The 72,089-nt window shown below is 39.0% G+C and overlaps 1 protein-coding gene across 1 annotated transcript; it reads right to left on the bottom strand.

Moving 5' to 3' along the window:
- Window positions 1-30,359: 30,359 nt before the first annotated feature.
- On the bottom strand, window positions 30,360-44,734 carry LOC107395498 (uncharacterized). Its single transcript, XM_070547770.1, has 17 exons — window positions 42,272-44,734; window positions 41,978-42,081; window positions 41,561-41,827; window positions 41,347-41,440; window positions 41,199-41,266; window positions 40,930-41,124; window positions 40,767-40,829; window positions 40,507-40,623; window positions 40,326-40,388; window positions 40,111-40,224; window positions 39,936-39,989; window positions 39,751-39,843; window positions 39,588-39,647; window positions 39,360-39,467; window positions 39,183-39,242; window positions 30,531-39,096; window positions 30,360-30,442 (listed from the first exon to the last, which is right to left on the bottom strand). The coding sequence occupies exons 1-16, from the start codon at window positions 42,384-42,386 to the stop codon at window positions 34,006-34,008; spliced, it is 6,666 nt and encodes a 2,221-aa protein (XP_070403871.1). The 5' UTR covers window positions 42,387-44,734; the 3' UTR covers window positions 30,360-30,442; window positions 30,531-34,005.
- Between the last annotated feature and the right edge of the window lie 27,355 nt (window positions 44,735-72,089).

The following is a 72,089-nucleotide window of genomic DNA, read 5'->3' as shown; positions in this document are numbered from 1 at the left end:
AGCACTTATGGTTATTAAATGGCACCCAGAATTATGTTGCACAACGCACAATTTCACATCATTCCGGGTCCATTTCTCAGAAAAAAGCTTCAATCAGGCTCAAACGTCACAGAAAAGTAGAATCTAATGAGTTGTAAATGATTCCTGTGTTTCATGATGATAGCACAATCCTAAGGGGGTCAAATCAGGTCATAAAGGTCACCGGATCACTTGTTCCTTAAAGGCGGTATTCCAAACACACATTTGGGGGCTTATAACTTGGCTTCTGAATGTCTCAGAGAGGTCAGGTTTGTTTTAGGGTACTCCAATCAAAAGCCCCTATTACCCCAAATAGGAATGGAGTCATTAGCACTTATGGTTTTTAAATGGCACCCATAATTATGTTGCACAAAGCACAATTTCACATCATTCTGGGTCCATTTGTGTGAAAACAAGGTCCAATCAGGCTGAAACTCTACAAGAAGGTAGAATCTATCGAGTTGTAGGTGATCTGAAGGTTTTATGATGATAGTACATTCCTAAGGGGGTGAAACCATATCCCAAAGGTCACCGGGCCTGGTGTCACTTTAAAGAAGTAGTCCTGTTACACGTTTGGGGGCTTATAACTTTTCTTCTAAATGTCCTAGAGAGGTCAGGTTTGTTTGAGAGTACTCCAGTTAACAGCCCCTATAACCCAAAAAAAGGAATGGAGTCATTAGCACTTATGGTTATTAAATGGCACCCAGAATTATGTCGCACAAAGCACAATTTCACATCATTCCGGGTCCATTTCTCAGAAAAAAGCTTCAATCAGGCTGAAACGTCACAGAAAAGTAGAATCTATTGAGTTGTAAATGATTCCTGTGTTTCATGATGATAGCACATTCCTAAGGGCGTCAAATCAGGTCATAAAGGTCACCGGATCACTTGTTCCTTAAAGGCGGGGTTCCAAACACACATTTGGGGGCTTATAACTTGGCTTCTGAATGTCTCAGAGAGGTCCGGTTTGTTTTAGGGTACTCCCATCAACAGCCCCTATTACCCCAAAAAGGAATGGGGTCATTAGCACTTATGGTTTTTAAATGGCACCCAGAATTATTTTGCACGAAGCACAATTTCACATCATTCTGGGTCCATTTGTGTGAAAACAAGGTCCAATCAGGCTGAAACGCTACAGGAAGGTAGAATCTATTGAGTTGTAGGTGATCTGAACGTTTCATGATGATAGCACATTCCTAAGGGGGTCAAACCATGTCCCAAAGGTCACTGGGCCTGGTGTCACTTTAAAGAAGTAGTCCTGTTACACCTTTGTGGGCTTATAACTTTTCTTCTGAATGTCCTAGAGAGGTCAGGTTTGTTTTAGAGTACTCCAATTAACAGCCCCTATAACCCCAAACGGGAATGGAGTCATTAGCACTTATGGTTATTAAATGGCACCCAGAATTATGTCGCACAAAGCACAATTTCACATCATTCCGGGTCCATTTCTCAGAAAAAAGCTTCAATCAGGCTGAAACGTCACAGAAAAGTAGAATCTTTTGAGTTGTAAATGATTCCTGTGTTTCATGATGATAGCACATTCCTAAGGGCGTCAAATCAGGTCATAAAGGTCACCGGATCACTTGTTCCTTAAAGGCGGTATTCCAAACACACCTTTGGGGGCTTATAACTTGGCTTCTGAATGTCTCAGAGAGGTCAGGTTTGTTTGAGAGTACTCCAATCAACAGCCCCTATTACCCCAAATAGGGATTGAGTCATTAGCACTCATGGTTTTTAAAGGCCCCGTGTGTGAAATTCACAGAAATCATAGTAAAAAGATCCGACTCTTTAGCACCACGCAGTTTAGAGTTGGTATTGCAGCTATTGGAGCCCCCGAGGGTCAAAAAGGGTTTTTTTTTATCATTATTTAAAACTTTATTAACAAATATAACAAATACAATACAAAATCGTGTTGCTGTAAACGGCAGCATGTCATCATCTAATTCCAGCTTTCAAGTCAGCGAACAGGTTAGTTGTTTTCATCTAACTTATTTTATTAATTAATTCTAAATAGGTTTTGAATAAGAAAAACTTTTTTATGTCAGTTACGTTTGCTAATAGCAAACGGCAGCTAGTTAGTGATGACTTCTGACTACAAAAAATGACAATATTTTGTTCATTTTATTTGAGAAATGTTATATTTCTATTTGCCATTTTGGAAATATACAAGGTAGTGTAGTCTGTAATTGTTTTCTCTCCGTAAACAGAGTCAGATATCATCAGATGGTTCATCAGTGGAGACAGACAGAGGATGAGGGAGAGGAAGAGGGCGAGGAAGAGGGAGAGGAAGAGGGAGAGGACAGACGTGTGCCAGCGCACAGAGAGGCAGAGGTGTTAGACATGCGACAGAAGCAGGGCAAGCATCCCAAGATGAAGGAGCCGAATTTGCTCAAACCAGCCGCAACGTCCCACGCACAAGAGGAAGAGGCAGAGCTGCAATAAAGTCTAGAAGATCGGCGCTTTCAAGAGCTGATGAGGAGAGAGTCGAGGAGCTTCAAAGGGAAAGAAGAGCAGAAATTGAGGTTTGTGTAAGATAATGAGCAAATTAATAATTATCTGGGTCAATATATGCCGTCCTGTCACTCATTTCATTCATATAAGTACATACGGTAATTCTATTTAACCGTATAGCAAGTGTTTGGAATTATATGTAGTTTTGTAAAACATTCAGTGTCCTACTTCTTTCCTAATACATATTATTTGTTTTTGATAGTACCTTTATTTTAGGAATTAGCCATTTAATATATATATTATTAATCAGCTAGTCTTATAAACTTGTTAAAACATTTACAAAACATTGCTTTTTACTGTAATTCAATTAAAATAATCTTACAAAAATTCTAATCCTACTTTTCCCCCCAGCACCTTGTACAGGGCATGAGCCTGGAGGACCACCGTCATCTCACCTCTCAACTTTTGGAAAGACAGCCAGGTCTGGTTTTTGATGTTTTGTTGAACAACCAACGCCGAGATAGGCACACCACACCCGTGCAGGGCCCTGCGTTAACATGGTGTACTTGTGGCAATTGCACAGATATGCCAACAGATGCAGAGCGCAAATGCTGTGGACAAGACTCTGTAAACTGTATAAGCCTTCTGCCCCATTTTAGACTTTACTGTTTGGATGAAGGTGTCCTGAGGATCCATCGTCAGTACAGAGCAGACCTCACCGTATTAGTACAGATTAGGGAACCAGGCGATGACAACAGGGAATACAGGTATGCTGCCTACCGGCACTTCATTTTCTGGCAGCATGGGTCACTTGGACATGGAAATCGAAGAGTCATCCCAAGTTGCTGTGTGGTCAAAATTAGGGAGAAATTTCCAGACCCTCATGGACAGTATACTGGTTTTCTTCCGGGAGTGTAACTGGTCAAAAGTTTACATGGGTTGTTGAAGTGTTTCTGATATTTTGTACACCTTTATATTGTAATTTATTATGTTGAATAAGTATTTTAAATAAATATTTTTTGAAACCCCAATGTTAGTGTTGTACAATAATGACAAATTTAGAGGTGGCTACTCTTCAGCCATGTATACTCTTGTAATGTGAAAAAAAAACACATCTTTACAACTCCATAGTTTTGCATTACATTAGTGAGCTATTAATTTACACTCTTACAGGGTCAAGTCATGAAACAAAAAATATGTAATTTTCTGAAAGACATAAGAAATAAAGAAATTAGTACAGATGCACTTTTATTTGAATTAACCTTATTCAGAGTTTGAACAGACAAATTTGGAACACATTTTAATCTTGAAACATGATTTTACACACTTTAGAATAATAAAGAATAGATCTAACGTAAAAGACTGTGCAGAATTTATGTGCTATTTCAAGTAAAAAGAACAACAAGTTAGCACAGTAGGAAAGACATCAAAGTGCAATATCTACATTTTTATGTACATTACATTAGTAACACGCAGCAGGTATAGAATACTCCATGTAAATGTAGACAAGATCGTCACTGGAGGCCTGTAGCTGTGTTGAGTTCTGATACTGTGAAAAAAGTATTGTAAGACAAGTGTAGGTAAAGAACTGAGCTGTAGTCAAAGGATGCTAAAATGACACATACCAAGACCTCGGCTGACTTGGATCTGCACTAGCTCCGAAATAGGTGGTGGAGCGATGGGTGGCACAAGACCGAGCCGTCTGGGGTCATCATCCCTCATTGATCTGGTACGAGGCATCCCGACTCCTCTCGCCAACCTCTCGTTGATTATTTTTGATCGGAGTACTGGAATGTATTCGTAGCCCTTTTCTGATTTTAGTGAATACACACTGTACCTTCTGGCATTCTTATTGTACTTCCGTTTGAATCTAAAAAATAGGACAATTGCATAATGAATTTCTGTCACGACAATGGGACAAACTTAAATAAGGTGTAGTAACGTTTTAAGATGGTGTGCTACATTTTTGGCACTAGTTAGCATGAGCTCTTTCCCAAACTCTAGCTTACTCCACACAAACTTTGTGTCACAAAGCACACAACTACTACAATGAAGAAATTAAACACACATTTTTAACTTACCTGTCCAAAAGGAAGGTAGCAAGCTCAGCGTGTCTACTGAATCCCTTTTGTAACATGAGGTCTCTCCATCTTGGGAAGGCAACTCCTATATTTACTCTGGTTTTCTCATGACGCCGGTCTTGTTCACTTTTCAAAATCCTTTTTCTTTTACTTGGATGAGACAAACTATCCCGTTTCTCAAGTTTGCTTGAAGAATATGTGTGATCCTCCATCGCTAGAATTACGGTGTGGCTAGTTTCTTCTTCTTCTTAGTTACTTTGTCAGACTGCATGCTTACAAGGCGCACTTCTGCCCCCTGCTGTTTCTTTGAGGTTACATCATTTAAAAACGCAAACATCAAATGCGAAGCTTAATATGTTGTATGTCCCTAAAAGGTCACTGTATTTTAAGATAGCGCATGCCATATGGAGCACCGGTCTGCTTCTTTGGTCTAAAATATTAAAATATAAAGCTAATAATAATGTTTAGAATAAATGCTTGTTTGAATTATCATTAAAAAAACAAATTTGAGAATGTGATACAAGAAATTTGATAACTTATAAGATGAAATATCACACATTGGGCCTTTAAATGGCACCCAGAATTATGTTGCACGAAGCACAATTTCACATCATTCTGGGTCCATTTGTGTGAAAACAAGGTCCAATCAGGCTGAAACGCTACAAGAAGGTAGAATCTATTGAGTTGTAGGTGATCTGAACGTTTCATGATGATAGCACATTCCTAAGGGGGTCAAACCATATCCCAAAGGTCACCGGGCCTGGTGTCACTTTAAAGAAGTAGTCCTGTTACACCTTTGTGGGCTTATAACTTTTCTTCTAAATGTCCTAGAGAAGTCAAGTTTGTTTTATAGTACTCCAATTACCAGCCCCTACAACCCCAAAAAGGAATGGAGTCATTAGCACTTATGGTTTTTAAATGGCACCCAGAATATGTCGCACAAACCACAATTTCTTATCATTCTGGGTTCATTTCTCAGAAAAAAGCTTCAATCAGGCTGAAACGTCAGAGAAAAGTAGAATCTATTGAGTTGTAAATGATTCCTGTGTTTCATGATGATAGCACATTCCTAAGGGGGTCAAGTTAGGTCATAAAGGTCACCGGATCACTTGTTCCTTCAAGGCGGTATTCCAAACACACATTTGGGGGCTTATAACTTGGCTTCTGAATGTCTCAGAGAGGTCAGGTTTGTTTTAGTGTACTCCAATCAACAGCCCCTATTACCCCAAAAAGGAATGGAGTCATTAGCACTTATGGTTTTTAAATGGCACCCAGAATTATGTTGCACAAAGCACAATTTCACATCATTCTGGGTCCATTTGTGTGAAAACAAGGTTCAATCAGGCTGAAACGTTACATGAAGGTAGAATCTATTGAGTTGTAAGTGATCTGAAAGTTTCATGATGATAGCACATTCCTAAAGGGGTCAAACCATGTCCCAAAGGTCACCGGGCCTGGTGTCACTTTAAAGAAGTAGTCCAGTCACACCTTTGTGGGCTTATAACTTTTCTTCTGAATGTCCTAGAGAGGTCAGGTTTGTTTTTGGGTACTCCAATCAACAGCCCCTATTACCCCAAAAAGGAATGGAGTCATTAGCACTTATGGTTTTTAAATAGCACCCAGAATTATGTTGCACGAAGCACAATTTCACATCATTCTGGGTCCATTTGTGTGAAAACAAGGTCCAATCAGGCTGAAACGCTACAGGAAGGTAGAATCTATTGAGTTGTAGGTGATCTGAACGTTTTATGATGATAGTAGAGAGAGGTCAGGTTTGTTTGAGAGTACTCCAATTAACAGCCCCTATAACCCAAAAAAAGGAATGGAGTCATTAGCACTTATGGTTTTTAAATGGCACCCAGAATCATGTCGCACAAAGCACAATTTCACATCATTCCGGGTCCATTTCTCAGAAAAAAGCTTCAATCAGGCTGAAACGTCACAGAAAAGTAGAATCTATTGAGTTGTAAATGATTCCTGTGTGTCATGATGATAGCACATTCCTAGGGGCGTCAAATCAGGTCATAAAGGTTACCGGATCACTTGTTCATTAAAGGCAGGGTTCCAAACACACCTTTGGGGGCTTATAACTTGGCTTATGAATGACTTAGAGAGGTCAGGTTTGTTTGAGGGTACTCCAATCAACAGCCCCTATTACCCCAAAAAGGAATGGAGTCATTAGCACTTATGGTTTTTAAATGGCACCCAGAATTATGTTGCACAAAGCACAATTTCACATCATTCTGGGTCCATTTGTGTGAAAACAAGGTCCAATCAGGCTGAAATGCTACAAGAAGGTAGAATCTATTGAGTTGTAGGTGATCTGAACGTTTTATGATGATAGTACATTCCTAAGGGGGTCAAACCATGTCCCAAAGGTCACCGGGCCTGGTGTCTCTTTAAAGAAGTAGTCCTGTTACACCTTTGTGGGCTTATAACTTTTCTTCTAAATGTCCTAGAGAGGTCAAGTTTGTTTTAGAGTACTCAAATTACCAGCCCCTACAACCCCAAAAAGGAATGGAGTCATTAGCACTTATGGTTTTTAAATGGCACCCAGAATGATGTCACACAAAGCACAATTTCACATCATTCCGGGTCCATTTCTCAGAAAAAAAGCTTCACCCAGGCTGAAACGTAACAGAAAAGTAGAATCTATTGAGTTGTAAATGATTCCTGAGTTTCATGATGATAGCACATTCCTAAGGGGGTCAAATCAGGTCATAAAGGTCACCGTATCACTTGTTCCTTAAAGGCGGTATTCCAAACACACCTTTGGGGGCTTATAACTTGGCATCTGAATGTCTCAGAGAGGTCAGGTTTGTTTTAGGGTACTCCAATCAACAGCCCCTATTACCCCAAAAAGGAATGGAGTCATTAGCAGTTATGGTTTTTAAATGGCACCCAGAATTATGTTGCACGACGCACAATTTCACATCATTCTAGGTCCATTTGTGTGAAAACAAGGTCCAATCAGGCTGAAACGCTACAGGAAGATAGAATCTATTGAGTTGTAGGTGATCTGAACGTTTCATGATGATAGCACATTCCTAAGGGGGTCAAACCATGTCCCAAAGGTCACCGGGCCTGGTGTCACTTTAAAGAAGTAGTCCAGTTACACCTTTGTGGGCTTATAACTTTTCTTCTAAATGTCCTAGAGAGGTCAAGTTTGTTTTAGAGTACTCAAATTACCAGCCCCTACAAACCCAAAAAGGAATGGAGTCATTAGTACTTATGGTTTTTAAATGGCACCCAGAATGATGTTACACAAAGCACAATTTCACATCATTCCGGGTCCATTTCTCAGAAAAAAAGCTTCAACCAGGCTGAAACGTCACAGAAAAGTAGAATCTATTGAGTTGTAAATGATTCCTGAGTTTCATGATGATATCACATTCCTAAGGGGGTCAAATCAGGTCATAAAGGTCACCGGATCACTTGTTCCTTAAAGGCGGTATTCCAAACACACATTTGGGGGCTTATAACTTGGCTTCTGAATGTCTCAGAGAGGTCAGGTTTGTTTGAGGGTACTCCAAACAACAGCCAGTATTACCCCAAAAAGGAATGGAGTCATTATCACTTATGGTTTTTAAATGGCACCCAGAATTATGTTGCATGAAGCACAATTTCACATCATTCTGGGTCCATTTGTGTGAAAACAAGGTCCAATCAGGCTGAAACGCTACAGGAAGATAGAATCTATTGAGTTGTAGGTGATCTGAACGTTTCATGATGATAGCTCATTCCTAAGGGGGTCAAACCATGTCCCAAAGGTCACCGGGCCTGGTGTCACTTTAAAGAAGTAGTCCAGTTACACCTTTGTGGGCTTATAACTTTTCTTCTGAATGTCCTAGAGAGGTCAGGTTTGTTTTAGAGTACTCCAATTAACAGCACCTATAACCCCAAAAGGGAATGGAGTCATTAGCACTTATGGTTATTAAATGGCACCCAGAATTATGTTGAACAAAGCACAATTTCACATCATTCCGGGTCCATTTCTCAGAAAAAAAGCTTCAATCAGGCTGAAACGTCACAGAAAAGTAGAATCTTTTGAGTTGTAAATGATTCCTGTGTTTCATGATGATAGCACATTCCTAAGGGCGTCAAATCAGGTCATAAAGTTCACCGGATCACTTGTTCCTTAAAGGCGGTATTCCAAACAGACCTTTGGGGGCTTATAACTTGGCTTCTGAATGTCTCAGAGAGGTCAGGTTTGTTTGAGGGTACTCCAATCAACAGCCCCTATTACCCCAAATAGGAATGGAGTCATTAGCACTCATGGTTTTTAAATGGCACCCAGAATGATGTTGCACGAAGAACAATTTCACGTCATTCTGGGTCCATTTGTGTGAAAACAAGGTCCAATCAGGCTGAAACGCTACAGGAAGATAGAATCTATTGAGTTGTAGGTGATCTGAACGTTTCATGATGATAGCACATTCCTAAGGGGGTCAAACCATGTCCCAAAGGTCACCGGGCCTTGTGTCACTTTAAAGAAGTAGTCCTGTTACACCTTTGTGGGCTTATAACTTTTCTTCTAAATGTCCTAGAGAGGTCAAGTTTGTTTTAGAGTACTCCAATTACCAGCCCCTACAACCCCAAAAAGGAATGAGTCATTAGCACTTATGGTTTTTAAATGGCACCCAGAATTATGTCGCACAAACCACAATTTCACATCATTCCGGGTCCATTTCTCAGAAAAAAGCTTCAATCAGGCTGAAACGTCACAGAAAAGTAGAATCTATTGAGTTGTAAATGATTCCTGTGTTTCATGATGATAGCACATTCCTAAGGGGGTCACGTTAGGTCATAAAGGTCACCGGATCACTTGTTCCTTAAAGGCGGCGTTCTAAACACACATTTGGGGGCTTATAACTTGGCTTCTAAATGTCTCAGAGAGGTCAGGTTTGGTTTAGGGTACTCCATTCAACACCCCATATTACCCCAAAAAGGAATGGAGTCATTAGCACTTATGGTTTTTAAATGGCACCCAGAATTATGTTGCACAAAGCACAATTTCACATCATTCTGGGTCCATTTGTGTGAAAACAAGGTTCAATCAGGCTGAAACGTTACAGGAAGGTAGAATCCATTGAGTTGTAAGTGATCTGAAAGTTTCATGATGATAGCACATTCCTAAGGGGGTCAAACCATGTCCCAAAGGTCACCGGGCCTGGTGTCACTTTAAAGAAGTAGTCCAGTTACACCTTTGTGGGCTTATAACTTTTCTTCTGAATGTCCTAGAGAGGTCAGGTTTGTTTTTGGGTACTCCAATCAACAGCCCCTATTACCCCAAAAAGGAATGGAGTCATTAGCACTTATGGTTTTTAAATTGCACCCAGAATTATGTTGCACGAAGCACAATTTCACATCATTCTGGGTCCATTTGTGTGAAAACAAGATCCAATCAGGCTGAAACACTACAGGAAGGTAGAATCTATTGAGTTGTGGGTGATCTGAACGTTTCATGATGATAGCACATTCCTAAGGGGGTCAAACCATGTCCCAAAGATCACCGGGCCTGGTGTCACTTTAAAGAAGTAGTCCTGTTACACATTTGTGGGCTTATAACTTTTCTTATAAATGTCCTAGAGAGGTCAAGTTTGTTTTAGAGTACTCCAATTACCAGCCCCTACAACCCCAAAAAGGAATGGAGTCATTAGCACTTATGGTTTTTAAATGGCACCCAGAATTATGTCGCACAAAGCACAATTTCACATCATTCCGAGTCCATTTCTCAGAAAAAAGCTTCAATCAGGCTGAAACGTCACAGAAAAGTAGAATCTGTTGAGTTGTAAATGATTCCTGTGTTTCATGATGATAGCACATTCCTAAGGGGGTCAAATAAGGTCATAAAGGTCACCGGATCACTTGTTCCTTAAAGGCGGTATTCCAAACACACATTTGAGGGCTTATAACTTGGCTTCTGAAAGTCTCAGAGAGGTCAGGTTTGTTTGAGGGTACTCCAATTAACAGCCCCTACAACCCCAAAAAGGAATGGAGTCATTAGCACTTATGGTTTTTAAATGGCACCCAGAATTATGTTGCACGAAGCACAATTTCACATCATTCTGGGTCCATTTGTGTGAAAACAAGATCCAATAAGGCTGAAACGCTACAGGAAGGTAGAATCTATTGAGTTGTAGGTGAGCTGAACATTTTATGATGATAGTACATTCCTAAGGGGGTCAAACCATGTCCCAAAGGTCACCGGGCCTGGTGTCACTTTAAAGAAGTAGTCCAGTTACACATTTGTGGGCTTATAACTTTTCTTCTGAATGTCCTAGAGAGGTCAGGTTTGTTTTAGAGTACTCCAATGAACAGCCCCTATAACCCCAAAAAGGGATGGAGTCATTAGCTCTTAGTGTTATTAAATGGCACCCAGAATTATGTCGCACAAAGCACAATTTCACATCATTCCGAGTCCATTTCTCAGAAAAAAGCTTCAATCAGGCTGAAACGTCACAGAAAAGTAGAATCTATTGAGTTGTAAAAAATTCCTGTGTTTCATGATGATAGCACATTCCTAAGGGCATCAAATCAGGTCATAAAGGTCACCGGATCACTTGTTCCTTAAAGGCGGTATTCCAAACACAACTTTGGGGGCGTATAACTTGGCTTCTGAATGTCTCAGAGAGGTCAGGTTTGTTTTAGGGTACTCCAATCAACATCCCCTATTACCCCAAAAAGGAATGGAGTCATTAGCACTTATGGTTTTTAAATGGCACCCAGAATTATGTTGCACGAAGCACAATTTCACATCATTCTGGGTCCATTTGTGTGAAAACAAGGTCCAATCAGGCTGAAACGCTACAGGAAGGTACAATCTATTGAGTTGTAGCTGAGCTGAACGTTTTATGATGATAGCACATACCTAAAGGGGTCAAACCATGTCCCAAAGGTCACAGGGCCTAGTGTCACTTTAAAGAAGTAGTCCTGTTACACCTTTGTGGGCTTATAACTTGGCTTCTGAATATCCCAGTGAGGTCAGGTTTGTTTTACAGTACTCCAATTGACATTCCCCATTACCACAAAAAGGAATGGAGTCATTAGCACTTATGGTTTTTAAATGGCACCCAGAATGATGTCACACAAAGCACAATTTCACATCATTCCGGGTCCATTTCTCAGAAAAAAAGCTTCAACCAGGCTGAAACGTCACAGAAAAGTAGAATCTATTGAGTTGTAAATGATTCCTGAGTTTCATGATGATAGCACATTCCTAAGGGGGTCAAATCAGGTCATAAAGGTCACCGGATCTCTTGTTCCTTAAAGGCGGTATTCCAAACACACATTTGGGGGCTTATAACTTGGCTTCTGAATGTCTCAGAGAGGTCAGGTTTGTTTTAGGGTACTCCAATCAACAGCCCCTATTACCCCAAATAGGAATGGAGTCATTAGAACTTATGGTTTTTAAATGGCACCCAGAATTATGTTGCACGAAGCACAATTTCACATCATTCTGGGTCCATTTGTGTGAAAACAAGGTCTAATCAGGCTGAAACGCTACAAGAAGGTAGAATCTATTGAGTTGTAGGTGATCTGAACGTTTTATGATGATAGTACATTCCTAAGGGGGTCAAACCATGTCCCAAAAGTCACCGGGCCTGGTGTCACTTTAAATAAGTAGTCCTGTTACACCTTTGTGGGCTTATAACTTGGCTTCTGAATATCCTAGAGAGGTCAGGTTTGTTTTAGAGTACTCCAATTAACAGCCCCTACAACCCCAAAAAGGAATGGAGTCATTAGCACTTATGGTTTTTAAATGGCACCCAGAATTATGTCGCACAAAGCACAATTTCACATCATTCCGGGGCCATTTCTCAGAAAAAAGCTTCAATCAGGCTGAAACGTCACAGAAAAGTAGAATCTATTGAGTTGTAAATGATTCCTGTGTTTCATGATGGTAGCACATTCCTAAGGGGGTCAAATCAGGTCGTAAAGGTCACTGGATCACTTGTTCCTTAAAGGCGGTATTCCAAACACACATTTGGGGGCTTATAACTTGGCTTCTGAATGTCTCAGAGAGGTCAGGTTTGTTTTAGGGTACTCCATTCAACACCCCATATTACCCCAAAAAGGAATGGAGTCATTAGCACTTATGGTTTTTAAATGACACCCAGAATTATGTTGCACAAAGCACAATTTCACATCATTCTGGGTCCATTTGTGTGAAAGCAAGGTTCAATCAGGCTGAAACGTTACATGAAGGTAGAATCTATTGAGTTGTAAGTGATCTGAAAGTTTTATGATGATAGCACATTCCTAAGGGGGTCAAACCATGTCCCAAAGGTCACCGGGCCTGGTGTCACTTTAAATAAGTAGTCCAGTTACACCTTTGTGGGCTTATAACTTTTCTTCTGAATGTCCTAGAGAGGTCAGGTTTGTTTTTGGGTACTCCAATCAACAGCCCCTATTACCCCAAAAAGGAATGGAGTCATTAGCACTTATGGTTTTTAAATTGCACCCAGAATTATGTTGCATTCAGCACAATTTCACATCATTCTGGGTCCATTTGTGTGAAAACAAGGTCCAATCAGGCTGAAACGCTACAGGAAGATAGAATCTATTGAGTTGTAAGTGATCTGAACATTTCATGATGATAGCACATTCCTAAGGGGGTCAAACCATGTCCCAAAGGTCACCGGGCCTGGTGTCACTTTAAAGAAGTAGTCCTGTTACACCTTTGTGGGCTTATAACTTTTCTTCTAAATGTCCTAGAGAGGTCAAGTTTGTTTTAGAGTTCTCCAATTACCAGCCCCTACAACCCCAAAAAGGAATGAGTCATTAGCACTTATGGTTTTTAAATGGCACCCAGAATTATGTCGCACAAACCACAATTTCACATCATTCCGGGTCCATTTCTCAGAAAAAAGCTTCAATCAGGCTGAAACGTCACAGAAAAGTAGAATCTATTGAGTTGTAAATGATTCCTGTGTTTCATGATGATAACACATTCCTAAGGGGGTCACGTTAGGTCATAAAGGTCACCGGATCACTTGTTCCTTAAAGGCGGTGTTCAAAAAACACATTTGGGGGCTTATAACTTGGCTTCTAAATGTCTCAGAGAGGTCAGGTTTGGTTTAGGGTACTCCATTCAACACCCAATATTACCCCAAAAAGGAATGGAGTCATTAGCACTTATGGTTTTTAAATGGCACCCAGAATTATGTTGCACAAAGCACAATTTCACATCATTCTGGGTCCATTTGTGTGAAAACAAGGTTCAATCAGGCTTAAACGTTACAGGAAGGTAGAATCTATTGAGTTGTAAGTGATCTGAAAGTTTCATGATGATCGCACATTCCTAAGGGGGTCAAACAAAGGTCACCGGGCCTGGTGTCACTTTAAAGTAGTAGTCCAGTTACACCTTTGTGGGCTTATAACTTTTCTTCTGAATGTCCTAGAGAGGTCAGGTTTGTTTTTGGGTACTCCAATCAACAGCCCCTATTACCCCAAAAAGGAATGGAGTCATTAGCACTTGTGGTTTTTAAATTGCACCCAGAATTATGTTGCACGAAGCACAATTTCACATCATTCTGGGTCCATTTGTGTGAAAACAAGATCCAATCAGGCTGAAACACTACAGGAAGGTAGAATCTATTGAGTTGTGGGTGATCTGAACGTTTCGTGATGATAGAACATTCCTAAGGGGGTCAAACCATGTCCCAAAGATCACCGGGCCTGGTGTCACTTTTAAGAAGTAGTCCAGTTACACCTTTGTGGGCTTATAACTTTTCTTCTGAATGTCCTAGAGAGGTCAGGTTTGTTTGAGAGTACTCCAATTAACAGCCCCTATAACCCAAAAAAAGGAATGGAGTCATTAGCACTTATGGTTATTAAATGGCACCCAGAATTATGTCGCACAAAGCACAATTTCACATCATTCCGGGTCCATTTCTCAGAAAAAAGCTTCAATCAGGCTGAAACGTCACAGAAAAGTAGAATCTATTGAGTTGTAAATGATTCCTGTGTTTCATGATGATAGCACATTCCTAAGGGGGTCAAATCAGGTCATAAAGGTCACCGGATCACTTGTTCCTTAAAGGCGGTATTCCAAACACACATTTGGGGTCTTATAACTTGGCTTCTGAATGTCTCAGAGAGGTCAGGTTTGTTTTAGGGTACTCCAATCAACAGCCCCTATTTCCCCAAATAGGAATGGAGTCATTAGCACTTATGGTTTTTAAATGGCACCCAGAATTATGTTAAACGAAGCACAATTTCACATCATTCTGGGTCCATTTGTGTGAAAACAAGGTCCAATCAGGCTGAAACGCTACAAGAAGGTAGAATCTATTGAGTTGTAGGTGATCTGAACGTTTTATGATGATAGTACATTCCTAAGGGGGTCAAACCATGTCCCAAAGGTCACCGGGCCTGGTGTCACTTTAAAGAAGTAGTCCTGTTACACCTTTGTGGGCTTATAACTTGGCTTCTGAATATCCTAGAGAGGTCAGGTTTGTTTTAGAGTACTCCAATTACCAGCCCCTACAACCCCAAAAAGGAATGGAGTCATTAGCACTTATGGTTTTTAAATGGCACCCAGAATTATGTCGCACAAAGCACAATTTCACATCATTCCGGGGCCATTTCTCTGAAAAAAGCTTCAATCAGGCTGAAACGTCACAGAAAAGTAGAATCTATTGAGTTGTAAATGATTCCTGTGTTTCATGATGATAGCACATTCCTAAGGGGGTCAAATCAGGTCATAAAGGTCACTGGATCACTTGTTCCTTAAAGGCGGTATTCCAAACACACATTTGGGGGCTTATAACTTGGCTTCTGAATGTTTCAGAGAGGTCAGGTTTGTTTTAGGGTACTCCATTCAACATCCCATATTACCCCAAAAAGGAATGGAGTCATTAGCACTTATGGTTTTTAAATGACACCCAGAATTATGTTGCACAAAGCACAATTTCACATCATTCTGGGTCCATTTGTGTGAAAGCAAGGTTCAATCAGGCTGAAACGTTACATGAAGGTAGAATGTATTGAGTTGTAAGAGATCTGAAAGTTTCATGATGATAGCACATTCCTAAGGGGGTCAAACCATGTCCCAAAGGTCACCGGGCCTGGTGTCACTTTAAATAAGTAGTCCAGTTACACCTTTGTGGGCTTATAACTTTTCTTCTGAATGTCCTAGAGAGGTCAGGTTTGTTTTTGGGTACTCCAATCAACAGCCCCTATTACCCCAAAAAGGAATGGATACATTAGCACTTATGGTTTTTAAATTGCACCCAGAATTATGTTGCATTCAGCACAATTTCACATCATTCTGGGTCCATTTGTGTGAAAACAAGGTCCAATCAGGCTGAAACGCTACAGGAAGATAGAATCTATTGAGTTGTAGGTGATCTGAACATTTCATGATGATAGCACATTCCTAAGGGGGTCAAACCATGTCCCAAAGGTCACCGGGCCTGGTGTCACTTTAAAGAAGTAGTCCTGTTACACCTTTGTGGGCTTATAACTTTTCTTCTAAATGTCCTAGAGAGGTCAAGTTTGTTTTAGAGTACTCCAATTACCAGCCCCTACAACCCCAAAAAGGAATGAGTCATTAGCACTTATGGTTTTTAAATGGCACCCAGAATTATGTCGCACAAACCACAATTTCACATCATTCCGGGTCCATTTCTCAGAAAAAAGCTTCAATCAGGCTGAAACGTCACAGAAAAGTAGAATCTATTGAGTTGTAAATGATTCCTGTGTTTCATGATGATAGCACATTCCTAAGGGGGTCACGTTAGGTCATAAAGGTCACCGGATCACTTGTTCCTTAAAGGCGGTGTTCAAAAAACACATTTGGGGGCTTATAACTTGGCTTCTAAATGTCTCAGAGAGGTCAGGTTTGGTTTAGGGTACTCCATTCAACACCCCATATTACCCCAAAAAGGAATGGAGTCATTAGCTCTTATGGTTTTTAAATGGCACCCAGAATTATGTTGCACAAAGCACAATTTCACATCATTCTGGGTCCTTTTGTGTGAAAACAAGGTTCAATCAGGCTGAAACGTTACAGGAAGGTAGAATCTATTGAGTTGTAAGTGATCTGAAAGTTTCATGATGATAGCACATTCCTAAGGGGGTCAAACCATGTCCCAAAGGTCACGGGGCCTGGTGTCACTTTAAAGTAGTAGTCCAGTTACACCTTTGTGGGCTTATAATTTTTCTTCTGAATGTCCTAGAGAGGTCAGGTTTGTTTTTGGGTACTCCAATCAACAGCCCCTATTACCCCAAAAAGGAATGGAGTCATTAGCACTTATGGTTTTTAAATTGCACCCAGAATTATGTTGCACGAAGCACAATTTCATATCATTCTGGGTCCATTTGTGTGAAAACAAGATCCAATCAGGCTGAAACACTACAGGAAGGTAGAATCTATTGAGTTGTGGGTGATCTGAACGTTTCATGATGATAGAACATTCCTAAGGGGGTCAAACCATGTCCCAAAGATCACCGGGCCTGGTGTCACTTTAAAGAAGTAGTCCTGTTACACGTTTGTGGGCTTATAACTTTTCTTATAAATGTCCTAGAGAGGTCAAGTTTGTTTTAGAGTACTCCAATTACCAGCCCCTAGAACCCCAAAAAGGAATGGAGTCATTAGCACTTATGGTTTTTAAATGGCACCCAGAATTATGTCGCACAAAGCACAATTTCACATCATTCCGAGTCCATTTCTCAGAAAAAAGCTTCAATCAGTCTGAAACGTCACAGAAAAGTAGAATCTATTGAGTTGTAAATGATTCCTGTGTTTCATGATGATAGCACATTCCTAAGGGGGTCAAATAAGGTCATAAAGGTCACCGGATCACTTGTTCCTTAAAGGCGGTATTCCAAACACACATTTGGGGGCTTATAACTTGGCTTCTGAATGTCTCAGAGAGGTCAGGTTTGTTTGAGGGTACTCCAATTAACAGCCCCTACAACCCCAAAAAGGAATGGAGTCATTATCACATATGGTTTTTAAATGGCACCCAGAATTATGTCGCACAAAGCACAATTTCACATCATTCCAGGTCCATTTCTCAGAAAAAAAGCTTGAATCAGGCTGAAACGTCACAGAAAAGTAGAATCTATTGAGTTGTAAATGATTCCTGTGTTTCATGATGATAGCACATTCCTAAGGGGGTCAAATCAGGTCATAAATGTCACCGGATCACTTGTTCCTTAAAGGCGGTATTCCAAACACACATTTGGGGGCTTATAACTTGGCTTCTGAATGTCTCAGAGAGGTCAGGTTTGGTTGAGGGTACTTCAATCAACATCCCCTATTACCCCAAAAAGGAATGGAGTCATTAGCACTTATGGTTTTTAAATGGCACCCAGAATTATGTTGCACGAAGCACAATTTCACATCATTCTGGGTCCATTTAAGTGAAAACAAGATCCAATAAGGCTGAAACGCTACAGGAAGGTAGAATCTATTGAGTTGTAGGTGAGCTGAACATTTTATGATGATAGTACATTCCTAAGGGGGTCAAACCATGTCCCAAAGGTCACCGGGCCTGGTGTCACTTTAAAGAAGTAGTCCAGTTACACATTTGTGGGCTTATAACTTTTCTTCTGAATGTCCTAGAGAGGTCAGGTTTGTTTTAGAGTACTCCAATGAACAGCCCCTATAACCCCAAAAAGGGATGGAGTCATTAGCTCTTATGGTTATTAAATGGCACCCAGAATTATGTCGCACAAAGCACAAATTCACATCATTCCGAGTCCATTTCTCAGAAAAAAGCTTCAATCAGGCTGAAACGTCACAGAAAAGTAGAATCTATTGAGTTGTAAATGATTCCTGTGTTTCATGATGATAGCACATTCCTAAGCGCGTCAAATCAGGTCATAAAGGTCACCGGATCACTTGTTCCTTAAAGGCGGTATTCCAAACACAACTTTGGGGGCTTATAACTTGGCTTCTGAATGTCTCAGAGAGGTCAGGTTTGTTTCAGGGTACTCCAATCAACATCCCCTATTACCCCAAAAAGGAATGGAGTCATTAGCACTTATGGTTTTTAAATGGCACCCAGAATTATGTTGCACGAAGCACAATTTCACATCATTCTGGGTCCATTTGTGTGAAAACAAGGTCCAATCAGGCTGAAACGCTACAGGAAGGTATAATCTATTGAGATGTAGGTGATCTGAACGTTTTATGATGATAGTACATTCCTAAGGGGGTCAAACCATGTCCCAAAGGTCACCGGGCCTGGTGTCACTTTAAAGTAGTCCTGTTACACCTTTGTGGGCTTATAACTTGGCTTCTGATTATCCTAGAGAGGTCAGGTTTGTTTTAGAGTACACCAATTACCAGCCCCTACAACCCCAAAAAGGAATGGAGTCATTAGCACTTATGGTTTTTAAATGGCACCCAGAATTATGTCGCACAAAGCACAATTTCACATCATTCCGGGGCCATTTCTCAGAAAAAAGCTTCAATCAGGCTGAAACGTCACAGAAAAGTAGAATCTATTGAGTTGTAAATGATTCCTGTGTTTCATGATGATAGCACATTCCTAAGGGGGTCATATCAGGTCATAAAGGTCACTGGATCACTTGTTCCTTAAAGGCGGTATTCCAAACACACATTTGGGGGCTTATAACTTGGCTTCTGAATGTTTCAGAGAGGTCAGGTTTGTTTTAGCGTACTCCATTCAACATCCCATATTACCCCAAAAAGGAATGGAGTCATTAGCACTTATGGTTTTTAAATGACACCCAGAATTATGTTGCACAAAGCACAATTTCACATCATTCTGGGTCCATTTGTGTGAAAGCAAGGTTCAATCAGGCTGAAACGTTACATGAAGGTAGAATCTATTGAGTTGTAAGAGATCTGAAAGTTTCATGATGATAGCACATTCCTAAGTGGGTCAAACCATGTCCCAAAGGTCACCGGGCCTGGTGTCACTTTAAATAAGTAGTCCAGTTACACCTTTGTGGGCTTATAACTTTTCTTCTGAATGTCCTAGAGAGGTCAGGTTTGTTTTTGGGTACTCCAATCAACAGCCCCTATTACCCCAAAAAGGAATGGAGTCATTAGCACTTATGGTTTTTAAATTGCACCCAGAATTATGTTACACAAAGCACAATTTCACATCATTCTGGGTCCATTTGTGTGAAAATAAGGTCCAATCAGGCTGAAACACTGCAGGAAGGTAGAATCTATTGAGTTGTAAGTGATCTGAACGTTTCATGATGATAGCACATTCCTAAGGGGGTCAAACCATGTCCCAAAGGTCACCGGGCCTGGTGTCACTTTAAAGAAGTAGTCCAGTTACACCTTTGTGGGCTTATAACTTTTCTTCTGAATGTCCTAGAGAGGTCAAGTTTGTTTTAGAGTACTCCAATTACCAGCCCCTAAAACCCAAAAAAAGGAATGGAGTCATTAGCACTTATGGTTATTAAATGGCACCCAGAATTATGTCGCACAAAGCACAATTTCACATCATTCCGGGTCCATTTCTCAGAAAAAAGCTTCAATCAGGCTGAAACGTTACAGAAAAGTAGAATCTATTGAGTTGTAAATGATTCCTGTGTTTCATGATGATAGCACATTCCTAAGGGCGTCAAATCAGGTCATAAAGGTCACCGGATCACTTGTTCCTTAAAGGCGGTATTCCAAACACACCTTTTGGGGGCTTATAACTTGGCTTCTGAATGTCTCAGAGAGGTCCGGTTTGTTTTAGGGTACTCCAATCCACAGCCCCTATTACCCCAAAAAGGAATGGAGTCATTAGCACTTATGGTTATTAAGTGGCACCCAGAATTATGTTGCACAAAGCACAATTTCACATCATTCTGGGTCCATTTGTGTGAAAACAAGGTTCAGTCAGGCTGAAACGTTACAAGAAGGTAGAATATATTGAGTTGTAAGTCATCTGAAAGTTTCATGATGATGGCACATTCCTAAGGGGGTCAAACCATGTCCCAAAGGTCACCGGGCCTGGTGTCACTTTAAAGAAGTAGTCCAGTTACACATTTGTGGGCTTATAACTTTTCTTTTGAATGTCCTAGAGAGGTCAGGTTTGTTTGAGAGTACTCCAATTAACAGCCCCTATAACCCAAAAAAGGAATGGAGTCATTAGCACTTATGGTTATTAAATGGCACCCAGAATTATGTCGCACAAAGCACAATTCCACATCATTCCGGGTCCATTTTTCAGAAAAAAGCTTCAATCAGGCTGAAACGTCACAGAAAAGTAGAATCTATTGAGTTGTAAATGATTCCTGTGTTTCATGATGATAGCACATTCCTAAGGGCGTCAAATCAGGTCATAAAGGTCACCGGATCACTTGTTCCTTAAAGGCGGGGTTCGAAACACACCTTTGGGGGCTTATAACTTGGCTTCTGAATGTCTCAGAGAGGTCCGGTTTGTTTTAGGGTTACCCCAAAAAGGAATGGAGTCATTAGCACTTATGGTTTTTAAATGGCACCCAGAATTATGTTGCACGAAGCACAATTTATAATAATAATAATAACTAGAACTGCAAGCAGTTATCAACGGGTTCCAAGCCCCCAGCGCCAGTCGCCCACCCGCCCCGCCCTCAACTTCGCCAGTCCTCACGCGGTCCCGCCCCAAAAACACGTTCTCCCGCCGGCGTCCCGTCAGCTCACTTCAACCGGCGCAATGAAAGTAACACTCAGGATACGTCATTAAACCTGATGGGCCTATACACATATCTTTCAGAGGCATGGCTGACTTCTCAACCGTGATTACAATGGAATTCCACTGTTTCCTTATTAAAGAACCTGAAGATTTAATGAGTGAGATTATCAAACAATGATATATACATCAACAGAATATTACAAATAACATAAATACTTGATAATGTCTTTAGATTTAAAAGATTTTCAACAAAAACTACGAGTTTTATTTTGTGACTTACTGACCAAATGTTTTAAAAAATCATGAAAAATACATAAATCATCCTAAAAATACCAAAATATTCTCACATGGCAGTGTTAACATGCGGAATAATATGATGTTGTTTTTAAATAAGTAGACTCAAAGCTTTTTTGAAGAAAAATTGGGAAATATAACTATAAAGGTCACAACAAAAATTCAAATATTCATAAAAAAATAGTGCTACTTTCTAAAATTAGGAGAAAAATCTCAGATCACCATAGGTACATGTGGAATGTTGTAAATGGCTTATATTTACTGTATACCTAAAAAAAACTTTCTAACAAAAATTAATTACGTTGTTGTCCAACTATACAGAAAAACTGGTAAAAAGTTAAAAATTCATTAAAAATCTATGCTTTTGTACAGAAATCTCAAAATATTCCCAGGTTGCCTCTGTGATGTGAGAATTCTTCTTATATTTTTGTTGGGGTCATAAATGTAAAACTGTACTTACAATAAAATAATATTTGCATTAGTGGCTGTAGACAAAAATATGTCCTACAATTAAACACAAGGGGGAGCTCAAATCAATACGACATTTTTTTTCTTTCATAAACCACCTAAGAGTGAACTTTGTGGCAAATTACAAGAAGATTGTGAGAACAGAATTTGCGCTACAATTGCTAGCCTAAAAATGTATTTTCGTAAATATAAAGCGCAAACCTCTTCATGGAGCTGCGGCTTTCGTGACATAAGCTCTAGCCTATCCAGTTAACACAATCTGGAAATCTTAGCCTCTTACATGCAAATTGTGATTTTTAGGAAATTTTTCAAATTTGAAATTTTAAATGATCATAAACCACGCCCACTTTGATCAATCATTACCATATTGATAATGTAGTCTTAAGACTCTATAGTGATGACAACCACTAAGTTTCGTGCAGATCCATTTAGCTGGTTCAGCAATATAATTTCTTCCCAGTTATAGCGCCCCCTATTGTTTAATCAAGGTGAAAACCAGGACATACACTTGAATTGACCTTAGGTATGATTGTTATGAACAGCTTTGAAAAATGTCAAAGTCTTTTGAAGTTACGCTAAAAAAACTTTTTCATTCCCACAAAATGATTTAAAAAAATCATAATAAAAAAAATAAGCAAATTATCCAAAATCCCTTCACATCTTTTGGTCAGCCGCTCCTCCTCTCTTGTCAGGGAAAGTTGTGATGTGATTGAGTTTGACGGCCGGGAGGAGTTAACGAAAGTACGTTGGACTTACTATGCAAATTTCTACTAATTTGCATAAGTTTAAAACATTTTTTAAAATACTCATCTAAATTTGACTGACTCAATGAACACACTGGATGAGATCATTTGTTTTTTTACGAAAGAAATGGGGAGAACCATGCCAAAAATATTTTTGGGGTACCACAGCGCCACCTATTGGACAAAATTCAAAAAAATTTCTGTGATTGTAGATGTCACTATGACTGATATGAATTGTAATTTTCTGTATAGAATATGTATTTTTCATGAGTAAAAGGGCGTAAATTTTTAAAGCCTATAAGCCACGCCCACTTTTTAATCATTTTCAAAATATCGCTTAAGGGTCCGATGATTAACATATATGCCAAGTTCTGTGGAAATCCATCAAGCCGTTTAGCTGAAACAAACTTTTTGACTCTTTAGCGCCCCCTATTGGTGAATCCAAACAAAATGGGGTAGGTAGGGCTTACCGCTCATACTTCATAAGGTTCTAGAGTCTCATCAATTTATCTTGAGAAATGGTCAAGATATCATCAATTACCACATGTGCTAGCTAGCGCACTGATTTTGACATGGTGTCATTAGCCCAATTTTCAATATTTCTGCATTTTTCTTCACCACAACAACTTATCTTAGTCCATAGATCACATGTACGAAGTTTGAAGTTGATTCGACGAAAAATGACGAATAGGTGATTAAAAGTAAGTTTTGCGTTTTTTGCGATCTAGCAAAAAATCTAGTTAGGCGGAAATGGGCGTGGCCAATACAAACTACGTGCAGAATTATCCAAGGATCATGTACATATAAAGTTTTTGACTGTAGGACCTATGGTTTGGGAGCTAGTAGTGGAAACGTGTTGACCTCCGCAATAGCGCCACCTAGGTGACGCGGGGTCCAAATTTTCGAATCTGAGTAGCGGTCAGGATTTTCTATCAGACTGCCATGTCAGATTTTCCCTGGCAATTTCAGGCTCTTGCGCCCATATAGTTTTAGCGGAGAAGAATAATGAATAACTAGAACTGCAAGCAGTTATCAACGGGTTCCAAGCCCCCAGCGCCAGTCGCCCACCCGCCCCGCCCTCAACTTCGCCAGTCCTCACGCGGTCCCGCCCCAAAAACATGTTCTCCCGCCGGCGTCCCGTCAGCTCACCTCAACCGGCGCAATGAAAGTAACACTCAGGATACGTCATTAAAACTGCAAAGCCTATACACATCTTTCAGAGGCATGGCTGACTTCTCAATCGTGATTACAATGGAATTCCACTGTTTCCTTATTAAAGAACGTGAAGATTTAATGAGTGAGATTATCAAACAATAATCTATACATCAACAGAATATTACAAACAACATAAATACTTGATAATGTCTTTAGATTTAATTGATTTTCAACAAAAACAATGAGTTTCATTTTGTGACTTACTGACCAAATGTTTCAAAAAATCATGAAAAATACATAACTCATCATAAAATTACCAAAATATTCTCACATGGCAGTGTTGACATGTGGAATAATATGATGTTGTTTTTAAATCAGTAGACTCAAAGCTTTTTTGAAGAAAAATCAGTAAATATAACTGTAAGGGTCACAGTCAAAATTAAAATATTCATAAAAAAATAGTGCTACTTTCTAAAATTTATAGAAAAATCTCAGATCACCATAGGCACATGTGGAATGTTATAAATGTGTTATATTTACTTTGTACCTAAAAAAAACGTTCTTACAAAAATTAGTTACTTTTTGTCCAACTATACAAAAAACTGGCAAAAAGTAAAAAATTCATTAAAAATCAATGCTTTCGTACAAAAATCTCAAAATATTCCGAGATTGCCTCTGTGATGTGAGAATTCTTTTTATATTTTTGTTGGGGTCATAAATGTAAAATTGTACCTACAATAAAATAATATTTGCGTTAATTGCTGTAGACAAAAATATGTCCTATAATTAAACACAAGGGGGAGCTCAAATCAAGACGACATTTTTTTTGTTTCATAAACCACCTAAGAGTGAACTTTGTGGCAAATGTCAAGAAGATTGTGAAAACAGAATTTGCGCTACAATTGCTAGCCTAAAAATGTATTTTTGTAAATTTAAAGCGCAAACATCTTCGTGGAGCTGCGGTTTTCATTATCTAAGCTCATGGCTATCCAGTTAACATAATCTGGAAAACGTAGCTTCTTACATGAAAATAATGATTTTTAGGAAATTTTTCAAATTTGAAATTTTAAATGATCATAAACCACGCCCACATTGATCAATCATTACCATATTGATAATGTAGTCTTAAGACTCTACAATGATGACAACCACTAAGTTTCGTGCAGATCCATTTAACCAGGTCAGCAGTATAATGTATTGCTATTTATAGCGCCCCCTATTGTTTAATCAAGGTGAAAATCAAGACATACACTTGAATTGACCTTAGGTTTGTATGTTATGAACAGCTTTGAAAAATGTCCAAATATTTTGAAGTTATGTTAAAAAAACTTTTTCATTCCCAAAAAAATATTTTAAAAATTCATATTTAAAAAAGTAAGCAAATTATCTAAAATCCCTTCAGATCGTTTGGTCAGCCGCTCCTCCTCTCTTGTCAGGCAAAGTTGTGATGTGATTGGGTTTGACGGCCGGGAGGAGTTAACGAAAGTACGTTTGACTTACTATGCAAATTTCTACTAATTAGCATAAGTTTAAAACATTTTTTAAAATACTCATCTTAATTTGACTGAGTCAATGAACATACTGGATGAGACCATTTGCTTGTTTACTAAAATATTGAGGAGAAACATGCCAAAAACATTTTTGGGGTACAACAGCGCCAACTATTGGACAAAATTCAAACTTTTTTCTGTGATTGTAGATGTCACTATGACTGATATGATTTGTAACTTTCTGTATAGAATATGTATTTTTCATCAGTTAAAGGGCGAAAATTTTTAAAGCCTATAAGCCACGCCCACTTTTTAATCATTTTCAAAATATAGCTTAAGGGTCCAATGATTAACATATGTGCCAAGTTCTGTGGAAATCCATCAAGCCGTTTAGCTCAAACTAACTTTATGACTCTTTAGCGCCCCCTTTTGGTGAATCCAAACAAAATGGGGAAGATAGGGCTTACCGCTCATACTTAATAAGGGTCTAGAGTCTCATCACTTTATCTTGAGATATGGTGAAGATATCATCCATTAGCACATGTGCTAGCTAGCGCACTGATTTTGACATGGTGTCATTAGCCCAATTTTCAATATTTCTGCGTTTTTCTGCATCACAACAACTTATCTTAGTCCATAGATCACATGTACGAAGTTTGAAGATGATTCGACGAAAAATGACGAATAGGTGATTAAAACTAAGCTTTGCATTTTTTGCGATCTAGCAAAAAATCTAGTTAGGCGGAAATGGGCGTGGCCAATACAAAAAAGATGGGGAATCATCCAAGGATCATGTACATATAAAGTTTTTGACTGTAGGACCTACGGTTTGGGAGCTAGTAGCTGAAACGTGTTGACCTCCGCAATAGCGCCACCTAGGTGACGCGGGGTCCAAATTTTTGAATCTGAGTAGCGGTCAGGATTTTCTGTCAGACTGCCATGTCAGATTTTCCCTGACAATTTCAGGCTCTTGCGCCCATATAGTTTTAGCGGAGAAGAATAATAATAAACTAGAACTGCAAGCAGTTATCAACGGGTTCCAAGCCCCCAGCGCCAGTCGCCCACCCGGCCCCGCCCTCAACTTCGCCAGTCCTCACGCGGTCCCGCCCCAAAAACACGTTCTCCCGCCGGCGTCCCGTCAGCTCACTTCAACCGGCGCAATGAAAGTAACACTCAGGATACCTCATTAAACCTGCAAAGCCTATACACATATCTTTCAGAGGCATGGCTGACTTCTCAATCGTGGTTACAATGGAATTCCACTGTTTCCTTATTAAAGAACGTGAAGATTTAATGAGTGAGATTATCAAACAATAATCTATACATGAACAGAATATTATAAATAACATAAATTCTTGATAATGTCTTTAGATTTAAAAGATTTTCAACCAAAACTATAAGTTTCACTTTGTGACTCACTGATCAAATGATTTCAAAAAATCCTGAAAAATACATATATCATCTTAAAATTACCAAAATATTCTCACGCAGCAAGGTTAACATGCGGAATAATATGCTGTTGTTTTTAAATCAGTAGATTCAAAGCTTTTTTGAAGAAAAATTGGTAAATATAACTATAAGGATCACAGCCAAAATTTTAATATTCATAAAAAAATAGTGCTACTTTGTAAAATTAGTAGAATAATCTCAGATCACCATAGGTACATGTGGAATGTTATGAATGGTTTATATTTACTGTATACCTAAAAACCTTTCTAACAAAATTTATTTACGTTTTTGTCCACCTGTACAGAAAAACTGGCAAAAAGTTAAAAATTCATTAAAAATCAATGCTTTTGTACAAAAATGTCAAAATATTCCCAGATTGCCTCTGTGATGAGTGTATTGTGCTCATATTTTTGTAAGGAACATAATTGTTAAACTTTTCTTACAATAAAATAATATTTGCATTAGTGGCTGTAAACAAAAATTTGTCCTATAATTAAACACAAGGGGGAGCTCAAATCAAGACGACATTTTTTTTATTTCATAAACCACGTAAGAGTGACCTTTGTGCCAAATTTCAAGAAGATTGTGAAAAGAGAATTTGCACTAAAATTGCTAGCCTAAAATTGTATTTTCGTAAATTTAAAGCGCAAACCTCTTCATGGAGCTGCGGTTTTCATGATCTAAGCTGCATCTGATGCAGTTAACAGAACCTGAAAATCTTAGCCTCTTACATGCAAATAATGATTTTTAGGAAATTTTTCAAATTTGAAATTTTAAATGATCATAAACCACGCCCACTTTGATCAATCATTACCATATTGATAATGTAGTCTTAAGACTCTATAGTGATGACAACCACTAAGTTTCGTGCAGATCCATTTAGCCAGTTCAGCAGTATAGTTTCTTCCTAGTTATAGCGCCCCCTGTTGTTGAATCAAGCTGAAAATCAACATATACACTTGAATTGACCTTAGGTATGATTGTTATGAACAGCTTTGAAAAATGTCAAAATCTAGTGAAGTTATGCTAAAAAAACTTTTTCATTCCCAAAAAATTATTTTAAAAAATCATATAAAATCAAATAAGCAAATTATCCAAAATCCCTTCACAACTTTTGGTCAGCCGCTCCTCCTCTCTTGTCAGGGAAAGTTGTGATGTGATTGAGTTTGACGGCCGGGAGGAGTTAACGAAAGTACGTTTGACTTACTATGCAAATTTCTACTAATTAGCAAAAGTTTAAAACATTTTTTAAAATACTCATCTTAATTTGACTGACTCAATGAACATAATGGATGAGAACATTTGTTTTTTTACTGAAACATTGAGGAGAAACATGCCAAAACCATTTTTTGGGTACAACAGCGCCACCTATTGGACAAAATTCCAATTTCTTTCTGTGCTTGTAGATGTCACTATGACTGAAATGATTTATAAGTTTCTGTACAAAATATGTATTTTTCATGAGTTAAAGGGCGAAAATTTTTAAATTCTATAAGCCACGCCCACTTTTTAATCATTTTCAAAATGTAGCTTAAGGGTCCGATGATTAACATATCTGCCAAGTTCTGTGAAAATCCATCCAGCCGTTTCGCTCAAACTAACTTTTTGGCTCTTAAGCGCCCCCTATTGGTGAATCCAAACAAAATTGAGTATATTGGGCTTACCGCTCATACTTTGTAAGGGTCTAGAGTCTCATCATTTTATCTTGAACAACGGTGGAGATATCATCAATTAGCACATGTGCTAGCTAGCTAACAGAATTTGAGATGGTGTCATTAGCCCAATTTTCAATATTTTCGCGTGTTTCTTCATCACAACAACTTATCTTAGTCCGTAGATCATATGTACGAAGTTTGAAGTTGATTCGACGAAAAATGACGAATAGGTAATTAAAACTATGTTTTGTGTTTTTTGCGATCTAGCAAAAAATCTAGTTAGGCGGAAATGGGCGTGGCCAATACAAACGACATGCAGAATCATCCAAGGATCATGTACATATAAAGTTTTTGACTGTAGGACCTACGGTTTGGGAGCTAGTAACTGAAACGTGTTCACCTCCGCAATAGCGCCACCTAGGTGATTCGGGGTCCAAATTTTCGAATCTGAGTAGCGGTCAGGATTTTCTATCAGACTGCCTTGTCAGATTTTTTCTGGCAATTTCAGGCTCCTGCCCCCATACAGTATTAGCGGAGAAGAATAATAAATAATAATAAATAATAATAAATAATGAAAAATCCGTAGAAAAACAATAGGGTTCCCTGCCCTTTGGGCTTGGAACCCTAACTAGAACTGCAAGCAGTTATCAACGGGTTCCAAGCCCCCAGCGCCAGTCGCCCACCCGGCCCCGCCCTCACCTTCGCCAGTCCTCACGCGGTCCCGCCCCAAAAACATGTTCTCCCGCCGGCGTCCCGTCAGCTCACTTCAACCGGCGCAATGAAAGTAGCATTCAGGATTTGTCATGAAACCTTTTGCTTAGCCTATACACATACCAGCATGTGACTGTGTGAGTGAATGGCTGAATGCAGACTTCTGCAGGCCTGGTAAGTCACGTGCTGTATTGGAAAGCAGAAGTTCAGGAAACGGAGCGGGATTTCAAATAATTGGAAGGTTTTTGGTTTGATTCCAAGTCTGACCAGAGAATGCTGTTGTTGTGTCTTTGGGCAAGACACCTTGGCTGCTGGTGCTGGGAGGGACCGGTGGTGTCAGTTTTCGGCAGGCCTCACCTCTGTCAGTGTGCTTCAGGGAAGCTGTGGCTACATTGTAGCTCATTCCCAGTAGTGTGTGACTGTGTGTGAATGGGTGAAAGACTGATTGTGTTGTTAAGGGACTAAGGCGCTATACAAATCCAAAACATTTACCATTTCAATATTACTGACAATGTTTAGTAAATGTATTAAAAATGTATTATTTTCATAGGAAATCCTCCAATGTTTTTTGAAAATCATCATGGGTCATGAGAAATCAAGTTTTGTTATTTTATAGTTTTTAAATATATTTTTTTTTTCAATAAGACGATATATGGAGATTGATAATTGAACTGAATGAAACAAAACTGAATAAAATCCATATCTGATCTAAAGATTTCCTGCAATTTGTGCCAGTGGCCCCTTGCTATGCACATTCTTGTAACAGTTTTATCTGGCCATGGTCAAAATCACATAGTTATCTCTGGTCAAAATAAAACGAGTAGACATTTGGTCAAAATAAAACAAGTAGACATTTATTATGAGCACGAAATTGCCCAAAATTCAGTGAAACACTTCATTTTGTAAGTACAAAGATGTAGGATATGTAAATTAAAAATGATGGTACATTATTCAAACAATTGAATTAAAAAACAGCAGTTTATTGTATGTCAAATTTTGCCAATTGTGGGGGAGACTTTGTAGAGCAAACAATATTTTTACAACACTGTGCATTGAAATTAGGATTCCAGAAATTATATTGATTCAAGAGTACAGAAAACACTTTATTGTTATCTACATATGTAAATGTACAAATGATGTGTTACACAATGTATAGCAAAGTGGCAGAAGGGCATTCTGAGGCAAAGTGTCACGTTGGGAATGTTTTACCCAGGACATGAAAAAATCACAGACGGAAACGATGGCAAGTGAATAACAAATAATATTTATTAAGAACAATGTGAAACTGAAAACGGTGCTCCAAACTGGAACAGGAGGGATCAAGATCTAGAACGGGAAAGCAAACTGGTGTTAGAATCACGAAACCCTGGAACCAGAGAACCAGAACTGGAATTGTTTGGAGAACTATTCTTACTGGAGATGATCGGTGTTGGTGAGGCAGGGCTGGGGCTTTGGGGCCAGGTGGGGACAGAAGAGCAGCAGAGAATGAGGATCCAGGACGGGATGAGGAAACAGGTTGCGAGGCAGACAGTGAGGCAGGATATGATGCAGATCCAGAGGCTGGTAGTTAGGCAGGCTGGGAAGCAAACAGGACGACAGGTGGGCGGCGTGGTCACATGATGGTTGCTGATTCCACAGATTTCGGTTGTGTTGTTTCAGGAACTTCATCTGGTGGGTGATTGTTCCTAGTGGAGATTGAACAAAAGAAGAGTGCTGTAAAATGAAGTCTTTAACAAAGGAAAATAAAAATAGTACTAGAATAAGTGAATTTGTGAATATCTAAATGGATACATTTTTATACATTGAAACAGTGATGGCACAACACAAAGTAACATTTCAATGTCCATTATCAAAACCACAAGTAAGTGTGATACTGTCATACACTTTTTTATGGATAAAAAGTGTATTTCACATGCTAAATATACATTAAATGGTAAGGTATGGTGTGGTATGGTATGGTATATATGTATAAGAGTCGAAATAAGTTTAGATGATTTTGAAGCTAAATTGATTTTGTATGAATGAAACGGACCTCTATGTGTAATTTGTTATGGTCAGCTCTGATGTACACCCGTCCATCTATCTGTGATTGTCTGTCTTTCCCCTTGAGGCTATTTGTCCTGCAGTCCTTGTCTGTCTGTCCCCAGTTCCTGTAACTGTATGTCTGTGTCTGTTCCTGTCAAGAATGATATTTGAATACATTCATGGTAACTGTAATAGGTGGGAATAACTTCTACATGTATGGTTTTGGGATCAATGTCTTTGATGTAAACATGATCAATTAGAGTATTATTTTCGGTTGTTGGACTTGTTACTATTTGAGTGTATCCTTGCAATTTCATGAAGCTGACAAATGAATTAGAAACCAGTGCATCGTCATTCATGTCACCCATGACTATTTTGGTTCCTGGAAATTCATTGAAATAATGCAGTACAGGTTGTAGATTGTCTTTGAATTTCTGAAGGTTATATGATGGTGGTTTGTACAACAGCATATAATGATGGTTTAAAGTCTGTGTGCTAAAAAGCAAAGCTTCCAGGTTGTTGCAATTGAAAGCCATACTTTTACACATAATGCTGTTTTTGTGATAGAAACCAACACCACCACCATTTTTGCTTCTGAAAGTAGAAAATAGTCCAGTTTCATCGTATGAGTCAGATCTGGTTTTGTGGTGAAAAGTCCAACCTGGCAGTGAAATGCTTTCAGAGGGATGTGTTTCTTTTAACCAAGTTTCTGTCAGACAAATTATATCGGCTGTGAGTAATTTTTGGTTGCTCTTGACATCCTGTATGTGATTCTTGAGACCTTGCACATTATGAAGACAGACTTTAAAAGTGCAGTTTGGCATTGAAACTGGTGTGTCGATAAAGTTTGGCATTAATTTCAAGTTTTCTTCCACATCACTTCTTGCATAGATTGCTTTAGCTTTAAAATCTTGGATAGTGAGGTGTTCTAGTGATGTAACACGACTTAAAGCTACATATGCTTGTCCAGCAGAAAAAATCCTTTTAAAAGAGACTACTGCTTTCTGTAGTGTTAGGCCTTGGACTTTATGTATGGTGCAAGACCAAGCCAGCCGCAGTGGAAATTGACGTCTAACCCCCTTTTCAAGTTTGTCTTCATCGGGACTAATTGGTGTAGCATTAGTCAGCTCGGTGTCTGAAGTTGGAAACTTGTGTCGTAGTTGTTGGCCTATACTTGGGTTATCAAAGTTAACATAAATGATGTGTGGGAAGCTATTGTTACTTAGAAATTGTATGCGACAAACAGTACCAAACACACCATTGACAAGTCCATCAGAAACATCGATGTTTTTAATGAGCATTACACGAGCTTTAGGAGCAATACTTAGTAATTTATCTAAATAGGTTTTCTTGCCAAAATCAAGTGTTGAGGGTATTCTAGTGGTACGGCCAGTCTGAGGGTTTTTATGGAAATCTTGGGCTTTGATTTGTACAATGTCTGTACATTGTTTATGCAACATGTTGAAGTTATGATTATCAACATCACTGTTTGTTGCAAAAAGATGCAGAATTTCAGTGTCTTCACCCATGCCTGTTTCACATCGTTTGAGAAGTGCTTCGTCTTGTGGGTGAAGTGGTTGGTCTTTTTTGTGTTTCCTTAAACGGTTAAGTGTTACAGCAAAGTCTTTGTTTTTCTGTCGTACTATGTCTGTGAGTTCTACATGACTGAAACTGTTTTGCCACAAATTGGAACCAATGGGGTCCTTGTAGAGTGGAGTCCCTTTGACAGGTGGCAACTGATAAAAATCACCAACAGCTATGACGGAGACATTACCAAATGAAGAAAAGTCTGAACACTGTTTGATCTGACGCAGTCTACCATGGATATATGTTAAAAGCTTGTTATCAACCATTGAGATTTCATCTATTATCAAGATTTGTAAATGTTTCAGGGTTGCTCTTAATGTGTTTATTTTTTCCTCTCTTAAAGGTTGGTATGGTAATGAAATATTATTGCCAATTGCAAAGCTATTATGTATTGTTGTGGCATTGATATTTAATGCAGCCACTCCAGTGGGGGCAGTCAATAAAACATGAATATCATCAGGATAATTAGATAATCTGGATAGTATTCTGGTTGTTTCATAGGACACGGCTTTTACCAAATGGGACTTGCCTGTTCCCGCTCCACCTGAAATGAAAACATAAAAAGGGCTTGGATTGTGACCGTTTACTTTATCTAAGCACCACTGCCGGATTTTATAAAACACGTTGCTCTGCTGCTGATTTAGAGAACGCATTAAGGATTGTGCTTCCTTGTGTGAGACTATCAGTTTTTGAATGTGAAATGATAAAGCTGGTTTTGTGATTGGCTCTAGATCTGGAATAACTTCTTGTTCACCAGGATTTGGATTGTTATCTAAAGATCTGTCTTCCAAACATTCTAGTCGGTCTAGTTCTGCCTCAGGACACAGCTCTGCCCAAACATCTTCTTGAAATCCAAAGTGTTCAATATCTTCCTGTATGTTTTGTAAATCTTCTGCTTTGATTTCAAACTTGGATCTGTTGAATTCTACTACGTCTTTGACAGACTGGATGTTTTTACTACTGTTTGTGATTGAGCCGGTCTCATAAAACTCTTGAAATGTTGTAAATTGTGATGGTTTTAACTGGTTTTCCGTGTAATAAGGAAGGAACAACTGAAGCTGGCTTTGATAGTGTTTCTCAGGATCTTGTTCTTTAGAAAAACGAGCATATCTAACAACAGCTACATTTGTCCTTGTCCGCTTCCTTACACAACCATTGTTGTTTAATAAACTAACCACTTCTGGTCTAGATTTCTCACTGTTTGGTACATTTCTGTACTCTGAGGCAAAAGTAGCTATGCACATGTCCATAAATTCACTGGACTTAGGCCTGCTTTTTTATCGATCAGTAATGTTTGTCATCCAGATCTGATTACCATTAGCACTGTTTTGAATGACATTAAGAGGTAAGCTCATTCTGACAATGTTGTCACCTGTTGGAACAAATGTGACTTTTCTAGAGCCCTCTTTTAATCTCATGTTTGTTAGCCGATACACACTTTCTTGAGCAGAAACTTCTCTGTTATGCAGAAACACATTCCCTAATTTGTTAAGCGCTTGTTTTGCATCCAGGTTTTCATTATGTTTGATTTCATTTTGTGCATGTTTTAATAGCAAACCCATTTCTCTTTCTGCTTTGGATATGTAGGAAATGATATAAACAATGCATGCATATGCATCACAGACAAACTGGATGTCCATGTTTGCATTCCAGCAACGTAGCAGGTCTGTGTTATACTGATTAACCCAGATGTCGTTTATGTTTCGTTTATGGACGACAGTTGTTTTTGTAGAGGTCAGTTTGTAGGCTGTTTCAAATGTAGTCTGGTCAATACCAATGGAATTAAACAAGTCATCTATGCTACTAAATGTGTTGTTTTCACTGGTCAAAGCTTCTTTAACTTTGGTCATGATATGCTTGGCTGCCTTTTTTAAATCTGAAGATGACTTGTCAGATGGGGTTTCCTTATTATCAACATCCGGTTCCTGTTTACATATGAATGTATTGTTGCTTGGTGGTCGGGGAAAGTGAAACCTGCAAGTTGTGTGATTTTTTCTGCAACTTTTAGAGTGTTTTTTGCTATGCATTTGAACACTATGTACCACTTCATGGAGAGGATCACTGTCAGGTGGGAGGTCGCATGTAACATATTTATCTACAAAAGCTATGACTTCAGCGTCTGTGTTGACTCCTATTTTAGGCCCGTCGGTCCAAAATAGACAATGAGTGTGACATGATCCACGTTGTTGAAACTCTACTCTATAAAAATAATCAATGATTTTACCAATTGGCTGAGCGGGAGACATGATAACATCTTTTAAAAAAGATCTAAATCTATAGTCAAACATTCTGGCTGCTGTCACTGGATTGTTTTTCAATAAGTCACATTTCTGTGCCCAGTCCATGTCATGAATATTGCCTTGAATGTTTTCTATAGCCATAAAAGCTTCCATAAATTCTGGCCATCTTAAATCTGCTGAAGAAAAGGAAGCAAACCATGTAGGAATGCCAAGTTGTCTAACATAAGCAAACAGATCTTTTTGAACTCCCTGCCAAAATACTGGTGTACCTCTAATGGGCTTCAAAAACTTATAGCCCATGTCAGCATTTAAAACATTCTTCAAAAAGTCTGTATTGCCCAGCATGGATGATGTAATGTTGGTGTTGTCTAAGCCATGGTAGCCCTTTCTCAGTGCAATGGAAACATTTGACACAACTTGATTAACTTCTGACAAATATTGTGCATAAAAGATGTAATCCAAGTTCTTGCCAAATCTGCCATCAGCATTGAGAATTCGGGTGTTTAAATATTTGCTTAGTGTAATCCTTTGCTCTCTTGCATCATGAAATGTACCTGTTCCGTTGGGAAACAGAACTGGAAAGCATTTAGCCTCGTTAGAAGTATCGGTAAGCAATCTGACTGGAGTATTTCCCTCAGCTGGTGCTACTGATAAAACACTGTCAAAATGGTTGTCTAGTATTTCTTGGGCAATGTCTACTGGTTGCATGCATGTGTCCAAAAACATCCCATGCTGTTGTCTATCATTAAAATGACCATCGCTAACAAGATCTTCAGACTCTACCTCTGTGCCACTGCCATCTCTTTTGCCAGGATGTTCACACTCTATTTCAGCTCTATTGCTGTCTTCTTCCAAAGTGACGTTGTCGGTTTCAGAGGTAGAGTCTTCAGACTCTTTTTCTAGGGGATTTGTCCATGCACTGTTAAATTGTACATCTTTGTAAAAAGTATTGTGAGATTTAAGGTATGCAATTGCATTATGTACTTTCAGAGCATTGACATACTGATAGTCATAGTGACCCTTGTACGTCAGCTTTCGCTTCAGTTTGACTTTAATCATTAGATTCTGATCATCTAATCTGGGTAGAATGTTACTCACAGTTTCTGTATTAGATGGAACACAAGTCACAGGTCCATGGACACCATTTTGCCCTCCCTTTGGTAAGGCTAAAAGTTTCATAAACGGAATGTGCTGTGCCACTAGATGTTGCTCAAGAGGATTCAACGTACTAAGTTCTACAGGAATAGAATCTAGGTGCATATTGTTTGCAACACTTTCTTCAGGGACTTTTCCATTGAGTATTTTACGATGACAAGTAAAACAGACCCACAATTTACATGCAGGGCTAACCTCTAGATGGCATTTGGAAACTGAAGACTGTCCACACTTGTGTAAATAAGTGTCAGTGATGCATTTTTTTGCCACAGATGAAATGAATGAACCTCTAATTTCATACTGCTGTGTTTTACATTCAACAACTTGATGTTTAAAAAGTAACCGATGACAAACACAACAGACGAATTGAGGGCCAAATTTAACCTTTTCTCTAAAAAGCTGAATGACATTATCTATGAATTTTTTTCCAGTCATGAGATTTTGTCGTCTACGTTTTCCGTGCTCTTTAACAGAATCGGCATAAGCAGTTACATTTCTATACCGTTCAGAATTAGACTGTTTGATGCGGTTACGGTGGTCAACCTTATTTCTATATCTTTCTACGTTCTGTTTCAATAACTGAAGTTTAGAGTGTTTACTTTTGGCTGCATAAGTGGTTTTGCTGGCAAGTTTGAGTCTTGCTCTCAGTTCAGGCTTTTTGTAGTAGTTTTGTTTATTAGCCAGTTTGAGTCTAGCTCTCAGTTCAGGTTTGTTTTTATAGTTTTCTGTACTATCATGTCTGAGTCTTGCTCTCAGTTCAGGCTTTTTGTAGTAGTTTTGTTTATTAGCCAGTTTGAGTCTAGCTCTCAGTTCAGGTTTGTTTTTATAGTTTTCTGTACTATCATGTCTGAGTCTTGCTCTCAGTTCAGGCTTTTTGTAGTAGTTTTGTTTATTAGCCAGTTTGAGTCTAGCTCTCATTTCAGGTTTGTTTTTGTAGTTTTCTTTACTGACATGTCTGAGTCTTGCTCTCAGTTCAGGTTTGTTTTTGTAGTTTTCTTTACTGTCATGTCTGAGTCTTGCTCTCAGTTCAGGGTTATTTCTATATGTAATGACACTTAATTGCTTCTTGTGTAATCTGTACTTAGGATCGTCCTTATACAATTTCTGTAACATCATTTTTTTGCTTTCCCTTTTCTCAATGTCTTTATTATACAGAGTTCTCTTTCTCCTGTTCTCTCTGCTCATCTTAGATGGAGATAGTATGTCCTTGTCACCTTTAAAGTGACAGTAATTACATGAGATCAGGTTAAAACATGTGTTAGTTTTATCTTTCACACATGCGATTGGCTCATAATGACATTCATTACAGTGTTTCAGATAAATACCCTTGGTGTTGTCTAAAGTACTAGAAGAGCCATATTGTAACCATTTTCCTTGAGTGTAAGTGTAAATATGGGTGTGAAAAAAGTCTGCAGCTGCTTGTATCTCAATTTCTGTAGCCCAGGATCCAACTATCTTTATGCCTGTTTGTGTAACATACTGTTGTACTGATTCAAATTCCTGTCTGATGTAACTTGAATAGAGGTCAGAATTTTGAAGAATTTGATTAACAACAGCCCTGCGAATCCAGCTATGCAACTCTTCATTCCCAGTAATTACAAATGCAAGAGCACGGAAAAAGCAGTTGCCGTCTGGCTGGATGTGTTTAGTGGTACAAGGTAACGGTTCATCTAATGTAATACTTTCCCAAAGACTTTTCACCCTTTCTAAACTTGGAACTATCTGTAGTTGGGTGCAAAAGTTTCTTTTGTCTTTAGAAGTCAGAGGATTGAAAGTAACAGTGCTGTTGATATTTTCTGAAATTATGAAAACAGATGTATCATTTTGTGGCACTTCTTCAATTATTGCTTGATTCAAAGAAGTGTGATGATTTTCAGTTACTGAGTCTACATCAAGGGAAGTGGTGTCATTAACTGCAATATCTTCTATTTCCTGAAGTACTACTTTATCAAAACTATCATCATCAAAACTAGTACATATTGACTCTGCATCATCTTGAAAAGAACTATTTTGCGTATGGATGAGCTCACAACGAGATGGAGATTCAGAAAGAGACTCAGATGTGTCACTGACTGCAACATCTTCAATTTCTTCAACTACTAACTGATCAAATGTATCGTCATCAAAACTATCATCATTTCCACTGATTAACTCTACATCATTTTGGCAAGAAGCAGTTTTACTTTGGATAGGTTTACTCATAGATTGAGCTGTCACCTTAACACCGGTCATTTCAAAAGCTGTGTCCTCTTCATTTGCATTGTCAGCACACAAAGAGTGAGAGAGATTGATTAAATGTGTATAAACTTGGTCTAAAGTATCAAAGTGTGCTACTATGCTTGTGCCATTCAACTGCCAGAGACCATCATGACCACGTGAATGTGGATCAAAAACAGAAAACTGAGATTGTTCTTTCAAAACTGCACATGTGTTTCTACTAATTGTAAACAGACAGCCGTCATTGTCAAATATAGCTCTCTGTAATGCAACGTCCAAAGGCATGGCAAAATCTGAAACATCTTCATGGTAAATCTGCTGATGAAGATGTCCTGTGAAGGTCTGCATGTATTCCAAAGAGAACTTGTGATGATGGAATGTGTGCTCTGTGGGTAACTCTTGAACAAAAACATAACCACTGCCTTCTGCATCACTGATCATGTTTTGCTCTTTCATGTAAGTGTATAAACTATCACCACTTATCAAGATATTGTTAATGTCTTTTCTTGACCATGTGGAAGCCATTTTGACAGTGTTTGTCATGATGGCTGTAATGCTGTTTGGTGCACACTGTTTAAATCGGTTGCACCCAAAACGCTTATGACCTTGATGAAATGAACCTTTGACAATAGAATGAAAAGTGTTCAAACTTTCCTGATTTGATGAGGAAGATGCAATGGTAACACTTGAAGCTGCAACACCAGGAGCATCATGGACCTTCTCAGGTTGAACACTCGTCTCCTTCTCTTTACATTCCTGTGAAAACAAACATAAAAATTCAAACATTAGAAGAAAATCTATGAATAAAATGGGCATGTTTTCACTTGGGGAATATGTCAAACCTGTTGCTTTGTAGCATCTCCTAGGTCAACAGGTCCTTGGTCTTGGAGAGCAACTGCGTTCTGTTAAAATAAAAAAAGTTTTATAATATTTAGGAAATATAAGTATTGGAAAGAATATGTGTAGGATTAAGTACGCTATTTAACATCAATAATCAGACTATGTCATATAGGTCCTACCATTTTGCCTTTTGGTACAGGCGATGTAACACTGTATTTGTCTTCGTTCATCTGGAGATGTAGAACCTCAGCGCAGTCTTTCAAATGCTCCTGGGAGTGACAGCAAACCTGTTGGAAATCAAATCAGGATATTTACAATATATTCTAGTATTATGAAATTTACAATTATTTGTCAAGCACATGATGTGATGTCAAAAACAACAATCATATTAAAATCCAATGTCAGACCTGGTCCTTGGTGACATCTGTGCGTGAAACAGATTTTTGTTCTTGGACAGCAGCTGCATACTGTTAAAATGAAAAGGTTTATTTAAATAAGCAAAGAATATAATTATTTGAGTAAAAACTTTAGAATGAGCATCATTCAATGAAAAAAGCTGATAGGTCTCACCGTTTTGTCATTGGGGGCTGGTGATGGCACACTGGCGTCATCAGTTTTCTCTTTCAGTTTTTGAAGGACCACACTGCAGTCCTTCAGGTACTTCTGTAAGTAAATGAAGGGAATCATTGTAATCCAAAGGTTTCAAGTAAAGGCAACAAAACTGATTTGGTTTCTTTGAATGAGAGTTTATTCACCTGATGACGAGACATCAGTGTGCCACGTGAGCCTTTTGGATGAATGTGAGATGTCTGAAAGAAAATGTCATTCAAGGTTTTATGTTAATTTTTCCATTATTGTAGAAATGTGTACCTCTTAAGCAATATTACAACTTTATATTTTAAAAGTATTGTGTGTGTAAATCGTAATTACCTTTAAACTCTCTGCAAGTGTTGGCCATTCATGATCATCAGAGGGCATGATCACTTGCTCCTTTATTGGTGCTGTTGCACTGGCAGGGGGCTTCTGGATCGTTGTTGCCTGTCCCTGAAATAAAAACAGTATACAATGCATGTAATTACTTTGTGCATGTTTTACAGGAGGACTTGACCAACAAATAGGAAAACAATGATAAAAAAATAACAAACCTGCGTGTTGACAACACTTTTCTCTTTTCCAAAGGACACTGGCTTTCCTTCAGGTTGTACCACCTGTCATCAAAATATGAACAGATTGTAAATTCTTAGGTGACAAATATCTAAAATTAATAATGAATTAAAGATTAATATCAAAACATTATAATGAAAAAACATATTTCTTCATATTTACCTTTTTTTGTTGGACATCTGGTGAAAGCACATCTGGACATCCAGTACTGTCATTTTCCAAGACATGCAGCAGATCTTCGTGGAAGTATTTGGGATTAACTTCAAAACAGACTTCGGCCTGAACATTTTGATGTAGACAATATTAGAAAAACTCATATCAATCAACATGACGAACATCAAATAAAATCTCATTTATCAAAAACAATAGGGTTCTCTGCCCTTTGGGCTTGGAACCCTAATTAATTAAAATTAATCATTCACCTCATGAAGAAGAATTCTCTTTGAAGATGATCTCTGCTCCTTTGGACCAGCTGGAGTAGACCTCTGAAAAAATTAATGAAATTTTTACATTACATGATTGTTGAAAATCTAAACAGCCAATTAATGTCTGCAGTTGAAATAAAAACATAGAAAAACAATTTACCTTCTTGCCAGGCAAAACAACTTTCCACTTAGATTGGTCTGCTTGGGGTTGAATGGGCTTTGCGTGTTGAACGACCACTCTAGCAGCAGACTTCTTGGGGGTAACCTGGGCCTTCTGACTTTGGAGGTGCAGGTATGTTTTTTGCCAGAGCAATTGTGCAAAAATGTCCATACCATCACTGTCACTGAGATGAACCTATAGAAAATAACACATTTTTAGCTAAAGCTAATACCTCTTAATCATTAAAAGTCAGTAAGCTTCTCACTTACCCCATCTCTGCCCCACAAATCCAGGCGATGAAAGGGGAAGTTCTCAGCAATTGATGAGTATGGGACATCTGAAAGAAATATATTTTGTTAACAATTAGTTTTTCCAGTTAGAAGCATTTTGTATAGTGCACACTAAAGTTCAACATACCCATTTGTACTGAGACCCTGTGAAACATCATCCTCAGATGGTCCTGCACAACCGTGTCATGGCTCAGTCTTGGAGGGAAATCCAAAACAAAAACCTGTTTTCCAGAAATTTTACATGACATTAAAAATCATTGTAGAAAAAAGCACCAGAATATAAATTTGATTCAGTAATTGCCTTTTAATGGCACATTATTTGTAATTGCATCTATCCTTACATTTGGACAAAGAGTGGAAATGGTGTTCAAAAGACACTTGAAGTCTTTTTCTGCTTCAGAAATAGGACTGTCCAGATTGTTGCTTGGAGCGAGCAGACACACTGCATCTGGATCACGTGGGAGAACTAAATGCCGGACCTCAGTGGTAAGGTGGGCTGCTGTACCACCAGGAACCGACAGGTAGCCAAAGGACAGCTTCCCCTCAGGCACCTTCACATAGCCATCCACAATGGCTCGGAGATGTGAATCTCCAATGACGAAGACAAACTAGAAGAAGAAACAATTGTTTAATGAAGGACCTATGAAGATAAAAATCACAAAGCACTTTAGAAACTAAAGAACACACAGCAATCTGTGTGTCAACCTATAAGCACATAATATAGTTTAATATTAATATAAATTATTAGCTAAATGTACCTTCTTTTCTGAAGACTCTGGTGGGATGATGACTTTCAGACTTTTTCCTGTGTTAGGCGACAAGGGCCAACGACAAACCCTGTGCCTGAAGCCTGTTCCGTGACCTAATGGTAAGATGAAGGAAAAAAAATAACACAATATCAATGTAATGTAAATATGTAATTGTAAAGTGTGTCACATTAATTTATCTGAAATTTCTCAGTGTGCATACACCATGTCAATTTCAAAATATGCAACAAAGGTTTTCAAAAAAAGCATTTGATGTTTTGGAAAATAACTAAATATGTAACTTACGTGGAGTAAAAGTCGTACAGCTTGGCAGAATCTCGAATAGCTCTTCCATAGGCTTCGGCATAAACTGTCTGTTCTTCAAGGCCTGAGCTCTACGGTACCCTTTGCCACGAGGCATCTACAACAAGGAAAAAAAATACCATAAATTTAGTACTATGCATGATCACTAAACAAATACATTACACACTAATGTAATATCATGTATTTATTCTATTAAATAGGTTATATAGAAACCTGAGGGAATGTATATCTTCTATTTAATAGACAGATTACCTATTAAGCAACAAAGACCTGTCTTGTTATTGGTCATTAGTATTTCTTTTTGTCTATTTATATTTGAAGTTGTTTAAATGAAGACAACTGAACTTCTTTGGTTTTCTGAAGAAGTTTGCTTCTCATCTGAGGAGCTTTGTCAATTCTAACTGTAAAAAGGGCGAGTGAAAGTTCTCAGTCATCCAGGTCATGATACTCCAAAGGGTTCAAATGAAGGCAACTGGACTTCTTTGGTTTCTTGAAGATGTTTCTCTTCTCATCCAAGGAGTTTTGTCACTTCAAACTGGAATATGGGAGAGTCAAGCCTATAAGCTGTAGCTATCTATTGTTAGTCAATGAGCCAAAACTACTGTGGGTACCTCGGCTCTCCATCACCTGATGAGTCGCTAGCCTCTATTGTGAGGGATTCAAGATGGCACCACAGACGGCTGCCGTGGTACTTTGGTGCGCTGTTTTTGTTCTGTTTTTGTGTGTAAATTGCGTATCTGGGTACTCCTATTCAAGAGAAGAACTCATAAGTTACAACACTATGATTCCGGTGGACTTAACCTCATTTTTTGTTGCATCTGTGGCCGATTCAATATCAACTTTGATCAGGAAAGTAAGACACAGGAGGAGAGATAAATGAGCGGGCGCTCTCGTGCGTCTGAGGAGACGGGGACTGTGCACGGCTCTGCCTGGCATCTTCCTCTCTAATGTACGCTCACACCGCAACAAAATGGACGAGCTGACCCTGATGAGGAACATAAACAGAGACTTCTCGTCATCTGGGGTTCTATGCTTCATTGAAACATGGCTCAGTGAGGACACCCAGGACTGCGCGTTCCAGCTGGAGGGGTCTCACCTCATCCGCGCAGATCGGAAAGTGACTGTCTCCGGCAAGACCACAGGTGGAGGTGTGTGTTTTTAAATCAATAATGGTTGGTGCACAGATGTCACAGTGATCGTGCAGGATTGTTCTCCATCTCTGGAGTATCTTTTCACAAACTGTAAACCATTTTACTCTCCGCGGGAGTTCGCCTCATTCATTCTAGGCGCTGTTTACATCCTACCTGACGCGGACGTGCACGAGGCTCAGCGTGTGCTCGCGGAAGAGATACTGTGCATGGAGCAGACGTAGCCGGACTCTCTCATCGTTGTACTTGGAGACTTTAACAATGCAAATCTGAGCCAGGAGCTTCCCAAATATAAACAGTATATCAAGTGTCCAACCAGAGAGGGGAAAACCCTGGACCACTGTTACAGCACAGCAATGGGAGCCTATCATGCAGTGGCGCGCGCTGCGCTTGGACTCTCTGACCACGTGACCATCCATCTGATCCCAGCTTACAAACAAAGGCTAAAACTCTCCAAGCCTGTTGTGAAGTCAACAAGACAGTGGAACACAGATGCCGCAGATGAGCTTCGCGCATGCTTTGAGACCACAGACTGGGAGGTAATAAAAGCCACCTCAGACAGTTTAGATGAGTTCACAGATACCGTCACCTCCTACATCCACTTCTGTCAGGACAGCATCATACCATCATACACCAGGGTGAGTTATAACAATGACAAAGCCTGGTTTACCCCTAAACTCAAACAGCTGTGGTTTGAAAAGAGAGATGCATTTAAAAGGGGGGACAAGGACTCCTACAGAGACACTAAATACAGGTTCAGCAAAGAATTGGTCAAAGCAAAACACCAGCATCATGACAAAATGCAGCAGCAAATCACTGAAAACGACCCAACCTCTGTGTGGAAAAGTTTCAGGAACATCACCAACTACAAACCCAGAACCCCCGCCTCCACCGATAACACACACATTCATGAAGCAGATGTAAAGAAGCAGTTCAGGTCTCTTAACACACACATTCATGAAGCAGATGTAAAGAAGCAGTTCAGGTCTCTTAACACACACATTCATGAAGCAGATGTAAAGAAGCAGTTCAGGTCTCTTAACACATGAAAAGCCCCGGGCCATGATGGCGTGGCTCCTGCCACTCTAAAGCACTGTGTTTACGAGCATCTTCAACTCCTCACTGGAAGAATCTCATGTGCCTGTCTGCTTCAAGATCTCCACCATAGTCCCTGTCCCCAAGAAACCAAGAATCACTGGACTAAATGACTACAGACTTGTGGCTCTAACATCTGTGGTCATGAAGTCATTTGAGCACCCAGTTCTCCCCCACCTCAAGACCCTCACAGCCCCCCTCCTGAACCCCCTGCAATTTGCCTACAGAGCAAACAGGTCTGTAGATGATGCAATCAATATGGCTCTACAATTCATCCTGCAGCATCTGGACTCCCCAGGTACCTACGCCAGGATATTGTTCGTGGACTTCAGCTCTGCATTCAACACAATCCTGCCAGACCTCCTCCAAGACAAAATGTCCCAGATGAACGTGCCTAACCCCATCTGCAGGTAGATCACTGACTTCCTGACAGACAGGAAACAACAAGTCAGGCTGGGGAAGAATGTCTCGGACCTACGAACCATCAGCACTGGCTCACCACAGGGCTGTTCTTTCCCCTCTGCTCTTCTCCCTGTACACCAACAGCTGCACCTCCAAACATGAGTCTGTCAAACTAATTAAGTTTGCTGACGACACCACCATCATCAGACTCATCTCTAATGGGGATGAATCAGCTTACAGAATGGAGGCTGAACGGCTGGTGTCCTGGTGCAGCCACAACAACCTGGTGCTAAACACCCAGAAGACAGCGGAGGTTGTTGTGGACTTTAGGAAACACACACATCCCATCACCCCCTTAAACCTGTCTGACACTCCCATCATGATGGTGGACTCATGTCGCTTCCTGGCCACCACCATCACCCAGGACCTCAAATGGGAGCCCACCATCACCACCATCAGAGAAAAGGCCCAGCAGAGGATGTACTTCCTGAGGCAGCTGAAGAAATTCAACCTATCACCACAGACAATGAGGCAATTCTACACCACTATCGAGTCCATCCTCACCATCATTTAGAACAGAGGAAAGAGTCGCAGCGAACTTCACTTCAGTCGCCATATTTATGACAAACTCAGTGTTGTTGTGTGTGACGTACACTACCCAGGGCTGATTATCAGCTCAGCTACATTATACTGGATACATTGTACTGGAAAGGTGAAATCGAAGCCCCCCCATCTCTAGTTAAAGTTTTTTTTTCCACATTTGACATAGATAGCTTATTTTACTCCTGTCAAACCATATATCTTCTCTGTCCAGAATACATGCTTTGTCAGGAGTGTCCCTTGTCCTTCAGGTGTAGGTGGACTGCAGAGTAAACTGTAAACCATTTTACTCTCTGCGGGAGTTCGCCTCATTCATTCTAGGCGCTGTTTACATCCCACCTGATGCGGATGTGCACGAGGCTCAGCGTGCGATCGCGGAAGAGATACTGTGCATGGAGCGGACATACCCGGACTCCCTCATCATTGTACTTGGAGACTTTAACAAAGCAAATCTGAGCCAGGAGCTTCCCAAACATAAACAGTATATCAAATGTCCAACGAGAGAGGACAAAAACCTGGACCACTGTTACAGCACAGTAACGGGAGCCTATCATGCAGAAGCGCGTGCTGCGCTTGGACTGTCTGACCACGTGACCATCCATCTGATCCCAGCTTACAGGCACAGGCTAAAACTCTCCAAGCCTGTTGTGAAGTCAACAAGAAAGTGGAACACTGATGCTGCAGATGAGCTTCGCTTATGCTTTGAGACCACAGACTGGGAGGTAATGAAGGCCACCTCAGACAGTTTAGATGAGTTCACAGATACTGTCACCTCCTACATCCACTTCTGTCAGGACAGCATCATACCATCACACACCAGGGTGAGTTATGACAATGACAAAGCCTGGTTTACCCCTAAACTCAAACAGCTGTGGTTTGAAAAGAGAGATGCATTTAAAAGGGGGGACAAGGACTCCTACAGAGACACTAAATACAGGTTCAGCAAAGAATTGGTCAAAGCAAAACAACAGCATCATGACAAAATGCAGCAGCAAATCTCTGAAAACGACCCAACCTCTGTGTGGAAAAGTTTCAGGAACATCACCAACTACAAACCCAGAACCCCCGCCTCCACCGATAACACACACATTCATGAAGCAGATGTAAAGAAGCAGTTCAGGTCTCTTAACACACACATTCATGAAGCAGATGTAAAGAAGCAGTTCAGGTCTCTTAACACACACATTCATGAAGCAGATGTACAGAAGCAGTTCAGGTTTCTTAACACATGAAAAGCCCCGAGCCCTGATGGCGTGACTCCTGCCACTCTAAAGCATAGTGTTTACAAGCATCTTCAACTCCTCACTGGAAGAATCTCATGTGCCTGTCTGTTTCAAGATTTCCACCATAGTCCCTGTCCCCAAGAAACCAAGAATCACTGGACTAAATGACTACAGACCTGTGGCTCTAACATCTGTGGTCATGAAGTCATTTGAGCACCCAGTTCTCCCCCACCTCAAGACCCTCACAGCCCCCCCTCCTGGACCCCCTGCAGTTTGCCTACAGAGCAAACAGGTCTGTAGATGATGCAATCAATATGGCTCTACAATTCATCCTGCAGCATCTGGACTCCCCAGGTACCTACGCCAAGGTATTGTTCGTGGACTTCAGCTCTGCATTCAACACAATCCTGCCAGACCTCCTCCAAGACAAAATGTCCCAGATGAACGTGCCTAACCCCATCTGCAGGTAGATCACTGACTTCTTGACAGACAGGAAACAACAAGTCAGGCTGGGGAAGAATGTCTCGGACCTACGAACCATCAGCACTGGCTCACCACAGGGCTGTTCTTTCCCCTCTGCTCTTCTCCCTGTACACCAACAGCTGCACCTCCAAGCATGAGTCTGTCAAACTAATTATGTTTGCTGACGACACCACCATCATCAGACTCATCTCTAATGGGGATGCGTCCGCTTACAGAATGGAGGCTGAACGGCTGGTGTCCTGGTGCAGCCACAACAACCTGGTGCTAAACACCCAGAAGACAGCGGAGGTTGTTGTGGACTTTAGGAAACACACACATCCCATCGCCCCCTTAAACCTGTCTGACACTCCCATCATGATGGTGGACTCATGTCGCTTCCTGGGCACCACCATCACCCAGGACCTCAAATGGGAGCCCACCATCACCACCATCAGAGAAAAGGCCCAGCAGAGGATGTACTTCCTGAGGCAGCTGAAGAAATTCAACCTATCACCACAGTCAATGAGGCAGTTCTACACCACTATCGAGTCCATCCTCACCATCATTTAGAACAGAGGAAAGAGTCGCAGCGAACTTCACTTCAGTCGCCATATTTATGACAAACTCAGTGTTGTTGTGTGTGACGTACACTACCCAGGGCTGATTATCAGCTCAGCTACATTATACTGGATACATTGTACTGGAAAGGTGAAATCGAAGCCCCCCCATCTCTAGTTAAAGTTTTTTTTCCACATTTGACATAGATAGCTTATTTTACTCCTGTCAAACCATATATCTTCTCTGTCCAGAATACATGCTTTGTCAGGAGTGTCCCTTGTCCTTCAGGTGTAGGTGGACTGCAGAGTCTTCACCTTGTTGAAGACTAAGACATGTACAGCGTATAAGATTGACTCTCCCATATTCCACTTAGACACGACAAAGCTCCTCAGATGAGAAGCAAAATGTCTTCACGAAACCAAAAAACCCCATGACTGAGACCCTTCACTAGTGTACACCAAAATGCTGTTGAGGGTTCTCAGTCATCCAGGTCATGGTAATCCAATAGGATTCAAATGAACACAACTGGACTTATTTGCTTTCTTGAAAACGTTTTGTTTCTCACCGAGAAGTTTTATTACATTGTTGTTGAAGCTTTGATGAGAAGCGAATCATCTTAACTCTAACCCCTTTGAATGAATTTGCACTAAAACTAGTTAAGTCTTTGGAGCTGTTCCAGTGAAAACCTGCCATATATGGGTTCACTTTTTATTAAAAAAAACACTCATAGATGCTGTCTTTATAAACAGTTATACCCATAAACATTTTGAGTTTAATATGTATTTCTGAAACCTTACCTTGGCAGGTTGTAGCTGGCAAATCAGGAAACAAAATCTTCAAAGAAGATGGAGAAATGCACAAACAAAGCTACTAAAAGTAAAAGATGGCTTCCACTTCACAGCAAAAACTGAGAAAGCTTTGACCCAGAGGTTTTACCAAGTAAATGGCACAGTGGCTGAACAGCATGACCTTTTTATCACCAAAGAGGTGGGCCAGGTTACCGCCCACCTATTGATACACTAAATGCAAGGGTGTGGCTTTCCTGTAAGTCAGAGAAAACAACATTTAAGAAATAAACTTATATAACTTCTCTTATATTTGTAAAAGTTTAAAAGTTGGTTTAACATCATCACAATTTACAAGAACACCAAACCTGTATTGAGTAAATATATCTTTTTTTTTTAAATAAAACAACATTTTAATTAAATCTTTTAAGAGCAGAATCACTTTTGGCACATTTTTATCTGTCTATACAGTTTTGCTCTGGTAGGGTTTAGAAATAGGTTATTTCACCAAATGATGTTGAATATGAACGTTTAGTAACACATGTGAACATTGTGACATTAAAGTAGCTCTCAAGCTGAAATTAGGACTGGACAGTTGTAATGTTTTTATGCTCTGATCATGTCAAAACTGCAATTTATTCAGAACACTGCAGCCATAGTTTTAAAAAGAACCTAAATAACTGAGCAAAACACTCCTATTCTTAAATTTTTAGATGAGCTAGCTGTAAATGCATAGTTCAATCAAATGTATAACTGCTGTTTTATAAATCACTTCATGACAAAATATAGTTAGGCTTCCCTTGCAATATCTACATCCAGTAAAAATCCAAGATCCTTAGGAAGGTGGTAGACCCCTAGGTCAGACAGAGTAAAGCTACCTACTAACATATTGAATTTGTTTCCTTAAGACTTAAAGTTTGCTCCAAGTCTAGTAACTTTTAAATCAACATTTAAAACGTTTTCTCTTTTTGCTGCTCCTTCTGAACTGAAACAGCTCAGGCTTTAACTTTTGTGTAATTCTAATTTATTAGGATGTAAATGTGATATTTAAATCTACTAATTTGTGTTATGGTGACTTTAAACTTGTCTGTTTTGTGCTGTCCTTTTGATTTAAAATCAAATGTGTTATGATGTAACAAATTGACCCTTTTGAAGTCAGTGGTATTTCTTACATCTGGAAAGCAAATAGCATTTGTGTAGGAAGTTTATCTTGCATTGCCTGAATCTAAAAACAAGTCAACATTTAACACAAAGCTTATCTTGCAAGAATTACACCCACATTCTGACAATGACATTTAAAATGGAAATGACAGTAAACAAGAACTGAAAAGACAAGACATGCATCAGAGAAACACACAATGAAAAGACCTAATCAAAGACTATTGACTTTTAGAGCCTGTATTTGCAGTACTCACCTTCCCCTCATTATGATGCAAGACTTTTAGTGTAAACCTACGTTAACATCTGACCATATTTAAGGAATTAAATCACAATTTAAGACAGTAAGAAGGTTTAAATGGTGTAGTCAAAACTTTGAACATATAATCACAGTATTGGGAGATTAGCTTACATTTTTAAATGCAATTAATCACACTTTTTTCTAAAAAATCTTGAATTAGTAGACAGACCCCTAGGTCAGATAGGGTAAAGCTACCAACTAACATATTGAATTAGTTTCCTTATCACTAGAACTCCCAGAGAGCTGCCATTTGGCACCGTTGTTTTCGCCTAGCATTCCTAATCACTTGTGGTTGTTTGTCTATGTTCTGTAAATCACTTCAGGAGATGCTGGTGCTCCCCTCACCTTCCCCTCATGCCTGTTTTTTTCTAGCAGTCAGGTAAAGAGGCAGCTAGAGAAAAACCAGAGACACAAGAATACTCAACAAGAGTGTCTTCTGTCAGAGGCTACATGCAGGATATAATGACAGAGCATACAGGTGAAACCAGATTTTTTATAATTACTATGTTTGTAGCCTATATAGCTTATGTTGCATTCACAACTTGTGTGCTTATCTGAAGTCTTCACAAAGTCAGTCATAAATTATTTTGGGCGGGCAAGTTCAGTTTACCAGATTCGACCAAAGCCCTTTTTACAAAAGAGCCACAAAATGCTCAGGCAATCCAAGAAAGCATTATGGTTTTATTAGAACAATAAACCTTCAAATGCACAAGACTTTTGTGGATGTTTTCTATTGCAACTCAAACAGTTTTGGGGGAATAAAGGAGGTTAACTGCAATGCAGGCTTTGATTGACTCGGAGTGGTTGCGCCGTAGGATGGCAGCACCGACGAGAGCTCCCAGTCATCTCAGCAAAAATCTTATTATTTATTTTGTTCTGCTCTCTATTACTGTGCGCACAGCGCGATCATACACGCGGTATGACAGACAAGCGCTTGGTTTTGACTCCGTGGACGCTGTGCTGCCTGGGATCCTTTGTTTACTCGCACGACGTCGAGGGAAAACAAAGAGGGGAAAACGTGCTGGAGTTTTGTGCCGAACGCGACAGAGAAACAGCAAGCCACCTCTCCTCAGCATCCTGCTCGCGAATCTCCAGTCTCTGGACAACAAACTTGACGAGCTGCGTGCACAGATTAAACACCAGCAAGACATCAGGAACTGCTGCGTTCTGGCCTTCACGGAGACATGGCTGGAGCCCAGCGCCCCCGACTGCGCCATCACGCCGGATGGATTCACTGTTTACCGGGGAGACCGAACGAAGGACTCAGGCAAGAAGAGGGGAGGAGGGGTGTGCTTTATGGTTAACTCCTTGTGGGCCAGAGATGTGTGTATCTTAAAAACTTACTGCTCTCATAGCCTCGAGCTCCTGACCGTTAAAGTCAGGCCTTTTTACCTCCCGAGGGAGTTCAGCTCAGTTCTCCTCTCAGCTGTTTACATTCCACCACACGCTGATAAAGCCACGGCTATGGACGAACTGTATGACATCATCACTGGACTTGAGAACAAAAATCCAGAAGCTGCCTTTATTGTGCTGGGAGACTTCAACAGAGCCAACATGAAGAAGGTTCTCCCCAAATACTATCAGCACATCTCCTTCCCCACAAGAGGTGATCAAACATTGGACCATTGTTACACTCCATTCAAAGAGTGTTACAAACCCCTCCCCCGCCCAGCTTTTGGTAAGGCAGACCATTGTTCCATTCTGCTGCTGCCTGCATACAGACAAAGACTAAAACAGGAAAAACCAGCTTCCAGAGTTATTTACAAATGGGACAGTGAGGCTGAGGAGGTCCTGCAGGACTGCTTTGAGACAACTGACTGGCAGATATTTGTGGATGCAGCTGATGGCAACATCAATGAACTCACAGACTCTGTCATTGGATATATTGGGAAGTGCATGGATGATATCATCACAAAAACCACTGTCCGCATATACCCAAATCAGAAACCCTGGGTAAATAAAGATGTTCGCGCCAAGCTAAAAGCGCGAACCTCTGCCTTTAACTCTGGAGATGCTGACGCATATAAAGCAGCCAGGTATGACCTCCGAAAGTCCATAAAAAAGGCCAGAAAGGACTACAGGGACAAAATGGAGTCCGGCTACCACAGCTTTGACACCAGGCGACTGTGGAATGGACTGCGCTGCATCACTGACTACAAGAAGGTCAGCACAGTCAGTGTTCAGCCCACTGCATCTCTCGCAGACGAGCTGAACAACTTCTATGCTCGTTTTGATGCAGACAACAGAGAGGAGATCCTCTACCCTCAAGAGGACAGTGAGGCTGCAACTCTAACTCTGGAAACAGAAGCTGTGAGATGGGCCTTTAAAAAGGTCAATCCTCACAAAGCTCCAGGACCAGACGGCATCCCAGGCCGGCTACTCAGAGTGTGTGCAGACGAGCTGGCAGAGGTGTTTACCAACATCTTCAACCTCTCCCTGAGGCAGTCAGTGGTCCCGACGTCCCTCAAAGCATCCACCATCATTCCCGTTCCCAAAAAATCAGTGGTCTCCTGTCTGAATGACTACCGTCCTGTTGCACTGACATCCGTCATCATGAAGTGCCTGGAGCGGCTGGTCAAATGTCACATCTGCTCCTCCCTCCCTGACACACTGGATCCTCTTCAGTTTGCCTATCGGACAAACAGAGCCACAGAGGATGCCATCGCCCTGGCAACACACACCGCCCTCACTCACCTGGAGTAAGGGAATACATATGCAAGAATGCTCTTCATCGACTACAGCTCGGCATTTAACACCATCATCCCCTCAAGACTTGCCACGAAGCTCGTCGACCTTGGGCTGGGAACACCGATCTGCAGTTGGATTCTAAACTTCCTCAAAGACAGGCCCCAGGTGGTGAGAGTTGGTAAGCACACTTCCTCATCACTCATCCTAAACACAGGTACGCCCCAGGGTTGTGTGCTTAGCCCCCTCCTATATTCCCTGTTCACACACGACTGTGTTGCTAAACATGAGACCAGCATCACCATCAAGTTTGCGGATGACACAACCATCATAGGCCTCATCACAGGGGATGATGAGACGGCCTATAGAGAGGAGGTGATGGCACTGTACGAGTGGTGCCTGGAAAATAACCTGACTCTCAACATCAGCAAAACCAGAGAAATGATAGTGGACTACCGGAAACGACCAGTCAGGGAACACCAACCCATCCGCATCAACGGGGTCGAGGTCGAAAGGGTCAGCAGCTTCAAGTTCCTTGGAGTCAACATCACTGAGGACTTCTCCTGGACCCTTCACACAGACACTACTATCAGGAAAGCTCGCCAGCGGCTTTACTTCCTGAGGAGGCTGAGGAAGTTTGGCGTGAGCGCCTGTTTCATCTCAAATTTCTACAGGTGTGCAATTGAGAGCTTGCTGACGAGCTGCATCACAGTGTGGTACGGAAGCTGCTCTGCCAGCAGCCGTAAATCACTACAGAGGGTGGTGAAAGCAGCAGAGCACATCACTGGCATGAGGCTTCCTGCCATTCAGGACATTTATCTCCAACGATGCCTCCGGAAAGCACACAGCATCATCAAGGACCACAGCCACCCGGCACATCAGCTGTTCTCCTTGTTACCATCTGGCAGACGTTACAGGAGTCTGTCTGCTCGGACTACAAGACTTAAAAACAGTTTCTATCATCAAGCCATACGACACCTCAACCACAACACCTAAACACACACAACACAGGACTCAGAAGCTACCCTGCAGCTTCACAAGTACTATATTTAATCCGTACTGGTCACTTCACTTTATTGTTATTGTAATTTATATCCAAAGTGCAACACTGTAATCTATATCCTGCATAATTTATATCCTGCAATACTGTAATTTATATCTAAAGTGCAATACTGTAATTTTCTGCAGCTCATTCCTGTGCAATATCCCATCTGCCCTCCCGTCATATTTCTTTTCAGGATTTTCTTTATTGACACATATATATTTAGTCATCTTTTCCCTTTTACCATGTCTCTCTAATATTTTGCTCCTTACTATATTTTTTTGCTTTATTTTATTATATTTTATTATATTTTATTATATTTTCTCCTGTATCATGTTGCTGAGAGACCGCTGCTCGTCATACACGTTTCATTGCAATGTTGACCCTGTGCTAACTTGCATATGACAAATAAATAAACTAAAAAAAAAAACTAAAAACTGATTTTCCAGGTTCCATAAGAAGGTTCATAACAGCTGTGATGAAGCTGCTTCTCAGGTGTTGAAAACAAGCCAGACTCTTGAAAAGGCTTCAGGTGATCAGCTACATCTGAACAGGATTTATTTTTCAGGTTACCTGGCTGCAATTGCATGTAAAAAGAAACAGTGAAAAGCGAAACTTCTCCAATCGTTTGAGCTTTGACGTGATCTGTTCTCTGTCTCTGCTGAAGTCATGCTCCTTGAGTTTTTTAGACAAACCCTCAAAGAGGTGGCTGTCCGTCACAGTTCCTGAGAATTGTCTGGCTACTTCTGCCTCTGAATGTAAAGACAGAAGTTCACAGATCTTATGTCACTCCAATTCGCCGCACATTTGCTATGTCATTTGACATCTTCCTCTGTTGTGGCAATGCGCAATCCCTGTTTATAGCACAGACGATTACCGCAATATTACTACCAAGCAAGGCACAACAAATGCAGCAAAAATCGCACAACATCGTTTATAAAACACATGGTAATGTTACGCAGATTTGCCAGCACAGTGTGTCTTATAAAAAGAGCTTGTGAATCATTTTCTACCAGGGCTAATGGGCTAAAGAGGCTAACAAAATGAGGCCAACCTAAATGACTGAAAATTTTCTGCTCCCCAGCATTCCTCCACATTCCAATGGGCTGTTGTCTGTGCTCTGCACAGAGAATGGCTACATTTACAAATGAAAGGCAGCTAATTGTCAGTGGCTGAGTTGTGATTTTCAAACCAAGGAGCCATTTGGCTACCTCTGGTAGAGCTGAGGGGGTCAGAAAATCCTGGTAGTTCTAATATTAAGACTCAAAATTTGCTCCAACTCCAGCAACTTTTACATTAACATTGAAAACTTTTTCTCTTTTCGCTGCTCCTTTTGAACTGTAACTGCTCAAGTTTTAACTTTTGTCTAGTTCTAATTTTATTAGGATGTAAATGTGATATACTGATATTTAAATCTACTAATCTGTGTTATAGTGACTTTAAATACTTTAAACAGTTTTGGGAATTCAGCTTACATTTTTTAATGTAATTAATTACACTTTTTTCGCAAAATAAACAAAAATGCTGAGGATTATTTAAAAATTGTATAGATAAAGTTATATAATATAATCCACCTTGCTGCAGTTAAGAAAGATCAACACAAATCAAGCACTTAAATTAACCTCATAAATATTAACATGTCATACAATTAACAACACATACACATTTTCCTCAAATAAGGAATCTACAAAAATCTCCAACACATTAATGTCTCCACTGCACAAAATACAGTGGCATGTAACAAATTATCTTTCACTGTGGGAGATTATTGTGAACACAAACTGATGCAACAAGCAAATGTTCACCATGGTACTCTTTAAAAATTAAACACCAAAATGTAATAACGAACTTGTTCACAAAGAGAGCCATTTCTGAACACAAACCAAATATCCAATTAAGCATCAGTTTATCAAGAGGGATTCTAAACCTTGCAAATGCAGCTTCACAAATGTCCAGTAGATGAATAACTGTAACAGAAGTCTACATGTAGAACACAAATATCCACAAGGGGTTTCTGTTTCACATCCTACCATAGAATATTAAATAACTTACATTATCCCATAGCATATTACAGTCAAATCAACAGTAAAATACCTCTAAAACATGCTTGCAGCATAGTACTGTAATTTTCATGTAAGTTTGAGTAAATTTAATGGAATCACATAGTTTTAACAGTATTTCACAGTTTTAATAGAAACAGATGCAAAATACAGCAGACACAACAATTGGGAATTATTCAGACACTTTTCAGTCAGCACCATTTGGATATCATTGCTTTTTTCACTGTAAATCTCAAAGAAATGACTCAAGTCCTTCAGGCTGCTTTATCTTCTTTGTGAGATCAGTAAGATAGATAAACTATTCCATGTATTGGGATGTTTAAAGAGAGTAAGCCACAAAAATGTATATTTTAATTAAGCTATCAGAATAATACATGAAATAAATCTTTAAAACAAATTGGAAATATTTTAATTATAGTCTCAGAAAAAAGAATAAAGAATTTAACTAAGTCTGAAGTGAAACTGACAACAGTAGCTCAGGAGGCAGAGCGGGTTGTCCACTAATAAGAAGTTTGCAGGTTCGATCCAAGCTTTGACCAGAAAATACTGCTGTTGTGTTCTTGGGTGAGACACCTTACCCACCTTACCTGCTGGTGGTGGTCGGAGGGACTGATGGCACCAGTGCTTAGAAAAAGCCTCATCTTTGTCACAGCAATGCAGATGTACCAGTCCAGACTTTGTCTAACCATAAATGATTGATATCTGCCTAGATTTGTTTTGATAAATGTCAGATTCTTGTCAGCAAACTGACATAATGCCAGTGATCCTTTATAAAGTTAAAGTCCCATTAGTCATCATCACACACTGGTGAAGTTACATCTCAACATTTGACCCCTGCCTGTGAGGAGCAGTGAACTGCAGCAGTGGCTGTGCTCAGGAACTATTTAGTGGTTTAGCCCTCCAATCCAAGCCCTTAAAGTGTCAGTCAGGGAGGCATTGGGTTCCATTTATAAACTCTTTAGTATGACCTAAACCGATTTGAACCTTGATCTCCCAGTCCCAGGGTTGACAGTCTACCACTAAGCCACTGAGAAGGTGACCTAGTGGTAGAATGTTCAGTACAATATTTTATAATCTATAAATCATGTCTATGGTTTGTACTTTCCAGTGCTTTCTAAGTTTATTGTAAATCAGACCTTGCACGGTAAGCAATGTGTGAAAATCAGTAGAAATATTAGCTTTAAAGAACCCACACCTTGAACCGTTAACAGTTCTTTAAGGATGTGTCCAAATCCAGGGGCAGGATGCTAGTAAGGACGCATTTTGGTGTCGATGACATCACAGCGCAGCAACTAGTACTGTCCGAATTCCAAGAATACTCAGTTTCACATCCTCAAATGCATCCTTGCTCCACCCACATTTCGAGGATGGGTCTGTTGTATCCTCACAGAGCAAGGCTGTCCCAACATGCTTTGTGCGCCGGCTGTTGGATTTTTCACAAGGAAAATGTGGAAAGCTGCAAAGTTTTAAATGTAAGTTTGTTTAAAAAGTAGTGGTCGAAAACTAAAAAGCTTTAAGTGGTTCAGTTTATAGACAGTTTTCATTTGTATTTTTGTTTTTTGAATTACATTTTAAGTAGAAATCAGCCAGAACGAGCTTGTATAGCGGGTCCCGTAGTTATTCCGGTGTGTGTGTGTGTGTGTGTGTGTGTGTGTGTGTTTGTGTGTGTGTGTGTGTCTGTGTGTGTGTGTGTGTCTGTGTGTGTGTGTGTGTGTCTGTGTGTGAAATTACACTTGTCATTTGTTTTGGGGGACAACAGAGTGTTTTTATTAAGCATAGAGATGAAGAGTGAAGCTGTTTACACATGACCACAGTAGTTTATCGTGTGTTCTGCTGTAAAAAGTAAAGTTTTACATTCAGGGATTTACACAGTTGACACGTTTAAAGAACAAATAAAATAGTTTGTGTGAAGAATATAATTTTTATCTTCTCATGTGGATAAATGTAAAAATGTGTTTATTGCTTTTTCTGTCACCTGTGACCTCTGATTTTCTCTATTTAGGACTGCAGGTGTCCAGGGTGACCAGATGTCCCGCTTTGTATGCGACAGTCCCGCATTTTCATTATATTTTACACGTCTCGCAAATTGGGAAAATGTCCCGTATAACTGACAGACTCTCGGTAAATCTGGCATACGGGTTGTATGCTGCCAGCAGTGGCTGTTAATCAAACAAGGAGGTGGGACATTAACAGGTTCAAAGCGCTCATCCGCACAAACCCCCAAAACAAACCAGAAAAAAAGGAAAGGAGAGGGAGAGGAGGTGAGGAGAAATGAGCACAGAGTAAAAAAGTAATTGCTAATACAACAGTGACTGGGAGAGCATTTATTCCTGGGTAAAACCTTTTCATGGTGACTCAGATAGATTCTTTTGTGATATTTGTCAGAGTAATTTCTCTGTGTCTCACGGCGGGGAGTCCACCCGGCCCCGCCCTCAACTTCCCCACTCCTCACGCGGTCCCGCCCCAAAAACACGTTCTCCCGCCGGCGTCCCGTCAGCTCACTACAACCGGCGAAATGAAAGTAACATTTAGGATACGTCATAAAACTTATTGCTTAGCGTATACACATATCTTTCACAGGCATGGCTGACTTCTCAATCGTGATTACAATCAAATTCCACTGTCTCCTTATCAAAGAACGTGAAGATTTAATGAGCGAAATCATGTTCTGCATGGGACAGAATTAGCTCAGGAAGTGGAGCGGCATGTGCGGTAATCAACAGGTTGAAGGATCAATACCAACTCTGACCAGAAAATGCTGCCTCGTCTCTCAGTGCACCTCAGAGAAGGTGTGGCTACATTGTAGGCCATTCCCACCAGCATGTGGCTGGGTGGTTGAATGGATGAAAGAGTCCAAAACAAAAACTTCATTATAAAATGCATATTTGATCTAAAGATTACCAAACAATAATCTATACATCAACAGAATATTACAAATAACATAAATACTTGATAATAACTTTAGATTTTATAGATTTCCAACAAAAACTATGAGTTTCATTTTGTGACTTACTGACCAAATGTTTTAAAAAATCATGAAAAATACATAAATCATCATAAAATTACCAAAATATTCTCACATGGCAGTGTTAACATGCGGAATGATATGATGTTGTTTTGAAATCAGTAGACTCATAGCTTTTTTGAAGAAAAATTGGTAAATATAACTCTTAGGGTCACAACAAAAATTAAAATATTCATAAAAAAATAAAGCTACTTTCTAAAATTAACAGAAAAATCTCAGATCACCATAGGTACATGTGGAATGTTGTAAATGGCTTATATTTACTGTATACCTAAAAAACTTTCTAACAAAAATTAATTACGTTGTTGTCCAACTGTACACAAAAACTGGCAAAAAATTAAAAATTCATTAAAAATCTATGCTTTTGGCCAGAAATCTCAAAATATTCCCAGATTACCTCTGTGATATGAATATTCTGCTTATATTTTTTAAGGATCATAACCATTACATTTTTCTTACGATAAAATAATATTTGCATTAGTGGCTATAAACAAAAATATGTCCTATAATTAAACACTAGGGGGAGCTCAAATCAAGACGATATTTTTTTTATTTCATAAACCACCTAAGAGTGAACTTTGTGGCTAATTACAAGAAGATTGTGAGAACAGAATTTGCGCTACAATTGCTAGCCTAAAAATGTATTTTCGTAAATATAAAGCGCAAACCTCTTCGTGGAGATGCGGCTTTCGTGACATAAGCTCTAGCCTATCCAGTTAACACAATCTGGAAATCTTAGCCTCTTACATGCAAATAGTGATTTTTAGAAAATTTTTCAAATTTGAAATTTTAAATGATCATAAACCACGCCCACTTTGATCAATCATTACCATATTGATAATGTAGTCTTAAGACTCTATAGTGATGACAGCCACTAAGTTCCGTGCAGATCCATTTAGCCGGTTCAGCAGTATAATTTCTTCCCAGTTATAGCGCCCCCTATTGTTTAATCAAGTTGAAAACCAGGACATACACTTGAATTGACATTAGGTATGGCTGTTATGAACAGCTTTGAAAAATGTCAAAATCTTTTGAAGTTACGCTAAAAAAACTTTTTCATTCCCAAAAAATTATTTTAAAAAATCATATTAAAAAAAATAAGCAAATTATCGAAAATCCCTTCACATCTTTTGGTCAGCCGCTCCTCCTCTCTTGTCAGGGAAAGTTGTGATGTGATTGAGTTTGACGGCCGAGAGGAGTTAACGAAAGTACGTTGGACTTACTATGCAAATTTCTACTAATTTGCATAAGTTTAAAACATTTTTTAAAATACTCATCTAAATTTGACTGACTCAATGAACACACTGGATGAGATCATTTGTTTTTTTACGAAAGAAATGGGGAGAAACATGCCAAAAATATTTTTGGGGTACCACAGCGCCACCTATTGGACAAAATTCAAAAAAATGTCTGTGGTTGTAGATGTCACTATAACTGATAAGAATTGTAATTTTCTGTATAGAATATGTATTTTTCATGAGTAAAAGGGCGAAAATTTTTAAAGCCTATAAGCCACGCCCACTTTTTAATCATTTTCAAAATATAGCTTAAGGGTCCGATGATTAACATATCTGCCAAGTTCTGTGGAAATCCATCAAGCCGTTTAGCTGAAACAAACTTTTTGACTCTTTAGCGCCCCCTATTGGTGAATCCAAACAAAATGGGGTAGATAGGGCTTACCGCTCATACTTCATAAGGGTCTAGAGTCTCATCAATTTATCTTGAGAAATGGTGAAGATATCATCAATTACCACATGTGCTAGCTAGCACACTGATTTTGACATGGTGTCATTAGCCCAATTTTCAATATTTCTGCTTTTTTTCTTTCATCACCACAACTTATCTTAGTCCATAGATCATATGTACGAAGTTTGAAGTTGATTCGACGAAAAATGACGAATAGGTGATTAAAAGTAAGTTTTGCGTTTTTTGCGATCTAGCAAAAAATCCAGTTAGGCGGAAATGGGCGTGGCCAATACAAAAAAGATGGAGAATCACCCAAGGATCATGTACATATAAAGTTTATGACTGTAGGACATACGGTTTGGGAGCTAGTAGCTGAAACGTGTTGACCTCCGCAATAGCGCCACCTAGGTGAGGCGGGGTCCAAATTTTCGAATCTGAGTAGCGGTCAGGATTTTCTATCAGACTGCCATGTCAGATTTTTCCTGGCAATTTCTGGCTCCTGCCCCCATACAAACGTAGCGGAGAAGAATAATAAATAACTAGAACTGCAAGCAGTTATCAACGGGTTCCAAGCCCCCAGCGCCAGTCGCCTACCCGGCCCCGCCCTCCACTTCGCCAGTCCTCACGCGGTCCCGCCCCAAAAACACGTTCTCCCGCCGGCGTTCGTCAGCTCACTTCAACCGGCGCAATGAAAGTAACACTCAGGATACGTCATTAAACCTGCAAAGCCTATACACATATCTTTCAGAGGCATGGCTGACTCCTCAATCGTGATTACAATGGAATTCCACTGTTTCCTTATTAAAGAACGTGAAGATTTAATGAGTGAGGTTATCAAACAATGATCTATACATCAACAGAATATTACCAATAACATAAACACTTGATAATGTCTTTAGATTTAAAAGATTTTCAACAAAAACTATGAGTTTCATTTTGTGACTTACTGAACAAATGTTTTAAAAAATCATGAAAAATACATAAATCATCCTAAAATTACCAAAATATTCTCACATGGCAGTGTTAACATGCGGAATAATATGATGTTGTTTTTAAATCAGTAGACTCAAAGCTTTTTTGAAGAAAAATTGGGAAATATAACTATAAAGGTCACAACAAAAATAAAAATATTCATAAAAAAATAGTGCTACTTTCTAAAATTAGGAGAAAAATCTCAGATCACCATAGGTACATGTGGGATGTTATAAATGGCTTATATTTACTGTATACCTAAAAAGCTTTCTAACAAAAATTAATTACGTTGTTGTCCAAATATACAGAAAAACTGGTAAAAAGTTAAAAATTCATTAAAAATATACGCTTTTGTACAGAAATCTCAAAATATTCCCAGGTTGCCTCTGTGATGTGAGAATTCTTCTTATATTTTTGTTGGGGTCATAAATGTAAAACTGTACTTACAATAAAATAATACTTGCATTAGTGGCTGTAGACAAAAATATGTCCTATAATTAAACACTAGGGGGAGCTCAAATCAAGACGACATTTTTTTTTGTTTCATAACCCACCTAAGAGTGAACTTTGTGGCAAATTACAAGAAGATTGTGAGAACAGAATTTGCGCTACAATTGCTAGCCTAAAAACGTATTTTCGTAAATATAAAGCGCAAACCTCTTTGTGGAGCTGCGGCTTTCGTGACATAAGCTCTAGCCTATTCATTTAACACAATCTGGAAATCTTAGCCTCTTACATGCAAATAGTGATTTTTAGGAAATTTTTCAAATTTGAAATTTTAAATGATCATAAACCACGCCCACTTTGATCAATCATTACCATATTGATAATGTAGTCTTAAGACTTTATAGTGATGACAGCCACTAAGTTTCGTGCCGATCCATTTAGCCGGTTCAGCAGTATAATTTCTTCCCAGTTATAGCGCCCCCTATTGTTTAATCAAGTTGAAAACCAGGACATACACTTGAATTGACCTTAGGTATGACTGTTATGAACAGCTTTGAAAAATGTCAAAATCTCTTGAAGTTACGCTAAAAAAACTTTTTCATTCCCAAAAAATTATTGAAAAAAATCATATTTAAAAAAATAAGCAAATTATCGAAAATCCCTTCACATCTTTTGGTCAGCCGCTCCTCCTCTCTTGTCAGGGAAAGTTTTGATGTGATTGAGTTTGACGGCCGGGAGGAGTTAACGAAAGTACGTTGGACTTACTATGCAAATTTCTACTAATTTGCATAAGTTTAAAACATTTTTTAAATTAATCATCTAAATTTGACTGACTCAAAGAACACATTGGAATAGATCATTTGTTTTTTTACAAAAGAAATGGGGAGAAACATGCCAAAAATATTTTTGGGGTACCAGAGCGCCACCTATTGGACAAAATTCAAAAAATTTTCTGTGATTGTAGATGTCACGATGACTGATATGAGTTGTAATTTTCTGTATAGAATATGTATTTTTCATGAGTAAAAGGGCGAAAATTTTTAAAGCCTATAAGCCACGCCCACTTTTTAATCATTTTCAAAATATAGCTTAAGGGTCCGACGATTAACATATGTGCCAAGTTCTGTGGAAATCCATCAAGCCGTTTAGCTGAAACAAACTTTTTGACTCTTTAGCGCCCCCTATTTGTGAATCCAAACAAAATGGGGTAGATAGGACTTACCGCTCATACTTTGTAAGGTTCTAGAGTCTCATCAATTTATTTTGAGAAATGGTGAAGATATCATCAATTAACACATGTGCTAGCTAGCGCACTGATTTTGACATGGTGTCATTAGCCCAATTTTCAATATTTCTGCATTTTTCTTCATCACAACAACTTAGCCTAGTCCATAGATCACATGTACGAAGTTTGAAGTTGATTCGACGAAAAATGTCGAATAGGTGATTAAAACTAAGTTTTGCATTTTTTGCGATCTAGCAAAAAATCTAGTTAGGCGGAAATGGGCGTGGCCAATACAAAAAAGATGGAGAATCAATCAAGGATCATGTGCATATAAAGTTTTTGACTGTAGGACCTACGGTTTGGGAGCTAGTAGCTGAAACGTGTTGACCTCTGCAATAGCGCCACCTAGGTGACCCGGGGTCCAAATTTTCGAATCTGAGTAGCGGTCAGGATTTTCTATCAGACTGCCATGTCAGATTTTTCCTTGCAATTTCAGGCTCTTGCGCCCATACAGACACAGCGGAGAAGAATAATAATAATAAATAATAAATAATAAATAATGAAAAATCCGTAGAAAAACAATAGGGTTCCCTGCCCTTTGGGCTTGGAACCCTAACTAGAACTGCAAGCAGTTATCAACGGGTTCCAAGCCCCCAGCGCCAGTCGCCCACCCGGCCCCGCCCTCACCTTCGCCGGTCCTCACGCGGTCCCGCCCCAAAAACACGTTCTCCCGCCGGCGTCCCGTCAGCTCACTTCAACCGGCGCAATGAAAGTAACACTCAGGATACGTCATTAAACCTGCAAAGCCTATACACATCTTTCAGAGGCATGGCTGACTTCTCAATCGTGATTACAATGGAATTCCACTGTTTCCTTATTAAAGAACGTGAAGATTTAATGAGTGAGATTATCAAACAATAATCTATACATCAACAGAATATTACAAACAACATAAATACTTGATAATGTCTTTAGATTTAATTGATTTTCAACAAAAACAATGAGTTTCATTTTGTGACTTACTGACCAAATGTTTCAAAAAATCATAAAAAATACATAACTCATCATAAAATTACCAAAATATTCTCACATGGCAGTGTTGACATGTGGAATAATATGATGTTGTTTTTAAATCAGTAGACTCAAAGCTTTTTTGAAGAAAAATCAGTAAATATAACTGTAAGGGTCACAGTCAAAATTAAAATATTCATAAAAAAATAGTGCTACTTTCTAAAATTTATAGAAAAATCTCAGATCACCATAGGTACATGTTGAATGTTGTAATTGGTTTATATTTACTGTATACCTAAAAAACTTTCTAACAAAAATTAATTACGTTGTTGTCCAACTATACAGAAAAACTGGCAAAAAGTTAAAAAATCATTAAAAATCAATGCTTTCGTACAAAAATCTCAAAATATTCCGAGATTGCCTCTGTGATGTGAGAATTCTTTTTATATTTTTGTTGGGGTCATAAATGTAAAATTGTACCTACAATAAAATAATATTTGCGTTAGTTGCTGTAGACAAAAATATGTCCTATAATTAAACACAAGGGGGAGCTCAAATCAAGACGACATTTTTTTTTGTTTCATAAACCACCTAAGAGTGAACTTTATGGCAAATGTCAAGAAGATTGTGAAAACAGAATTTGCGCTACAATTGCTAGCCTAAAAATGTATTTTTGTAAATTTAAAGCGCAAACATCTTCGTGGAGCTGCGGTTTTCAATATCTAAGCTCATGGCTATCCAGTTAACATAATCTGGAAAACGTAGCTTCTTACATGAAAATAATGATTTTTAGGAAATTTTTCAAATTTGAAATTTTAAATGATCATAAACCACGCCCACATTGATCAATCATTACCATATTGATAATGTAGTCTTAAGACTCTACAATGATGACAACCACTAAGTTTCGTGCAGATCCATTTAACCAGGTCAGCAGTATAATGTATTGCTATTTATAGCGCCCCCTATTGTTTAATCAAGGTGAAAATCAAGACATACACTTGAATTGACCTTAGGTTTGACTGTTATGAACACCTTTGAAAAATGTCAAAATCTTTTGAAGTTACGCTAAAAAAACTTTTTCATTCCCAAAAAATGATTTAAAAAAATCATAATAAAAAAAATAAGCAAATTATCCAAAATCCCTTCACATCTTTTGGTCAGCCGCTCCTCCTCTCTTGTCAGGGAAAGTTGTGATGTGATTGAGTTTGACGGCTGGGAGGAGTTAACGAAAGTACGTTGGACTTACTATGCACATTTCTGCTAATTTGCATAAGTTTAAAACATTTTTTAAAATACTCATCTAAATTTGACTGACTCAATGAACACACTGGATGAGATTATTTGTTTTTTTACGTAAGAAATGGGGAGAAACATGCCAAAAATATTTTTGGGGTACCACAGCGCCACCTATTGGACCAAATTCAAAAAATTTTCTGTGATTGTAGATGTCACTATGACTGATAAGAATTGTAATTTTCTGTTTAGAATATATATTTTTCATGAGTAAAAGGGCGAAAAATTTTAAAGCCTATAAGCCACGCCCACTTTTTAATCATTTTCAAAATGTAGCTTAAGGGTCCGATGACTAACATATGTGCCAAGTTCTGGGGAAATCCATCAAGCCGTTTAGCTCAAACAAACTTTTTGACTCTTTAGCGCCCCCTATTGGTGAATCCAAACAAAATGGGGTAGATAGGGCTTACCGCTCATACTTCATAAGGGTCTAGAGTCTCATCAGTTTATCTTGAGAAATGGTGAAGATATCATCAATTACCACATGTGCTAGCTAGCGCGCTGATTTTGACATGGTGTCATTAGCCCAATTTTCAATATTTCTGCATTTTTCTTCATCACAACAACTTAGCTTAGTCCATAGATCACATGTACGAAGTTTGAAGTTGATTCGACAAAAAATGATGAATAGGTGATTAAAAGTAAGTTTTGCGTTTTTTGCGATCTAGCAAAAAATCTAGTTAGGCGGAAATGGGCGTGGCCAATACAAAAAAGATGGAGAATCATCCAAGGATCATGGACATATAAAGTTTTTGACTATAGGACCTACGGTTTGGGAGCTAGTAGCTAAAACGTGTTGACCTCCGCAATAGCGCCACCTAGGTGACGCGGGGTCCAAATTTTCGAATCTGAGTAGCGGTCAGGATTTTCTATCAGACTGCCATGTCAGATTTTCCCTGGCAATTTCAGGCTCTTGCGCCCATACAGACACAGCGGAGAAGAATAATAATAATAAATAATAAATAATAAATAATGAAAAATCCGTAGAAAAACAATAGGGTTCCCTGCCCTTTGGGCTTGGAACCCTAATAATAAATAATAAATAATGAAAAATCCGTAGAAAAACAATAGGGTTCCCTGCCCTTTGGGCTTGGAACCCTAATAACTAGAACTGCAAGCAGTTATCAACGGGTTCCAAGCCCCCAGCGCCAGTCGCCCACCCGGCCCCGCCCTCACCTTCGCCGGTCCTCACGCGGTCCCGCCCCAAAAACACGTTCTCCCGCCGGCGTCCCGTCAGCTCACTTCAACCGGCGCAATGAAAGTAACACTCAGGATACGTCATTAAACCTGCAAAGCCTATACACATCTTTCAGAGGCATGGCTGACTTCTCAATCGTGATTACAATGGAATTCCACTGTTTCCTTATTAAAGAACGTGAAGATTTAATGAGTGAGATTATCAAACAATAATCTATACATCAACAGAATATTACAAACAACATAAATACTTGATAATGTCTTTAGATTTAATTGATTTTCAACAAAAACAATGAGTTTCATTTTGTGACTTACTGACCAAATGTTTCAAAAAATCATAAAAAATACATAACTCATCATAAAATTACCAAAATATTCTCACATGGCAGTGTTGACATGTGGAATAATATGATGTTGTTTTTAAATCAGTAGACTCAAAGCTTTTTTGAAGAAAAATCAGTAAATATAACTGTAAGGGTCACAGTCAAAATTAAAATATTCATAAAAAAATAGTGCTACTTTCTAAAATTTATAGAAAAATCTCAGATCACCATAGGTACATGTTGAATGTTGTAATTGGTTTATATTTACTGTATACCTAAAAAACTTTCTAACAAAAATTAATTACGTTGTTGTCCAACTATACAGAAAAACTGGCAAAAAGTTAAAAAATCATTAAAAATCAATGCTTTCGTACAAAAATCTCAAAATATTCCGAGATTGCCTCTGTGATGTGAGAATTCTTTTTATATTTTTGTTGGGGTCATAAATGTAAAATTGTACCTACAATAAAATAATATTTGCGTTAGTTGCTGTAGACAAAAATATGTCCTATAATTAAACACAAGGGGGAGCTCAAATCAAGACGACATTTTTTTTTGTTTCATAAACCACCTAAGAGTGAACTTTATGGCAAATGTCAAGAAGATTGTGAAAACAGAATTTGCGCTACAATTGCTAGCCTAAAAATGTATTTTTGTAAATTTAAAGCGCAAACATCTTCGTGGAGCTGCGGTTTTCAATATCTAAGCTCATGGCTATCCAGTTAACATAATCTGGAAAACGTAGCTTCTTACATGAAAATAATGATTTTTAGGAAATTTTTCAAATTTGAAATTTTAAATGATCATAAACCACGCCCACATTGATCAATCATTACCATATTGATAATGTAGTCTTAAGACTCTACAATGATGACAACCACTAAGTTTCGTGCAGATCCATTTAACCAGGTCAGCAGTATAATGTATTGCTATTTATAGCGCCCCCTATTGTTTAATCAAGGTGAAAATCAAGACATACACTTGAATTGACCTTAGGTTTGACTGTTATGAACACCTTTGAAAAATGTCAAAATCTTTTGAAGTTACGCTAAAAAAACTTTTTCATTCCCAAAAAATGATTTAAAAAAATCATAATAAAAAAAATAAGCAAATTATCCAAAATCCCTTCACATCTTTTGGTCAGCCGCTCCTCCTCTCTTGTCAGGGAAAGTTGTGATGTGATTGAGTTTGACGGCTGGGAGGAGTTAACGAAAGTACGTTGGACTTACTATGCACATTTCTGCTAATTTGCATAAGTTTAAAACATTTTTTAAAATACTCATCTAAATTTGACTGACTCAATGAACACACTGGATGAGATTATTTGTTTTTTTACGTAAGAAATGGGGAGAAACATGCCAAAAATATTTTTGGGGTACCACAGCGCCACCTATTGGACCAAATTCAAAAAAGTTTCTGTGATTGTAGATGTCACTATGACTGATAAGAATTGTAATTTTCTGTTTAGAATATATATTTTTCATGAGTAAAAGGGCGAAAAATTTTAAAGCCTATAAGCCACGCCCACTTTTTAATCATTTTCAAAATGTAGCTTAAGGGTCCGATGACTAACATATGTGCCAAGTTCTGGGGAAATCCATCAAGCCGTTTAGCTCAAACAAACTTTTTGACTCTTTAGCGCCCCCTATTGGTGAATCCAAACAAAATGGGGTAGATAGGGCTTACCGCTCATACTTCATAAGGGTCTAGAGTCTCATCAGTTTATCTTGAGAAATGGTGAAGATATCATCAATTACCACATGTGCTAGCTAGCGCGCTGATTTTGACATGGTGTCATTAGCCCAATTTTCAATATTTCTGCATTTTTCTTCATCACAACAACTTAGCTTAGTCCATAGATCACATGTACGAAGTTTGAAGTTGATTCGACAAAAAATGATGAATAGGTGATTAAAAGTAAGTTTTGCGTTTTTTGCGATCTAGCAAAAAATCTAGTTAGGCGGAAATGGGCGTGGCCAATACAAAAAAGATGGAGAATCATCCAAGGATCATGGACATATAAAGTTTTTGACTATAGGACCTACGGTTTGGGAGCTAGTAGCTAAAACGTGTTGACCTCCGCAATAGCGCCACCTAGGTGACGCGGGGTCCAAATTTTCGAATCTGAGTAGCGGTCAGGATTTTCTATCAGACTGCCATGTCAGATTTTCCCTGGCAATTTCAGGCTCTTGCGCCCATACAGACACAGCGGAGAAGAATAATAATAATAAATAATAAATAATAAATAATGAAAAATCCGTAGAAAAACAATAGGGTTCCCTGCCCTTTGGGCTTGGAACCCTAATAAATAATAAATAATGAAAAATCCGTAGAAAAACAATAGGGTTCCCTGCCCTTTGGGCTTGGAACCCTAATAATGAAAAATCCGTAGAAAAACAATAGGGTTCCCTGCCCTTTGGGCTTGGAACCCTAATAATAAATAATAAATAATGAAAAATCCGTAGAAAAACAATAGGGTTCCCTGCCCTTTGGGCTTGGAACCCTAACTAGAACTGCAAGCAGTTATCAACGGGTTCCAAGCCCCCAGCGCCAGTCACCCACCTGGCCCCGCCCTCACCTTCGCCGGTCCTCACGCGGTCCCGCCCCAAAAACACGTTCTCCCGCCGGCGTCCCGTCAGCTCACTTCAACCGGCGCAATGACAGTAACACTCAGGATACGTCATTAAACCTGCAAAGCCTATACACATATCTTTCAGAGGCATGGCTGACTTCTCAATTGTGATTACAATGGAATTCCACTGTTTCCTTATTAAAGAACGTGAAGATTTAATGAGTGAGATTATCAGACAATGATCTAAACATCAACAGAATATTACAAATATTATAAATACTTGATAATGTCTTTAGATTTAAAATATTTTCAACAAAAACTATGAGTTTCATTTTGTGACTTACTGACCAAATGTTTTAAAAAATCATGAAAAATACATAAATCATCATAAAATTACCAAAATATTCTCACATGGCAGTGTTAACATGCAGAATAATATGATGTTGTTTTTAAATCAGTAGACTCAAAGCTTTTTTGAAGAAAAATCGGTAAATATAACTGTAATGTTCACAGTCAAAATTAAAATATTCATAAAAAAATAATGCTACTTTCTAAAATTAATAGAAAAATCTCAGATCACCATAGGCACATGTGGAATGTTATAAATGTTTTTTATTTACTTTGTACCTAAGAAAAACTTTCTAACAAAAAATAGTTACTTTTTGTCCAACTATACAAAAAACTGGCAAAAAGTAAAAAATTCATTAAAAATCAATGCTTTTGTACAAAAATCTCAAAATATTCCCAGATTGCCTCTGTGATGTGTCTATTGTGCTCATATTTTTGTAAGGATCATAATTGTTAAACTTTTCTTACAATAAAATAATATTTGCCTTAGTGGCTGTAGACAAAAATATGTCCTATAATTAAACACAAGGGGGAGCTCAAATCCAGACGACATTTTTTTTGTTTCATAAACCACCTAAGAGTGAACTTTGTGCCAAATTACAAGAAGATTGTGAGAACAGAATTTGCGCTACAATTGCTAGCCTAAAAATGTATTTTCATAAATATAAAGCGCAAACCTCTATGTGGAGCTGCGGCTTTCATGGCATAAGCTCTAGCCTACCCAGTTAACACAATCTGGAAATCTTAGCCTCTTACATGCAAATAATGATTTTAAGGAAATTTTTCAAATTTGACATTTTAAATGATCATAAACCACGCCCACTTTGATCAATCATTACCATAGTGATAATGTAGTCTTAAGACTCTATAGTGATGACAACCACTAAGTTTCGTGCAGATCCATTTAGCCGGTTCAGCAGTATAATTTCGTCCCAGTTATAGCGCCCCCTCTTGTTTAATCAAGTTGAAAACCAGGACATACACTTGAATTGACCTTAGGTATGACTGTTATGAACAGCTTTGAAAAATGTCAAAATCTTTTGAAGTTACGCTAAAAAAACTTTTTCATTCCCAAAAAATTATTTTAAAAAATCATATTAAAAAAATTAAGCAAATTATCCAAAATCCCTTCACAAATTTTGGTCAGCCGCTCCTCCTCTCTTGTCAGGGAAAGTTGTGATGTGATTGAGTTTGACGGCCGGGAGGAGTTAACGAAAGTACGTTGGACTTACTATGCAAATTTCTACTAATTTGCAAAAGTTTAAAACATTTTTTAAAATACTTATCTAAATTTGACTGACTCAATGAACATACTGGATGAGATCATTTGTTTTTTTAAAAAAGAAATGGGGAGAAACATGCCAAAAATATTTTTGGGGTACCACAGCGCCACCTATTGGACAAAATTCAAAAAATTTTCTGTGATTGTAGATGTCACTATGACTGATATGAATTGTAATTTTCTGTATAGAATATGTATTTTTCATGAGTAAATGGGCGAAAACTTTTAAAGCCTATTTATAGCCTATAAGCCACGCCCACTTTTTAATCATTTTCAAAATATAGCTTAAGGGTCCGATGATTAACATATGTGCCAAGTTCTGTGGAAATCCATCAAGCCGTTTAGCTGAAACAAACTTTTTGACTCTTTAGCGCCCCCTATTGGTGAATTCAGACAATTAGGGGTAGATAGGGCTTACCGCTCATACTTCATAAGGGTCTAGAGTCTCATCAATTTATCTTGAGAAATGGTGAAGATATCATCAATTACCACTTGTGCTAGCTAGCACACTGATTTTGACATGGTGTCATTAGCCCAATTTTCAATATTTCTGCATTTTTCTTCATCACAACAACTTACCTTAGTCCATAGATCATATGTACGAAGTTTGAAGTTGATTCGACGAAAAATGACGAATAGGTGATTAAAACTAAGTTTTGCATTTTTTGCGATCTAGCAAAAAATCTAGTTAGGCGGAAATGGGCGTGGCCAATACAAAAAAGATGGGGAATCATCCAAGGATCATGTACATATAAAGTTTTTGACTGTAGGACCTACGGTTTGGGAGCTAGTAGCTGAAACGTGTTGACCTCCGCAATAGCGCCACCTAGGTGACGCGGGGACCAAATTTTCGAATCTGAGTAGCGGTCAGGATTTTCTATCAGACTGCCATGTCAG

Source organism: Nothobranchius furzeri, unplaced genomic scaffold, assembly GCF_043380555.1.
Source record: "Nothobranchius furzeri strain GRZ-AD unplaced genomic scaffold, NfurGRZ-RIMD1 Scf029, whole genome shotgun sequence".
NCBI lineage: Eukaryota > Metazoa > Chordata > Actinopteri > Cyprinodontiformes > Nothobranchiidae > Nothobranchius > Nothobranchius furzeri.
The sequence above is the reverse complement of the archived record's forward strand: the minus strand, read 5'-3'. Positions and strand labels throughout refer to the sequence as shown.

Bases quoted from the DNA above. Each gene is read 5' to 3' on its own strand.
- LOC107395498 (XM_070547770.1), bottom strand. From the start codon at position 42,386: ATGCCTCGTGGCAAAGGGTACCGTAGAGCTCAGGCCTTGAAGAACAGA. The intron at 40,830-40,929 runs GTAAATTGTTTT...TAATTTTTTCAG, and splicing joins TTGTTTTGCCTGGCAAGAAG to AGGTCTACTCCAGCTGGTCC. The intron at 39,243-39,359 runs GTAGGACCTATA...TTATTTTAACAG, and splicing joins CTGTACCAAAAGGCAAAATG to AACGCAGTTGCTCTCCAAGA.